This window comes from Geotrypetes seraphini, chromosome 8, assembly GCF_902459505.1.
Source record: "Geotrypetes seraphini chromosome 8, aGeoSer1.1, whole genome shotgun sequence".
Classification (NCBI taxonomy): Eukaryota; Metazoa; Chordata; class Amphibia; order Gymnophiona; family Dermophiidae; genus Geotrypetes; species Geotrypetes seraphini.
This window is the reverse complement of record NC_047091.1, coordinates 61,810,537-61,882,625: the sequence shown is the minus strand read 5'-3', so window position 1 is coordinate 61,882,625 and position 72,089 is coordinate 61,810,537. Positions and strand designations below refer to the sequence as shown.

At 46.4% G+C, this 72,089-nt stretch overlaps 1 protein-coding gene across 1 annotated transcript; it reads right to left on the bottom strand.

Annotated features, from left to right (window-relative positions):
- Positions 1 to 24,464: 24,464 nt before the first annotated feature.
- On the bottom strand, positions 24,465 to 70,432 carry PSMD8 (proteasome 26S subunit, non-ATPase 8). The gene is given in 12 exon segments (XM_033956794.1): positions 24,465 to 25,311; positions 25,314 to 25,361; positions 30,762 to 30,873; positions 32,569 to 32,593; positions 32,596 to 32,671; positions 32,894 to 32,929; positions 32,931 to 33,017; positions 33,019 to 33,061; positions 34,539 to 34,552; positions 34,555 to 34,643; positions 43,422 to 43,494; positions 69,802 to 70,432. Coding segments are annotated over 12 exon segments (1,002 nt in total). The 5' UTR covers positions 70,111 to 70,432; the 3' UTR covers positions 24,465 to 25,221.
- Positions 70,433 to 72,089: the final 1,657 nt, after the last annotated feature.

The following is a 72,089-nucleotide window of genomic DNA, read 5'->3' as shown; positions in this document are numbered from 1 at the left end:
TCTTATTATAGCAGAGAAAAGTAAACAAATTAAATAGGCATTAAAGAGTATAATTCCTTCTATAAATCTTAAATCCTGTAGATCTTCTTTAAGTCCAGAAAACTCTGGAGATGGTCTGGAACGAAAATTGTATATTTTACTCCTAAATATTTAATGAGGCACTTGCATGGATAAACCAGCTAAAAAGTGGCACCTAGATCTTTTTCTTGTAATGAGGCAAGAGACAAAAGTTTTCTCCTTTCCTGGGTCTCTTTATTTACATCTGGAAATATCCATACACGTTGTCCCATGAAAGGGGTCTGTGCATTATGGAAGAAAAATTTCAAAACTGCATTGTAATCTTGTTGGAAGACAAATGAAATGAGAAAAAGTGGCTCTCTATAATTATTGAAGTGGATGTCTCCAAAATTTCTGATATATTTCCCAGTTCCATTGCTTGATTTTGAATATTCTGAGTTGTCACAGGAGTTTTGCTCCCTAGTTGTTTATTAGAACCAGGTAAATAATAAATTTTATTTAATGGTGAAATAGCTTTGGGAGCAAAACCCAGTATTTGAACCAAATATTTTCTAAATAGTTCCACAGAGGAAAGATCCAGTGTTCTAGGAAAGTTCAATATCCTCAAATTTAATATTCTATTTATAAAAAAACTAAATGGGATTCTTACAAAATTCATTTGGCTTGGTAAAACCTCTAGAATTTCCTTAGTGTCTTTGCATAAATCTCAATCAGTGGGAGGAGTAAATTTTCCAAATTTTTACAGGTATCACCAAGACTTTATCTTATGTCAGGGTATGTATGGGATCTTTCCTGAACTCATGGAGAATCTGCTGGATTGGTTAATTTTGGGAAGTCATCTCATGGCCCCACTTCATCTCAACCATGTATTGAATATCAAATTACCTAGAACAGGGGTGCCCAAAAGGTCGAGCGCGATCAACCAGTAGATTGCAAAGGCAACACAAGTCGATCACAGAGCCCATCCCGGGCTCCATGATAGACTCGTGTTGCCTTCGCATTTTACCTGCTTCTCCATGGACATTTGCTTTCCTGACGTAGTAAACAGAAGCGCTGTGCCAGGCAGATCAGCTTTCCCCCTCCCCCCCGCCAGTTCTGACATTGGAGAGGAAGTTCTGGGGCAGAACTTCCTCTCTGACATCAGAATTGACGTTGAGTGGAAGGCTGGTTGGCCCGGCGCTTCTGTTTACTGCGTTGGGAAGCAGGGAGAGCTCACAACATGGCGGCGGGCAGCTTGGAGACCTGTTCCCCAATGGTGGCGGAGGTGGCTTGGAGGAGGGCATGGAGAAAGAAAGACAAAGAAAGGGGGCAGGCAGGGAGACAGAAAGTAGGGAAACAGAAATAAAGAAAGGGGGGACAAGGAGACAGAAGGAAAACAGAAAGGGGGACAGGGAGACAGAAAAAAAGAAGTGAAACAGAGAAAGAAAAAAGAAAGGGGGGACAGGGAGACAGAAAGAAAGGAAACAGAAAGGGGCATGGAGAGAGAAAGACAAAGAAAGAAAGGGAGCAGGCAGACAAAGATGGGGGCATGGAGACAGAAAGAAAGAAGGGAAACTGAAAGAAAGTAGGCATGGAGAAAGACAGACAGAAAGGGGCAGGGAGAAAGGAAGAAAAAGTTGGGGGAGGGAATGAGGTCTGGAGGAGAAGAAGCATACAGGAGGCTGAAGAAGGGAAGTAATATTGGATGCACAGTTAGAAGAAGAAAATGCAACCAGAGACTCATGAAATCACAACAACAAAAGATAGGAAAAATGATTTTATTTTAAATTTAGTGATCAAGATGTGTCCGTTTTGAAAAGTTATATCTGCTGTCTATATTTTGCACTATGGCTCCCTTTTACTAAACTGCAAAGCGTTTTTTAGCGCAGGGAATCTATGAGCGTCAAGAGCAGCGCGGGGCATTCAGCGCAGCTCCCTACGCTAAAAACTGTTATCATGGTTTAGTAAAAAGGGAGGGTGTATATTTGTCTATTTTTGTATAGTTGTTACTGAGGTGACATTGCATCTGCCTTGATCCATTTGAAAAAATCCCAGAATATAAATGATAATGAACATTTTCTCTGCGTACAGTGTGCTTTGTGTTTTTTAAAATTTTAATGTTGGTAGATCATTTTGACTTGGTCATTTTAAAAGTAGCTCGCAAGCCCAAAAAGTGTGGGCACCCATGACCTAGAATATACCTTACTTGTGAGTCGAATGACAACGGCGACCTCGGGAGACCCTTGAGACAGCACTAGAATGTGCGAAACATGTCGGGTCAGACTCCCAGGTTTGGTTGCGATCAAGCTAAGTATTAAAGTTCTTTAACACTCATATTTATATATATTATTGAAGTTTACAAATTGTGGAAATATACTAAGCAGTGAATTATTAATAACAGCATATAAGACGGGCAGCCAATGATGATGCACCATGTAAATCTCCCGCTTCTTTGAGATATGCTAGCGGTGGAGTGGTGGGGCTGAGGCGTCCTTCTCAAGTTAAATGTAAACATAATATTGATACCTTTGGTATTATAATCCAGCTCTTTGGTTATATATCTAGAATATTTAAAGACATTATTTTTCATTCAACTTGGATGACATTAAAATTTATAGATGCTTTAACTCTTATTCCGATACAGCAAACCAAATGTCAATCCCTGTGGTTGAACTCCAAGATACAAATCAGCGAGTCTACAATCCTCTTGAAACATTGGTTGCAGGCAGGCATTTGTACTCTAAATGATGTAATTCTGAATGGGGAAAATGCTAAATTTATTACAATTACAACAAATCATTTGGTATAGCAAAGTCTCAAGGTTATAAATGGTGGCAATTGAAGCAGGCCATTCAGAAAGAGTTCCCTGATAGAGAATGACACGGTGGTGGTTACCCGCAGCTAGCCATGTTTAGCCGCAGGTAACCCGCCGAAACAGGGAAAAAAAAATAGTGGCCTCTACGGGGACGGGGACAAGGCCATTCACCGCCCCGTGGAGCGGTGAATGGACTTGTCTCTGCAGTGAGGCAACCAAGGATCGTGCGGTCCCCACCCGGCCACTCCCTCCCTCCACCTCACCTTTGATGAAGACTTGAAGAGCACTGTTCCCTCAACCGCCGGTTGAATTTCTGCCGGTCCGCGCGAAAAAAAAAAAAAAGCCTCTCCTTTTCCCCTGCTCTCAGTTGCTAAAGCCGTCAATTCTGACGTCGGAGAGGACGTTCTGGGCCAGCCAGTCCTGCCTGGCTGGCCCATAACGTCCTCTCCGACTTCAGAATTGAGTCGGAAAGAAGACTTCTGGCTTTAGCAGCTGCAGCATGGCGGTAAGAGAAGAGGAAAAGGAGGAAGGCTTTTTTTTTTTTAGCGGCAGGGAGGCAGCAGGCTGGCTTTGGCTAGGGAGGGAGAAAGATAGACAGGCAGGCAGGCTTCTGGGGTGCGACAAAGTGTGAAAGGCAGTGAGAGGGACATAGGAAGGAGGCACTAGGGGCACTAAAGACATGGGAAGGAGGCACTGGGGGCACTAAAGACAGAAAGGGGTACTAAGGACATGGGAAGAGGAGGTACTGGGGCACTAAAGACATGGGAAGGAGGCACTGGGGGCATTAAAGACAGAAAGGGGCACTAAGGACATGGGAAGGAGGCACTGGGGCACTAAAGACATGGGAAGGAGGCACTGGGGCACTAAAGACATGGGAAGGAGGCACTGGGGGCATTAAAGACAGAAAGGGGCACTAAGGACATGGGAAGGAGGCACTGGGGGCACTAAAGACAGGAAGGGGCACTAAGGACATGGGAAGGAGGCACTGGGGCACTAAAGACATGGGAAGGAGGCACTGGGGGCACTAAAGACAGGAAGGGGCACTAATGACATGGGAAGGAGGCACTGGGGCACTAAAGACATGGGAAGGAGGCACTGGGGGCACTAAAGACATGGGAAGGAGGCACCGGGGGCACTAAGGACATAGGAAGGAGGCACCGGGGGCACTAAGGACATAGGAAGGAAAGAGGGAGGGAATAGAAAGGGACAATTCTTGGGCCTGAGTGCAGAAAGAAAGAAAGGATACACAGACAGCAGGAAACGCAACCAGAGACTCATGAAATCAATCACCAGATAGCAAAGGTAGGAAAATGATTTTATTTTCAATTGTGATCAAAATGTGTCAGTTTTGAGAATTTATATCTGCTGTCTATATTTAGCACTATATTTGTCTATTTTTCTATAGTTACTTAGGTGACTGAGCTTGCGGAGATGGGGCGGAAAAAGGGTTTTAAAATTTTAGTCCTAGTAGTTTGCCGGTCCACAAAATAATTCTTTTATTTCTGCCAGTCCACGGGTGTAAAAAGGTTGAAAAACACTGATGTAGAGTATGCCGGCTTTCTTTTTCAGCCAGCCGCATGCGCGGCTGCTCGAGTTGTTCAATCTTCTCCTCTCTTGCAACTTCCTGTTTCCGGTTGCGTCAGAGGAGAATATTGAACAAATGAGCAGCCACGCGTGCGGTTGGGCAAAAAAGAAAGCCGGCATCCTCTACATCTAAGGTGAGGTGGAGGGAGGGAGATGGCGGAATGCTGCAATCGGTCGGGTGTCTGCTGTTTTTGTATCACTGCCTGCCTGCGCTCACGTTCCAGATCCTCCTGCATTTTTAGTGTGTACAATTGACCTGATTCGAGCTATAGGTGAACACGGGGGACATGTCATTGCAAGGGAGGACAAGTCAATTGATTTATTTTATGTTCTGTTTTTACTACAGGGCAGAGGCACTGAAACAGATTCTCAGTGCAGTAGTAGTAGTGGCAGGACTCTCTTGTCTTCATGGTGTTTCACAGTACTGAAGCTTATATGGATGCAGCGGGGACGGTGACGGGACGGTGAAAGGGATGGCGGTGACGGGGCGGTGAAGGGAACGGCAGTGACGGGGCGGTGCAGAGGATGGTGGGCCGGGGACGGTGCAGTGACGGGGACAGATTTTTTCCCCGTGTCATTCTCTATTCCCTGACTGGCGCAACTTAAAAAAATCAGTACAGCTTGCTGGGTCTATGTTTCCAGACATTTTCAAGGGCATCAGGCCGCTAAGTGGTACAAATTAATATCTGAATATTTGGAGGAAAACCCCCCAAAAACAAGCTTAAGAGACATTTGGAGTATAGAAAGAAAGCAGCATATTTCTGCTATGTAATGGCCACGGATTTGGACTTGGAGAATGAGATGTAAATCGTCAGCATCTATGAGAAACTTGGTTCTTTTTGTTATATAGAATATTTTGGACCCTTGTTCGTTTACAAAAAGTTGGATAATTTAAAGTCTAACAGATGGTGGCACTGTCATTTTGAAGTAGGGACACTGGATCATCTTTTATTCTATTGTCCGTTGATATTCAATTTTTGGAAATCAATTTTGAGCAAAATTTATATGGTATTAGGTGTCTCTATTCCATTGTCTTATGACGTGATTTTATTTGGGACATTGTTGAAACTAAGAGTCCAATTGATACCCATAAGCTCACTGCACTGCACAGCACTTGATTTTTCACTATTGTTTTTACTGTTTTTATTGTTATTTTATAATCAGTTTCAGTCTAATTTTATTGTTTTACTTATGCTATTATTATCTGTTCCAGCTGATACCTGAAAGGCTTCTCTGCCGCCGCATAGCGGCGGCACGTTCAAGACTCCGCCCCCCTTCTTACCGGTACATGTTGCTTAAATTGGAGCACTTTGCGGCGCACACCGCAAAGGCGCGCGCCAAAGGAGCGCGCTTAAGGAGCAGGTCCTGCTCCTTAATGCGCTCCTTTGTGCACTACTACTGTGCGCCTTAAAAAATTTCAATACAATAATACCGAGATTAGACAGCCTTACTTTATTCAAACTACGATCTCAGCGTTCATTTCTTACATCATATTCGCTTTATTTATTATTAATATTTGGTTTAAACAACTGCCTAGTTTCCTTTCCACGAGATTCCACTAAGATTTTTATGACACCATATACTATTCACTCTATGGATAATTTTTCTTCTACTTATCAGGACACTTCGTCTGCTTTTATTCCAGTAATTTGGGGACATCGGCCAATAAAATTAAAAAATAAAATAGATACTACTCGTCACCCTGAACGTCGGGAAATTCCCTTATATCCTCAACAAATATCTTCATCTATCTTAAATTCATCTGTAACCTCTCATCGATTATATTCTGTTACAACAAATTCATCATCTTCAGATTTGAAAATTAGTCAACTAAAGATAGGTATAATAAATATACGTTCCATCAAATCAAAATACCATATTCTTAAAGACCTCATTAATCAATATTCTTTTGATATCCTATGTCTAATTGAAACATGGCTTTCAGAAGGTGAGGAAGCATACCTTGCTTATGCCTGTCCATCTGGTTTTTCATTTATTTTTAATCATCGTTGCAATAAAAGAGACGGAGGTTTAGCAATTATTTATCATGATTCCCTTTCAATAAATAAAATTGACTCCTCCTTAAACACTCACATCGAATATTTACAATTTTCCATTCAAACTAGGCCAAAAACAGATATACTTTTATTATATAATCCACCACCAATTAACACTGATACTCTTAACCATCTCCAATCTCTTCTCTTTGACTTTGGTTCCTCTACGCTAAACCCATTAATTTTGGGAGATTTCAACATTCACTTCGATGATCTTACTAACAATCACACCAAAACTATACTTTCTCAAATTAACTACTTAGACCTACATCCTTTACTGACTCAACCAACTCATCAAGCTGGTCATATATTAGATATGGCTATAGTTCCTAGTTCCGTAATTTCAAACTACATTGTAAACTCTTTATTGCCAGTTCCATGGTCTGACCATTTTTTAATTTCTATATCATACTCCATTTCTCACAATACGCCTCACTCTGAGCATCGGACATTTAGTATCAGAGACCTTAGTAATCTCACCCCAGAATTAATTCGTTCATCTTTTAAGCTTGATTTCTTCGATTCAAAAAATACTGACATGGAAAATCTATTAACACAATGGATTTCCTCCATAAATACATTACTAGATGAGCATGCTCCACTACAAACTAAAATAATTTCAGCACGAAGAATTCAAAACCCATGGTACACTGCTGACCTCGCACTTATGAAAAAACAACTTAGAGCCATAGAACGTAAATGGAGGAAAAATAAAACACATGAAAATGCTCAACTATTTAAAGAACACTCAAAATCATATAAATTAAAAATTAATCAAACAAAAACAAAATTCTACTCAGGAAAAATACTAAAAGCAAAAAATCCATCAGTACTTTACGCATTACTTAACTCATTAACAAACACATAAAAGCAGCAAATACAAGCTCACAATTCATTGCCGACAGCTCAAGATCTTTCAGAACATTTTATTGAAAAAATTACAAACATTAGGAAATCTTTTACAAAACAGCAACCCATTATTGAACATGATCATCCTATCACAAATTTATCATATTCAACATGTTCCCACTTTAACCTACCTAGCCTTAAAGAATTAGAATCCATATTAAAATCTATTAATATTAAGAGTTCAAAAGCAGACTTAATTCCTCCATTTATTCTAAAAAAATATTTTGAAATCTTTGGTCCCTTCATTCTAAAATTAATAAATGAAAGTTTAATACAAAGTACTATGCCTAAACTCTGGAAATCTTCTGTTATTCGTCCCATTATTAAAGATCGTAAGATTAGTTCGGAAAAAATTTCTAACTATAGGCCAATAGCAAATCTTCCATTCATGGCAAAATTGACAGAAAAGATTGTTTTCAATCAAATCTCTGAATTTATTGAAAAAACCAACGTCCTCCATCCGAACCAAACAGGATTCCGACAGCATCATAGTACTAAGCATTCATTGATAGGAATGACTTCTTCAATACATTACTTTTTGGACCATCACCAATCGGTTTTACTAATTTCTATCGACCTTTCAGCTGCCTTTGACACCATAGATCACCATCTTCTATTAGACAGACTTCATTCAATTGGTATTACTGACCAAGTATTATCTTGGTTCGAATCTTACTTTACTGATCGTACATCCACTGTTGCATTTAATAATTCAAATTCTAAAAGCTCATTAACATCTCATGGTATTCCTCAAGGATCTATTCTTTCTCCTTTACTTTTCAATATCTTTCTTGCACCCTTGATGATTGTCTGCCAATCTATAGGTTTTCATGTATTCGCATACGCTGATGATATTCAACTTTTGCACCCTTTGGATCCCAACAACTCTTTGGATATCATAGCAATTAACAAAAAACTTGAACAAATCCATCAATGGTTAGATATAAATAGGTTGGCCCTTAATATTGAAAAAACAAAAACGATGCTTTTCCCATGGAAAGAAACTCCTAAACTTATTGCGCCTATCACTATAAAAAATATTTCCTTGCAACTAGTTAATGCCATTAAAATCCTAGGAGTTATATTTGACAGTAAATTAACTTTTCATGAACATATTGGTAGTATCATTAAATCATCATTCTATAGACTCCGTCAAATTCGCTCCCTTTCACAATATCTTTGTTCTAAATCACTAAATATCCTTATCCACTCCTTAGTAATCTCTAAAATCGATTACTGCAATGCCCTTTTTAAAGGAATTGCACAAAATGAAATAAGACGGCCTCAAATCATACAAAATACTTCCATTAAACTTATAACAAACAAAAAAAAAATTTGATCATGTAACACCGCTTCTCAAGAACGCTCACTGGCTTCCGGTATCGCATAGAATAACATATAAAATATGCCTACTCACCTTTAAAGCAATGCTTTTTAAAACACCTGCATTCATTTTTAGATCACTGATCCCTTACTCCACAAATAGAATATTGCGGTCAAACGAACAGCATTTATTGACAATTCCATCTCTTAAGATCATTATTACTAGAAGGCAATTTATCTTCACTGTTACTGCTCCACAAATTTGGAACTCCCTGCCAATTTATTTAAGAGAAGAACATAATATTGATAAATTCAAGACCAACTTAAAAACATTCCTTTTCAAAGACGCTTTTGATCAATAAGTCTTACTCTTGAATTCATTAATGCTGTATTTGATTATTCTTTTTAATCCCTAACCTTGTGTTTTTGCCTGACCTCCTTTTCTATAAAATTTTGTAGTTCAATTCCCCTTTTCCTCTTCACTCTTGTTTTGTTAAGTTTGTATATAGTCTAGTTTATTTTAATGGTTATGTTTAATGTTTTATTTTTTAATTTTGTAATTTTAATTGTTTCTTTTTATGTATGTTCATCGCTTTGAAGTAAGATTAAGCGATTAATTAAAAATTTTAATAAATTTGAAACTTGATAAAAATAGACTTATTATTATGACGGGGGTGGCCATGCAATTAAAAACTAGAAATTGGAAGAACTAGGATAGATTGAACTTTTCTTTTTGGTGGGAAACTCTTTGGGCTCCTTTTACTAAGGTGCACTAGCGTTTTTAGTGTGTGCGCTAGCCGAAAAATTATCACCTGCTTAAAAGGAGGCGGTAGCAGCTAGTGCACGCTATTCCGCGCGTTAAAGCCCTAACGCACCTTTGTAAAAGGAGCCCTTTGTCTGTACTTGTCCACCTTGAATCTCATGTATTGACATAATGTATCTTTATTGTAACCCATGTACTGACAGGGAGGTCTGCTGTCTGCCTGGAGCCAGGATACGAGATGTCACCGCCAGTCTGGATAGACTACTCACGCCCCGAGACCACTTTCCTATGCTTCTTGTCCACATAGGAACCAACGACACTGCCAGGAACACACCGGAGACCATCACCAGAGACTTTGGAGCACTGGGTGAGAGGCTGAAGCGGACAGGAGCGCAGGTGGTTTTCTCATCGATCCTCCCAGTTAGAGGCAAAGGAAGAGCCAGAGATGAACGTATCCTGAGGACGAACGAGTGGCTACAGGGATGGTGCCGGGATATGAACTTCGGATTCCTAAACCATGGGGAAGCGCTACAAGGACTTCAGGGACCAGACGGACTCCATCTGACCAGTAGGGGTAAGAACGTCTTCGGACACCGACTAGCCCGCCTGCTTCACAGGGCTTTAAACTAGGTAAGTCGGGGGAAGGTACCCATTCACATATTAGTGCAGAAAGGAATTATCCTGATGAGGTGAGTCGAAACTCCATTTCCATGTCCAAGGTAAGTACCCACATTGCAAACAGTTCTTTAGGAGTCACACCGACTCGGGTAGGATACGCCTCACAGGGACTTAGCAAACACAAGATATGGAGGGCCATGTATGTCAATGCACACAGTTTAGGTAACCAAATTCTAGAATTGGAGGCTGAAATAAGGAATACCGACCTAGATGTGGTGGCAATATCTGAAACTTGGTTCACGGACTCACATGGGTGGGATATGGCTATACCGGGCTACAATCTACTTCGTCAGGACAGAGAGGGCAGGTTAGGAGGGGGGTAGCTCTATACATTAAAGAGGACATCAAAACCACCAGGATCACAGATGTCAAGTACACTGGGGAGTCCCTCTGGGTAAACCTGGCAAGAGGCAGAGAAAAATGCCTGTATCTAGGTGTGGTATACAGACCCCCAAGACAACTGGAAGACATGGACGCAGAATTAATTGAAGACATAGAGAATATCACTCTACGAGGAGAAGCTGTACTGCTAGGGGACTTCAATATGCCTGATGCAGACTGGAAATCATTTTCAGCGACAACCAGCGGTAGTAGGAGGCTCTTAACCTCCATAAAGGGAGCACATCTCAAACAAATGGTAACGGAGCCCACTAGGGCCCAGGCAATCCTCGACCTGGTACTCACCAACGGGGAAAGCGTCTCAGAGATCTCAGTAGGAGATACGCTAGCCTCCAGCGACCACAACATAGTATGGTTCAACCTTAGGAAAGGCTTCCCTAGATCAAACACGAAAACAAAGGTACTCAATTTCCGGGGCAAAGACTTCGCACGCATGGGAGATTTCGTCCATCAGAAGCTGCAGGACCAAGCGGAGACCGATGATGTAGAAGCTAAGTGGTTAACACTGAAATCAACCATACATGAAGCAACTAGCCGTTTCATAAAATCAGTAAATAAACGACAAAGAAACAATAAACCCCAATGGTTCACCGCGGAGATCTCGCACCTCATTAAGGAGAAGAAAAAAGCGTTTCTCTCCTACAAGCGCACGGAGAAAAGAGAGGCAAAAGTAGAATATAGGACTAGGTCTACAGCGGTCAAAATGGCAGTTAGGGAGGCAAAACTTCGAGTGGAAGAAATTCTGGCAAAAAACATTAAAAAGGGGGACAAATCCTTCTTCAGGTATATTAGTGACAGAAAAAGGAACACAGGCGGGATAGTACGCCTTAGAAGACCGGACGGAAGTTACGTGGAAGCAGATTCCGATAAAGCCGAACTACTGAATGAATACTTCTGCTCAGTCTTCACCTGTGAGGCACCGGGACACGGTCCGCAGTTGAAGGCAACACAAAGCACAGAAGACCCGTTTCAGAATTTTGAGTTCACACCAGGTGACGTTTACAGTGAACTGGCAAGACTCAAGGTGAACAAAGCCATGGGACCAGACAATTTGCACCCAAGAGTGCTCAGAGAATTGAGCGATGTCCTGGTGAAACCGTTGGCTGAGCTATTCAATCTCTCCCTAAGTAAGGGGAAAGTTCCCCTGGACTGGAAATTAGTTAATGTCGTTCCTCTGCATAAAAAGGGTTGCAGGGCAGAGGCTGCGAATTATAGACCGGTGAGTCTCACATCAATAGTATGCAAACTCATGGAAACACTAATTAAAAGCAAATTGGACACGATCTTGAATGAAGGGAATCTTCGGGATCCGAGTCAGTATGGATTCACCAAGGGTAGGTCCTGCCAATCCAATCTCATCAGCTTCTTTGACTGGGTAACAAGAAAGTTGGACTTGGGAGAGTCTTTGGACGTCGTGTACCTGGACTTCAGTAAAGCTTTTGACAGTGTCCCACACCGCAGGCTGCTAAGCAAGATGGAATCGATGGGGTTAGGAGAGACACTAACTGCATGGGTCAATGATTGGCTGAGTGGCAGACTTCAGAGGGTGGTGGTTAATGGTACCCTCTCTAAAACATCGGAGGTGACCAGTGGAGTGCCGCAGGGCTCGGTCCTGGGTCCACTCCTTTTCAACATATTCATAGGGGATCTGACTCAAGGGCTTCAAGGTAAAATAACACTATTCGCCGATGACGCCAAACTATGTAATATAGTAAGTGAATGCAGTTTACAGAATTATATGGCGCAGGACCTGCTTACATTGGAAAGTTGGTCCTCAACCTGGCAGCTAGGCTTCAATGCTAAGAAATGTAAGGTCATGCACCTCGGAAGCGGAAATCCATGCAGAACGTACTTCTTGAACGGAGAAACTTTAACTAGGACTTCAGCAGAACGAGATTTAGGAGTAATCATCAGTGCAGATGTGAAAACTGCCAATCAAGTGGAGAAGTCTTCATCTAAGGCAAGGCAGATATTGGGTTGTATCAATAGAAGTTTCGTCAGCTGAAAGCCTGAAGTCATAATGCCGTTGTACAGGGCCATGGTGAGACCTCATCTGGAGTACTGTGTGCAATTACAGTAAAGATGTGCGCAGAATTGAATCGGTTCAACGGATGGCCACCAGGATGATCTCGGGGCTCAAGGGTCTCTCGTACGAAGAGAGACTGAACAAATTGCAGCTCTACACTCTCGAGGAACGTAGGGAGAGGGGAGACATGATCGAAACATTTAAGTACCTCACGGGACGTGTCGAAGTAGAAGATGATATTTTCTTTCTCAAGGGACCCTCGGCCACAAGAGGGCACCCGCTCAAACTCAGGGGAGGAAAATTTCATGGCGACACCAGAAAGTATTTCTTCACAGATCATTGGAACATTGATCATTGGAACAAGCTTCCAGTGCAGGTGATCAAGGCAGACAGCGTGCCAGACTTTAAGAATAAATGGGATACCCATGTGGGATCCCTACGAGGGTCAAGATAAGGAAATTGGGTCATTAGGGCATAGACAGGGGGTGGGTAAGCAGAGTGGGCAGACTTGATGGGCTGTAGCCCTTTTCTGCCGTCATCTTCTATGTTTCTATGACTAAATGTATCTTTATGGTAACCCACCTGTATCCCTTACACTGACAAAATGCACCTTGATAGTAAACCACTTGAATTGTAACCCACTTGTATCCCATGTACTGACAAAATTAATCTTTAATGTAAACCACTTGCATCCAGTGTTCCCTCTAAGCGGGCGGGTGTTGTGAGCAAACTTTTTTCACTGTGAGCTAAAAATATCGGGCGCCAGCAAGTTATGAGCCAAATAAATATGTTGCTTTCTACCACAGAACTTCCTTACGTTTGTATGGAATCTATCCCCTTTCAACTTTAGAGAATGCCCTCTCGTTCTCCCTGCCTTAGCTACTAAGTCTATTCCCTTCAGTACCTTGAATGTTTCTATCATGTCCCCTCTCAATCTCCTCTGCTCAAGGGAGAAGAGGCCCAGTTTCTCTAATCTTTCGCTGTACGGCAACTCCTCCAGCCCCTTAACCATTTTAGTTGCTCTTCTCTGGATCCTTTCGAGTAGTACCGTGTCCTTCTTAAAGTACCAGTGCTGGACGCAGTACTCCAGGTGAGGGCGTACCATGGCCCGGTACAGCAGCATGATAACCTTCTCTGTCTCTTCAGTCCAGCATCTGCCCCTTCCATTCACTGTCTGTCTTTCCCTGCCATCTCTCCTCCTGCCCCCCCCCACCCCCCAATTTGGTCTAGCATCCATCATCTTCCTTCTGTTCCCCTCATGGTCTGGCATCTCTATCCTTCCCTCCCCCCTGTGGTTTTTAGCATATCTCTCTTCTCATTTCCTCCACTCAGATCTGATCATTCTCTGCTCTCTCTTCCCTTTTCTTCTCTGGTCTTCCTTCTCTATTTTCTGCCTCCATCTAAATTAAATTCTTTCTTACTATTTAGTCCCGTTTCCCTCTTTTCACTGTGTCTACACACAGCTTGTCACCCCTTTCCCTCACCCCTCCATTATCTTACTATTTTCTTCCCCCTTTATTTATCTCCTCCTTCCATCCAGTATGTGTTCTTTCCCCACTTCCATTCAGCATCTGCTCTCCCTTCTCAACTGACATCCATCTGCCTTCTGCTCTCTCTCCCTTCCATCATCTGTCCCCTTCTCTCTCTCTCTCATCTCCTCCATTCCATCATCTGCCCCTTCTCTCTCTCTCTCCCCCCCCAACTTCCATCATCTGCCCCCCTTCCCCTCACCTTTGTGGGTCACTTTCTTTCCCCTGAGGGTGGCTCATGTCACAGGGGAAGCTTTGGCCGAGCAGATCCGCTTGATTGACAGTAGAACTTACTTGATTGATGTCGATGCTGGGGCCCGTTGCCGTTTGAAGGAAAAAAAAAAGGTGGAAAAAAGGAACCTGTAAAGGCGAGAGGAAGGGAAACCTCCAGGACAGCTGCTTTTTGCCCTCCTTCAGCGGCCCAAGAGTTCAGACCAGCAGCGGCAGCTGTGTATGCTTTTAACTTCGGCACAGAGCTGCCCCTAATCAATAGTTTAGCGCGGTTTCATGAGGCAGCCTCGGGGCCTTTGATAGCCGGCCCGCTTCGATGATGCGATGTGGGCCGGCCTAGCAAAGGCCCCGAGGCTGCCTTATGAAACCGCGCTAAACTATTGATTAGGGGCAGCTCTGTGCCGAAGTTAAAAGCATACACAGCTGCCGCTGCTGGTCTGGAGGTGCGGAGACAAGGCAGGAGGCAAACGCGGTGGAAGGCAGGAGTCCCGGCGAAGGCAGGAGTCCCGGCACAGCGACTGCAACAGGAAGTTGCAAGTCAGCTGACGCCGGCCTTTCGTTGCGGCGGGGACCGAATCCTTTCGCGGACCGGCAAGATTTTGTTTGCGGACCGGCGGTTGAAGAACTGTGCTCTACACTGTGTGCGCTGTGACGAGAAACTTGTGCGCTGCGAGGTAATATTTTGTGCGCCAGCGCACCCCAGCGCAGCTTAGCGGGAACACAGCTTGCATCCCATGTACTGACTAAATGTATCTTTATTGTAAACCGTTTCTATCCCATGTACTGTCAAATGTATCTTTATTGTAAACCACTTCGAACTTCACGGTATAGCGGTATATAAGAAATAAATTATTATTATTATTACTATAGATATGAAAGGATGATTGCAGAACAATCTGGAAATAGTAAGAAGTTTAAAGAGGTTTGGAAGCATTTGTCAGGCAACAGAATGATTGAATCCTTAATTTCTGGATTTTCTTAGATTTCTATACACATCCAGGTAGGGAAGGAGGGATGGGTTGGGTTAATGTGTTTCAGTTGTTGCAAGAATATAAGTGCAGTTACTTGATATTGTTGATTGTATAGTTGTTGCACTTTGTATAAGTTTTGAAAATCAATAAAGATTTAAAAAATAAAATAAAATCTTCTATTGAAGTTCTTTAACTGCTCCATCTTCGTATGAATCATTAACTCGTCTTTAATCAAAGTCTCTGTAACAGTTTTTAGAGCAGTTTTATCATTGACCGTAATGAACTTTGAATCATTACCAGATTTACAAGCTGCTACAATCTTCTTTCTGAAGGCCTCAGACAGCTCTTTTGATCTCACCATGGTGTTCACTCTCACTGCAGCAGTCATGAGCACACCATATTAAATGTCTGAGGTTTAAGTAGGGCAACCCTCCTTCAAAATGCTGAGTAATGATGTTCTAATCATGTACACCTGATGTGATACACCTGCGTGTGATTTGTGCCACTTTAAGTGGGAGGATATGTGTGTGTGTGTGGGGGGGGGGGGTTCCTAATTTACTCTTCAATTAAGATATCCACAAAAATATGTACTGTTTGTTTCATGAGTAAATCAAGGAAAATTTTTGTTGTTTACCTGCAATTACATCATTTTTTTCCAAAGATAAATAAAAAAAAGATTTGACATTGATATGTGAACATTTAAGAACTGAATATTTCATGCTGTTCTAATTTTTTCACATGACTGTATGTGTGTATCCAGTATGACATTAACTAATGCCAAGAATGCTTTCACTACACTTGACATTGCAACTTTTTTTTTTTTTAAAAGCATATTACAGTTACAAAAAATTGAGAGAAGTAATCTTATCTTACAAATTGCATCCTGAAGAGGGGATACAAGGTATATACACAGTGAAAAAAATCTATTGGTATTCCAAATCATAAGGCAATACATTCTAAGAAGGAAAAATCATGCCTATAAATTGTGGTAGATGGTTCCAGATGCTGGCCTCTTTCATTTTTGGCCTTTTGATTAAAATTCAAATAAAGGGTCTGAGCTGAGAATAGTTCTTCTTGACTTTCTGATCAAGACTGAGAATCTGTATAATATAGGCAGGTGGGGGAGATAGATTATCATGAATTGTGTTCCCAATGGTATCAAAAGATGATTAACCTATTAAAAAAATTCTTACTGAGAAAAGGGGAATGTGGTAATCCTAATATTTTAAGCGTAAGAAACTATTTCATGCCAGCAATGAGCAGAGGAGAAGGAAGGACCAGATTATCCTTGTATGTGGAGCTCTCCTCAAGCTCATAAAAAGCATTTAGTTTTCTCTTTTAGCTCTTTGGAGCATGCACAGCTATTCCAAAGCTGGCCAGAGTACCTCTGTACTCAGCAATATAAAACTCTCAACTCCCCAGAAAAAAAAACATCAAAACAAACAGCTGGACAACCAGTCAATTAATGTTCATCTAAGGACACTCCTTTGTGAGACTGGGTAAAGAGTTTTATTGTTTTCACCTCTAACACACCTTGGGCCCAGGCTTGCTATCACTAGGTGATACTACCTGCAGGAAAAGGAGCATCTCCCATCCAGATAGACAGTAGCAACAGACTCTGCAGTAGAGAATGACATGTGAGCAAATTTGTTCCCGTCCCTGTGGGTTTTGTTGCTTTCCTTGTCCCTGCCCCATTCCTGTAAGCTCTGCCTTAACTGCACAAGCCTCGAACCGTTTTGAATGTATAGCCACAAAAAAGGCAGTATACAAGTCCTATCCCCCCCCTCCAGCTGCCCAGTATGAGGCAGACCGTGGAGATATTACTAAAATCTTCTCAAAAAAAATGATGAGACTGGCTTATACTTCTTCTCCTAAGGCTGCTCAGCTTCAAGAAGAGGAGACACTAAATACTTTCACAAAACAAAGGAGCAGATCCCATGAAAGCTAAGAGGCATCATCAGTCTCCTGAAATGGGCATTCTGTTTCTTCATTCATGCACAGTACAGTAAAAGCACCTCACAATGGTCTCCTGTAACTTTCAAAAATTCATTCATGATAGCACTATACTCCCAAGGAGCAAACACAGCACAGGAATTGGCTAACTAAGCATCTGCAAATCAGCAATAGACAGCATCTCATGAAGCTGATCAGACTGTCACAATCATCTTCAATGACTTCTCCTAAACCCTGGGCCTCCCCACTCTAGGGGCACTAACCTCCAAAATTCAGGTGACACGCACTCTATCAAATAGCCCAACTTACTCTGGTGTTTGTGAAACTATGAAAGGTAAACCTTGCACCAGATTCAGACACAACTATTATCATATGACCTCATGCCCGAGGATCAGGCTGAGGAACATTTGTACCCAAAATTTTTGAGGACTTTATTTCTGACACCATCCTCAGTCGCCTGGGTCTTGCTATATCCAAGTAAGTAGAACCAACATTGTACCATGGGTTTTCAAACCTGACTGGCTGGTGTTTTGAGGTTAGTTTCCTCAGAAGACAGATTTTAGCAGGAAAATAATCAACAGACTTTCCTGCCTTCCCAAGGAAACTCCCTATCTCAAGCCCCAGTCAAATAGGTTTGAGAAAGCACAGTTACTTACCGTAACAGGTGTTATCCAGGGACAGCAGGCAGATATTCTTAACTGATGGGTGACGGCACCGACGGAGCCCCGTTACGGACAATTTTAGAGTGATTGCACTCTAAGTACTTAGAAAGTTCCAGCTAGGCCGCACCGCGCATGCGCGAGTGCCTTCCCGCCCGACGGAGGCACGCGGTCCCCAGTTAAGGTAAGCCAGCTAAGAAGCCAACCCGGGGAAGAGGGTGGGACGCAAGAATATCTGCCTGCTGTTCCTGGATAACACCTGTTACGGTAAGTAACTGTGCTTTATCCCAGGACAAGCAGGCAGCATATTCTTAACTGATGGGTGACCTCCAAGCTAACAAAAAGAGGGAAGGTTGGCCATTAGGAAAATAAATTTTGTAAAACAGATTGGCCAAAGTGTCCATCCCGTCTGGAAAATGCATCCAGACAATAATGAGATGTGAAAGTATGAACTGAGGACCAAGTAGCAGCCTTGCAGATTTCCTCAATAGGTGTGGATCTGAGGAAAGCTACAGATGCTGCCATAGCTCTAACCTTATGGGCCGTGACAGAACCTTCCAGGAGCAGTCCGGTCTGAGCATAACAGTACGAGATGCAAGCAGCAAGCCAATTGGATAACGTATGTTTAGAAACAGGATGACTCAACCTATTGGGATCAAAAGACAAAAAAAGTTGAGAAGAGGATCTGCGAGGCTTAGTGCGGTCTAAATAGTAAGCCACAGCACGCTTACAGTCCAAAGTATGCAAAGCCTGTTCTCCAGGGTAAGAATGAAGTTTAGGAAAGAAAACAGGTAAGACAATAGACTGGTTGAGGTGAAAGTCAGATACAACCTTAGGGAGGAATTTTGGATGTGTACGCAGAACCACCTTGTCATAGTGAAAAACCGTGAACGGTAGATCAGCTACTAGTGCGTGTAACTCACTAACCCTCCTGGCAGAGGTGGCAATAAGGAAGACAACTTTCCAAGTGAGAAATTTGAGATGAGTTGTGGCCAATGGTTCGAAAGGAGGCTTCATGAGAGATGAAAGAACCACATTAAGATCCCAGGTAATGGAAGGAGGTGTGAGAGGGGGTTTTACATTGAAAAGACCTCTCATGAACCTAGTAACCAAAGATGAGCCGTGAGAGGTTTGCCTTGTATAGGCTCATGAAAAGCCGCAATGGCACCGAGGTGAACTCTGATAGACGTAGACTTGAGACCAGAGTCAGACAAAGAAAGCAAATAATCCAACAGCTGTTCCACTGGTAATGAAGTGGGAGTATGATGATGAAGCAGACACCAGGAAGAAACCGAGTCCACTTTTGTTGGTAACAGAGAAGAGTGGACGGTTTTCTAGATGCATCCAGAATGGAACGAACAGGCTGAGAAAGAGATGCAGAAGCAGTGGTTAAGCCGAGAGAAACCAAGCTGTCAGATGGAGAGATGACAGGTTGGGATGAAGTAGGGACTGCTGATGTTGAGTAAGTAGAGTAGGAAATAGTGGCAGCAGTATGGGTTCCTTGGAACTGAGCTGAAGTAGAAGGGAAAACCAATGCTGCCGAGGCCACCGTGGGGCAATTAGAATCATGGTGGCCCTCTCCTTCTGAAGCTTGAACAACGTTCGCAACATGAGAGGAAGGGGAGGAAAGGCATAGAGAAACCTGTCCGCCCAATTGAGGAGAAAAGCATCTGGTGTCAGACGATGAGGGGAGTAGAGTCTGGAACAGAAGAGGGGCAGCTGATGATTTTGGGGAGCTGCAAAGAGGTCCACCTAAGGCGTGCCCCACTGAGCAAAAACGGACCGAAGAGTGGCAGGGTCGAGAGTCCATTCGTGAGACTGGAGAATTCGGCTGAGATGATCTGCTAAGGAATTCTGTTTGCCCTGAATGTAACACCGCCTTCAGAAAGTAGACTGCGAGCAGTCGCCAGGCTCAAATCCTTTGAGACTCTTGACATAAGCCCGTTCCGCCTTGTTTGTTGATGTAATACATGGCTACTTGATTGTCTGTGCACAGAAGTAGAACCTTAGGGTAGAGAAGGTGTTGAAATGCTTGAGAGCATAAAACATGGCCCTGAGTTCCAGGAAATTTGATGTGATGAGCTCGTTCCTGGACCGTCCATAGGCCTTGTGTGCGAAGGTGATCCATGTGTGCCCCCCAGGCATACGGGGAAGCATCGGTGGTGATGATCATGGAGTGAGGAGGCAGATGGAAGAGAAGACCTCTGGAAAGATTGGAGGAGGTCGACCACCATTGCAGAGACTGACGAAGCGATGATGTTACAGATATGTGACGTGAAAGAGGATCTGTCGCCTGGGACCATTGAGTGGCCAAGGTCCATTGAGGAGTCCGAAGGTGGAGATGGGCGAGGGGAGTGACGTGCACCGTCGAGGCCATGTGGCCTAAGAGAACCATCATCTGGCGAGCTGGAATGGAGGTTTGAAGGAGCACGTGATGACATAGGTGGAGCAATGTCTGTAGACGATCGGAGGGAAGAAAAGCCCTCATGAGGATGGTGTCGAGGATTGCTCCAATGAATTGTAGTCGCTGAGTGGAAAGGAGATGCGACTTTGGGTAATTGATCTCCAAACCAAGGATTTGAAGAAAGGAGATGGTGTGGTTGGTGTCCTGAACCACCTGCTGAGATGAGGGAGCCTTGATTAGCTAGTCGTCCAGGTAGGGGAAGACCTGAAAACTGTGAGACCTGAGGAAGGCAGCCACTACTATCAGACACTTGGTGAAGACCCTTGGAGATGAGGCAAGGCCGAAGGGCAACACCTTGTATTGATAATGACGGTGATGAATTTGAAATCTGAGATATCGTCTGGAGTTCTGATGGATGGGTATGTGAGTGTATGCCTCTTTGAGGTCGAGGGAACATAGCCAGTCGTTCTGAGCAAGAAGAGGATAAAGCGTGGCCAGAGAGAGCATTTTGAACTTTTCTTTGACCAAGCATTTGTTGAGGTCCCTGAGATCTAATATAGGTCTGAGATCTCCCGTCTTTTTGGGGACTAGAAAATAACGGGAGTAAAATCCCTGCCCCCTCTGATCTAGAGGAACTTCCTCTATGGCGTTCAGAAGAAGAAGGGATTGGACCTCCTGAAGAAGGAGGGAGGACTGAGAGAAGTTGGAAGCAGACTCTTTTGGAGGACTGTCTGGAGGAAGAGTCTGAAAGTTGAGAACATACCCCTGACGAATGATGTTGAGAACCCATTGATCTGAGGTGATGAGTTCCCAACAGGTAAGAAAGATGTGTAGGCGGCTTCTGATGGGTTGAGGAAGAGGAGAAGATGGAGGTAGACTGGCTATGTCCCTGAGAAGCAAGTCAAAAAGGCTGAGTGGATTTGGGTTGAGCAGCTGGTTTTACAGGTTGCTGCTGTGGTTGGCGAGCCTGTTGGTGGTGCTGTTGGCGTTGCCTCCTAGGTTGAGTTTGAGGAGGATGAAGAGGTCTGGCAGAATAACGACGTTGATAAGCCGTGTGCTGACGAAAAGGTCGAGCTGGTGGAGGCTTCTTCTTATTTTTCAATAATGTGTCCCAACGGGTCTCGTGGGCAGACAATTTCTGTGTGGTGGTGTCCAAGGATTCACCAAAGAGTTCATATCCCCCAAGCAAGGAGCATTAGCAAGCCTGTCTTGGTGATTTACATCAAGCTCCAAGACCCGAAGCCAAGCTAGACGGCGCATGGCAACTGCCATGGCAGTAGCTCTGGAAGTCAGTTCAAAGGTATCATAGATGGACCGTACCATGAACTTTCTGAGTTGAAGAAGACTGGAGGTATACTGCTGAAACAAATGGACCTTACGTTGCAGGAGGTATTTTTGGAGGGAAGACAGCTGTTGAATTAGATCAGGGGTGTCGAAGTCGGTCCTCGAGGGCCGCAATCCAGTGGGGTTTTCAAGATTTCCCCAATGAATATGCATGAGATATATGTGCATGCACTGCTTTCAATGCATATTCATTGGGGAAATTCTGAAAACCCGACTGGATTGCGGCCCTCGAGGACCGACTTCGACACCTGTGGATTAGATGTTTAAGATAGAAGGAAAAATGAAAAGCATAATTATTGGAACAGTTAGCCAGAATGGAATTCTGGTATAACCGTTTACCAAATTTATCCATAGTCTTCCCCTCTCTGCCAGGAGGGACTGAGGCATATACACTAGAGCCTGCTGACTTTTTAAGTGTGGACTCCACGAGTAAAGACTCATGGTGAAGTTGTGGTTTATCGAAACCCGGGATAGGGATCACCTTATAAAGAGTGTCTAACTTTCTAGGAGCTCCAGGGATAGTCAAAGGAGTCTCCAAGTTTTTATAGAAAGTTTCTCTCAGGATGTCATGGAGAGGTAACTTTAAGAACTCTTTAGGAGGTTGATCGAAATCCAGGCCTTCGAGGAAAGCCTGAGATTTTTTGGAATCTGATTCCAATGGTATGGAGAGAGAATCAGACATCTCCTTCAAAAATTTAGTAAAAGAAGATTGTTCAGGCTTAGAAGGTTGTTCCTGAAAAGAAGGATCTTCTTTGTCAGACGTAACCGCTTCTTCGGTACCGATAGGCTCTTCTGAATCATCCCACAAATCTGGATCCCGCACCTGTGAACCCCGACCTCGAGAGAGTGGAGTGGAGGGTTCAGTATGGTGGGATTTGCGCACCGATTTACCGGAGCGCAATGATGTAGCTCCAGGAGAAGTGAGCTGGTGTCGAGCAGGATCCGGAGACGGTGCCGATGCCGGGACCGTCTGAACTGCATGGTGTGAGAGTCTGGGTTCTGCTAGTAAAACCGGCATGGAGGTGGATACAGGAAGCACCAGTGCCAAAAGTATCGATACAGACAAGGGTTGTTGCGGAACCGTCAGTACCGAAGGCTCAGACCGGACCGTAGCTGGAAGGTTCGGTGCCAGCAAAGCAGGGAGTAGTTGCTGTAACTGTTCCTGAAGCTGGGTGTGGAGGATAGCCGCAATGCGGTCATCCAGGGAAGGCACTGGTACAGCTTTCTTTTTTCTTGGTACCTGTGGTGCCGCTCGATGCTCTGGAGATGAGAAGGCCGATGATGTGGCACTCACCTCAATGGGAGCGGAGTGCTTCCAAGGGCGCCTCGAGGCCGGCAGGACTGGGCTCACTGCAGGATCGGCAGGAGGACGCTCCAGGGAAGCTTCTTAGCTGGCTTACCTGGAGGATGCGACACTGGGGGAAGTTCCGGCGGTGTCGATAAAGTCGGTGCCGACTTAGAAGGGGCAGCCGACGTCGGAGTCGATGTGGATGGTTCCATCCCGGCACCGAAGAGTAGTCGTTGTTGGACTTGACGATTTCTCAAGGTGCGCTTTTTGAGAGAAGCACAACGGGTGCACGAGGAGACGTGATCTTGTCCGAGGCACTGAAGGCACCAGTTGTGGGGGTCAGTTAAAGAAATGGGCCGCGCACAGCGCTGACACTTTTTGAAACCTGGCTGCGGGGGCATGAAGGTAAAGACGGCCTCTGCTAAATCGAAGGTCGAGGCTTCTATCGTGCCCACAGGCCCCGCCGAGGCGAGGCGAAGAAAAAAATAAAAAAGTATTGTTTTTTTTAAATTTTGTATTAAACAAGAAAAAAAGGAAGAAAAACTTCCAGAAAAAAGAAGAAAAATATGTGCGTGCGGGAAGGCAAAGAGAGTTTTCAACGGCCGTTGAAAAAAATGCGTCTTCTTAGCTTCGCGGAAACTAAGAAACGGGACCGCGCGCCTCCGTCGGGTGGGAAGGCACTCGTGCCTGCGCGGTGCGGCCTAGCTGGAACTTTCTAAGTTCTTAGAGTGCAATCACTCTAAAATTTTCCGTACCGGGGCTCCGTCGGTGCCGTCACCCATCAGTTAAGAATATGCTGCCTACTTGTCCTGGGATAATCCACTATATAAACTGCAGACCTCAGAATGCCAGCTAAAACAATTCCCATGTACTCAATCACAGCACGACCTGGACAACAACAGTAATCACGATGTAAGTAGTATATTCATTTGGTAACTCGAAATATTGTAAGTCGCCTTGAACCTATTTAAGCACAGCGCGACTCAGAAATACAGATTAGCTCCCTTCAGTTATTCCGCAAACAACTGAAAATCTGGCTTTTCAGCAAATTGTAGCTCTATCCTTCCCCCCTTTCTCTTCCCCTTTTTACACATAAGTTCATGTAATTCTTTTTCTTCTTCTCTACCCACTATTTTAAGTTCTTGTAAACCATGTCGAGCTCCATTCTCATGGAGATGATGCGGTATATAAACTTAAGGTTTAGATTAGATTAGATAAGATAACAGAGGAACTGGAAGACCGCCCAGAAGGATGGGGGGAGGGGGGTGTGGATCAAAACAATGCTAATGAGGCCCTCTACAAGAATTCTCATGAAGAGGGATCAGGATCAGGAATAGAATGTCTGTCGCACTAGAATTAGTATTTAGCTTATCAACTGAGAAGCTGTCTGTGATTAAGGCCAAGACCAGGAAAATCCTCAATCCTACCATCTGCTGAAACTGAAGACAAAACCAAAGACTCGGAAGCAGTTCTACCTTCAAGTTAACTCAGCAAGGCAAAGAAAGGACAAGATGAATGAATACTCCTGATGCACTTTTTAGATTCAATTTTTTTTTTTTAATTACATAACTGTGGAAGTAGAACGTGTTCTCAGAGAGAAATGGTCTTTGGCTACACAAAGACTATAACTGATTTATCTTCAGGTCAAACATATACATGGTATAACCAGTTGTGCATACACCACCAAGAAAAGCTGTGCATGAAAGGGAACACACCCAAATCTCACCCTTGTACAGCTCTGGTGCTGAACTCCTTTCCAACCTACAGTGCTTGAATTTGAGAGTAGTCTTTCATACTATACCATACAGCTGTTTAAAACCCTCTAGTATTCAAGTATACACAAAGTTCCCAACATGAAACCTGAAGGTTTAGCATACATGCAACTGAGAAAGCTGCTGTTATCCAGGTCCTCAGGGGCTAGTTAACCCAATGCATAGATACCAGTATCCCTTTACGTTTTCCAGGGAGCAAGGTTGCTTTTTAGTTTCATCCATTACCTTTATTTATCTCTTCCTTCTATACCACCCAGGATCTCCACAGGCTGCTATCAGGTAGATCCATCCCATCTGCACAATGAGACCACGCCACACACTGGCCTGCACACTAGTCATGTCCACAAGGGCCTTCTTCCTGTTTGTGTTGAAAATAGAAAAAAAATCCCCACAGCCTGCCATTTTATAAATATAAAATTTCCTAACTACAGGAACATAAAATAAAAATGACCACCAAAAGGAAAAAAAAATCATGCCAATCCATCTCAAACTTAACAGGTCTTCTCCAATCAGCCAAGACTAGACTATCATTTCCAGTTGCCTGGCATATTCAATAACTTGTTTAGCTAATTCTGTTGAAGGTATTGTGGCTTCTTCTGGTTTCCTGCTGCTTGCTGGTAAAGCTGGTAGTAACTGTTTGGACCTAAAACCCAACCACGCTAGAAAAAAGGGGGGGGGAAAAAAAAAAAAAAAAAGTCAGGATAGCAAATTCTCTAAGTCAGGTTATCAATTTTCACAACCACTTATCTTGTCTAGAAATTTCACCTCCTAAACAAAGATTCTTCAGTCTTAAGGTCATTTCAAACATAGGTGAGAAGATCACAGAGCTAGCTCACTAGTACTAAATGGTGGTGGGGTGTGGGGGGAAGGGAAATGTTCTATTTTGTTTACAGATTTTCATATTTCTTATTTTCCAATCAGGAGGAAAAGGGTAAAAAAGGGATTAGATTCTTTACCGTGATAAAATCGTTTCCAGTAGATAGAAATGGTATGCTGAACCTTAGGGTACTCTATCCATTCTTGTGAGCTACTGCAGAAAGATGTCAATCACAGCTTTTGAAACTACTCTTTCTCCCAAGAGTCTGCTGATCCCTTCAGTTCATTCCAAAGCATGCAAGAGCTCTAGCGTAAAAGACAGAAGAAGGAAGGACACGAGTAACGCCCCAAAACTAATTCCGATCTGCTCATAAAAATTGTAACAGACAATAATGACAACTGTAATGTGTAAATGAATGAGCATTACCACTTGAACAATAAAACACATCAAATAAAAGCAACAGCTTGAATATAAGCAGAGCCCAATTATCTTTTGAGATTCTATTTACAAACTGATTCTGAACCCATAGTCCAACTGGCAGAGAAGCCCTAGCTATGGAGAGGACCATGAAGCATAAGGCAAAAACAGGTGCATCAGAATCATCATGTGTGGGTTCAGTATACCATTCTAACCCTACTTCCCATCAACCCAGACTGCAGATTTAACCGTTCCCCTCAACTGTATCCAAACATCCTATTTGTCTTGTCTGTTTAGAATGTAAGCTCTTTCGAACAAGGACTGTCTTTTTTGTAACTCTGTACAGCGCTGCGTATGTCTGGTAGCGTTATAAGAAATAATTAATAGTACTGGAAAAGATATTATCAAGGTAAGAACCTAATCTCTTTTCCCCAGTGCAATAAGAATGGTATGCTGAATCTTAGGGATGTACTTAAACAGTCCCTGAGTCCCAGATGGGAGAGATAAGCCTGCTTTCAGTACTGAGGATCAAAAGCAGAATCTTTGTGTGCTCCCACATCCACCCTATAGAATTTAGTCCTACAGATCTACAGATTTCCTCTGGAGGTACTGCCCTCTATTCTGCCCAAGAGGAGACTACTCCTCTGGTCAAATGCATTTTCAATAACACCGGCAGTTGTTTGGCAAAAACATGTTGGTGGAGGAGATTACTGTCCGAATCCACCGGGAAACGGTGGCATTGGAGGCTGGTCTGCCTCGGATTGACTCTTTGGTTGGGACAAAGGGATAGTCCGATAGATGAAACTTAAGTCACCTTCCAGGTAACACAAGAGAACTCTGCGGATGTCCAGCAACTTTAGTCTTTCTTTTTGGAACCAGTAGGTTGAAAGGCTGTTAGCCCAACTTCCTGGTTGATATGAAATGCTGAAACAATCTTGGCAAAAAGGATGTATTGTACACAAGGTCACACCCATTTCCATGATCCTCGAAAACAGTTCCCTGCATGACAAAGTTTGCAATTGTGAAACTCTTCTGGCCGAGGTTAATTGCAACTAGGAACAATGCTTTGGATCATAGATCAACTCTTTGGCTAGCCACTTTACTGGAATCTTCAGGCTGCCAGTTGGACCTCCATGTACCAGCCCCTCAATGCCCCCACCCCCAAAAAACCTCTTACGGAAATGGAGGAGACAAAATGCAGCTAGCACTGTGAGTGCCCCAAAGGAATGTTATTAGCACCAAAACAGCCTGCATTCCAGACCCTGACCAAGTGAAAGGGGCGAGCAAACCACCAGGGGAAACAGACCCTGAGCTCCACTAATCTTCAGCTGGCTGGCTGAAACAGGTCTCCAAGTATACACCTTTAAGCTGCAGATTTTAAATATGCATCCTCTCCATTACAGGCAGAGTAGACCCTTATGGAAAAGGGATCTCCGATTTCACGAAAAAAGACCACGACTAGAGTGAAAAACCTACAAAAAAACTATTGTAAAATAAAAAAGAAATAACTAATGCAGATCAGAAGATACTTTTCATGATTAAAGAAAAGAAATTGAAGGAGGCAGCAGACTCCTGGGAGGAGAGGAGGTTTCAAAAGCTGTAACTAACATCTTTCTGCAGTATGCTCTTGAGAATGACAGAGTACCCTAAGGTTTCAGCATTAAAGAGTTGTGTGGCGACAGAAATCAAGCCTGTCCCGCTGGAAATCGAATCCATCACTATAAACTTCAGAAATAGTTATTTCATTTAATTATACTACTGAATTAAATGGCTTCTGGTAAAGACCCATTTACAAATAAGCAAAGGACACTTTATTAATTTGGAAAGACTACATACTTTGTAATGGGTCTCTGTCAGAGCCTCTTAACAAAAATATAAATACTTCAGCTGATGAAGAACCTACAAGCTATGTCAGTGAGGACTTCCTCTGAAAGGTGGCTGGGGGTCCCTTTTGCCAAGCTTAGTAGGCGGCAGCAGCATCCCTGAGTTACAGATTCTGGCACCTCAGTGGCTCCAGGGGTACTGCCAGCGACTGCTGCATTTGGTGGAGAGGAGTTCTGGCTATCTTTGGAGGAGGTCCTCAGCAACCAAAGCAAGGGTCATCAAAGTACTTCAGCACTGGAGAAATAAAACCAGAAATGCATATCCTTTTTTTTGAACACAATACAAAGACAAACACATCTGCTATATACATTTCCCAAAGCTAACTTATTTCAGTCAATAAATTCCTTTTTTACCTTTGTTGTCAAGAGATTTATTTTTTCCATCAAGTTGGTCCCAGTTTCTCTTTTTTCTGCTTTCCCATCTTCTGCAAATTCTTCTGTTGCTGTCCATTTGTTCCTCCTACCTTGGTCCAGCATTTCTCCCATTGAACAGCATCCTCACTCCCTTCTGTCCTGGATCAATCTCCCTCTTTTTCCCTTCCCCACTTCTGAACAACATTTCTTCCTCTCTCCTCCACCCCCATGTGCAACAAGTCTCCCCCTCTCTCTCACTGTCCACCATCTCTTTATCTCTCATTCCCTCCATTGTTGCAAACGGAGTGGGGAAAGAGAAACAGAGAGAGAGGAATCCAGGTTGCATCTCTCCCATCCTCTCTACTGCCATATAACATAAGAATAGCCTTACTGGGTCAGACCAATAGTCCATCAAGCCCAGAGTTCTCACGGTGGCCAATCCAGGTCACTAGTACCTGGCCAAAACCCAGAGTAGCAACATTCCATGCTACTGATCCAGGGCAAGCAGAGGCTTCCCCCATGTCTTAACAACAGACTATGGACTATTCCTTCAGGAATTTGTCTAAACCTTTCTTAAAACCAGCTACGCTATCCGCTTTTACCACAACCTCTGGCAACTCATTCCAGAGCTTAAACTATTCTCCGAGTGAAAAAAATATTTCCTCCAACATTTCTCCCTCTCCCATCCTCCAGATCATGTGCAGCATCTTTTACCCCTGCCCACCAGCCCATGCCCAACATGTCTCCTTCTATCGCCCCTCCCCAGCACCATGCCACTTCTCTCCCTCCATTCCCTCCACCACTATGTCCAACATTCCTCCCTCTTACATCCCTTTCAATCTGTGCCATTGTTCCCTCTCCACCACCACATTCAACATTTCTCCCTCATCTTTCTCTTACCCATGCATCTGTACCTCACTCCCTATGCCCAAAAAATTCTCCTTTCTTCCATTCCCCGTGTTCACCATCTCATTCACTCATACCCAACAATTCTCCCTTTCTTTCTCCACCCCCACCTCAGCATCATTCCCTCCTTCCCTCCATCCTATGTCCCAAGTTCATGCTCTCTTCCTCTCTCTCTTTTCTGTCCCAAGTTCATGCCTCCTCCCTCCTTCCAGCCTTTGTCCAAGTTCATGCCCCTCCCATGTCCCAATACGCACCTTCCTCTATCCCAAGTTCGTGCCCCCTCTCTCCCCCTTCCTTGGTCCAACGTGCACAAGCATTTTGTGGTCCAACTACTTCAGTGCCCCTCCCGCAAGACTATACAAGAGCCACCTCCTTTCTGCCTTCCAGCTACGCTTCTTTGCAGGACTGCGGGCCCTTCACGTGGCTAACCCAGAAATCTTCTCTCTTGACGTTAGTTCTGATGTCAGAGGGAAGGCTTCCGGGTCAGCCGACAGCATGCTTAGAGCGCTGCACACTGCTTGGTGGAGGGGCAAATGCGGCTAGAGGGCAGGAAAAGGAGGCACACAGGTATTGGAGCCTCCAATCCCTAGGGGGGTTTCCATGGGATTCCCGCGGCTTCTGCGGGATTCTCGTTATCCCCGTTCAGCTCTATTCAGCATACATTCCTATTGCACTGGAAAAATGGCTTTAATGAGTAGGATAGTAAAAGATACTTTCAAACCTACACAGCTTATTTGTAAAGCATAATGACCAGCTTTCTCAAGATGAGATGTTCTAATGTTTGTTTCAGCTGTTTTGTAACAAAGAAAGTTGCAATAAAGTCACAATTTAAAAAAATGCAGCTAATTATTATTCAAGGCAATGCCCTAGAAGCAGAGTCCTGACTCACCATTTTTCCCTACATGTGACAATGTTTTCAGTTCTAACAATCTGTTCCATTTTTTGAAGACTGAAAATTAGATTGTACACTCCATATTCACAGGGGTTAGGTTCACAGCCCCCTCACGAATAAGAAAAAATTGTGAATAATTTTTAGGGCTGACTCAACCACCTCACACCTTACTTTTCAATCCTGGTGGTCTAGCAATGAAGCGGGACAGGAGCAATCTTCCTACACTCTTGCCCCGTGCAGAGCCACAATAAAAAAATGGCTGCCGTGAGTTCCCGCTGCAATCTTGTGAGACCCGCGGGAACTCACAACAGCCATTTTTGATTGTTGTTCTGCATAGGGCAGGAGCGTAAGATGATCACTCTTGCCCTACTTTACTGCTAGACCCCCAGGATTGAAAAGTAAGTGCCAAACCTACAAATATGGGAGGGGGCAGTGTATAATTTTCAATATATGTGGGCAGACACTACAAATGTGCGCCAGGGGAGGAGAAAGAAATGAGGCGGCTAGACAGAGTGGTGAAAGAAAAATGCTGGGGCCATAGAAACCAACTTTTTTGGAGGGTGCTATACCTAATAGGAATTATACCCACAGAACTGGCTCCTATGGCTGAGGCCTCTGCAAATGTTTTGTGTCTTAATATTAAAACAAAATTTTACAATCAGAAGAGGACAACCAGTGTGCTTCCCTCATTCCACCAAGTAGTCTTACACTCTTGTTATAAATTCAATCTGTAAATAGGTTGTGCCTATCTATCTGTTTCTCCCAAAGCAGTTTTCCTGCCATCACCCACCTTTTTGGCATAGTCTGTCATTTTCTTAGGGGTGCTGAAGAACAATATTCTAGTAGCTTCATTGAACAGGATCTTCTCATAGGCTTTCTCTATGCAGCCAGCTATTTCATCCCTGAGGTATAGAAAGAGCATCCTTTTTTATTTTGCTTTGAAAAGGCTGCAATTCAAACAAATAGGCTTGTAGATCTGTATGCTGAAACTCCCTTATCCCCCTATCAGGGTAAAGCATCAAAATTCTTTTTTTTTTTTTTTTTTAATTTTATTTATTGAATTTTTCAATTTTTACAATGTTTGAAATTCAAGTGATATAATTAATTACTATATATCATTGTATCTATCATTAATACAACTTAATTTATAAACAGTATATATTATATATAATCAAAAGTTATACATCCCTCCCCTTTTTCCAATTAATGATTCTAAAAATTATACATGTCCCTCCCCTTTTCTATATAAGTATTATAATTGTGCTAAGAAATCTAATCATTAGAATAATTAGTCAATGGTTGCCAAATTTTATTGAAATTATGAATGTTCCCGTGTTGTAATGCTATTACTTTTTCCATTTTGTATATATGACAGACAGAGTTCCACCAGAACGTATAATTTAATTTGGTATAGTCTTTCCAATTCTGAGTTATTTGTTGCATGGCGACTCCTGTCAATATTAATAGTAGTTTATTATTGTTTACTGAGATCGGAGTCTGAGTTCTCATTGCAGTTCCAAATAATACAGTGTCCTATGAGAGTCCTACATGATTTTCTAGTAATTTGTTAATTTGGGGCCAAATCATATTCCAAAAGGCATTTACACAGGGACAAAAAAAAATTAGATGATCTAACGTCCCTATTTCTATTTTACAATGCCAGCATCTATTGGATCTAGTATTATCTATCTTTTGCAAGCGCGTAGGGGTCCATAACACTCTATGTAATAAAAACATCCATGTTTGACTCATAGATGCTGACTTTGTAGATCTTAATCTCCAGGACCAAAATCGTGGCCATTGAGACGCAGAAATTGTCTGTCCAATCTCAATACTCCAAATATCCATAAGACCAGTTTTCTTTTTTTTATTTAAAAATCCATATATCAATTTGTACCATTTTGCGGCTTGGTGACCCAAGAAATCCGCCTGGAAACATAAAACCTGCAGACTATATTGAGTATTAAGATTTTTCCATTCAGGGAACCCTACCTGAATGGCCTGCTTCAATTGCATCCATTTAAAATATTGTGATTTATTTAAGCCAAATTTATTTTGCAATTGTGAAAAACTAAGCAGTGAACCTTCTGAAATGACATCATTTAATGTTCGTATACCTGCACTTATCCATTGTTTCCAGACGATCTTAAATCCGCCAATTTTGATCCTGGAGTTTACCCAAATAGATTGATTTAGTGATTTACAAATTGGATCTGGTGATAGGTTATTTATATATCTTAATGTTTTCCAAGTGTCTAATAATATTCTGTTTTCTTTGTATCTTCTGGGCATTGTTATACTAATTAAATGATCTAAATGTAATGGGAACAGGAGCCGCCATTCTAAATACTTCTAAATTCTTAATACTTGCTGTACTGAGATAATATTTGGCAACCTCTCTGCATGCATCATATATGGTCCTTCACAATACACACTCATAATTAAAATTCATTGCACACATTCACACATACAAGAGACAAAAATGGGAACGATAACATTTTGTTCCATTTGTATTACTTAGGCTGGTGGAAAGCAACTTGTTTCCTCAACTTAAATTAATCTCCTAATATGAAAATGAGAATGAGCACACAACTTACCTAATAGTATCCACAAGGATATCATAAAGAATGTGTAGCTACTCTGCTGGGATTGTTGCCCTTGGCTAGGAAACCTGTATTGTTAGCTGCCTTCCATCAAATACTGAAAGCAAGAACATGATGTGGATGTGATCTGGATCCTAGGCTTGAACTCTTTCAGTTGCCTCTCCACTGATTACAGGTATGCGGATATCATCCTGACACAGCTGGAAATTTTCACATACCCATCTTCCCTTCCAGTACTATTTTCTCAGTCCCTGTTTATAGCTTATGGCTGATGGGTGAAGTAATACAACAATCTGGTTGAGGACTTTGCTATACTTACCTGTTCCAAGGACACTGGGTGCTTGATATAGACATTGGGTCTGAATGTCTTTAGCTGGAAGCCTTTCCAGCTCTGTGTGAAATTCTGCCACACGGTTCTGAGAGAGAAGGAAGAGCAGGTTCAGTTCCCAGCAGTTGATGTTTGTAGGCAGACTCCGGCAACTCTTCCCTGGACAAAAAACAGGAAAAACCAAGACAACAAAAGTAGTATTTTATACCCACAATTTATTGTTGAGTGAACAAAAATTGAGGCCTTCTGAATTGGGAGCACATCTGGATACTGTGATCTAGTGCTGCCCGGTTCACCGATTCACTTCAAGTGAATCGATTCAAATCATTTAAATAAAATAAAAAAATATAAAAAAATTTGGCTTCCCGATTCGGACCCTCTTCCCTCGCCCCTAAAGCAGGAGCAGCAGGCATCACAGGAGGGGCGGGAACGCAGCAGAGGAAATAGCTCAAAGCACTGCAGTGCAAAGAGCTGTAACCTGCGATCTTCGTCTGAAGCTGTAAGGTAAACGGTTCGGGGAGGCCAGGGGGATGTGCAGTCTTTCGGGGGGGGGGGGGCAGTCCTTCAGGGGGTGGGACAGGCCTTGGGGGGGGCAGGCCTTCAAGGGGTGAACAGGCCTGGGAGGGAAGTCCTTCGGGGGGGGGGGGGGGCAGTCCTTCAGGGGGTGGGACAGGACCTTGGGAGGTGCAGGTCTTCAAGGGGTGAACAGGCCTTTAAGGGGGGGGGACAGGCCAGGGATGGTGGCACAGGTCCTTCAGGGAGGACAGGCAGGCCTTCAGGGATGGGGGGACCCTGGTGTAGAAGTACACGGAGGGAGGGAAAGGGGGTTCAAAGAGATGTGTATATGCCAGAATTTGGGGGGAAGAAATAATGGGCCTAAAAACAGAGGAGAGGGAGAGATGATGGACAATGGCATTTAGGGAGGGAAGGACAGAAAGGGAGAGAAGTTGGGCACAAGGGATGGTGTGGAGGGGGGATAGAGATACTGGATAGGAGGGTAGTTGGGAAAAGAAAGGGAGAGGTGGGGAAGGAGGGAGAGATGCTGGATGAAAAGGTAGTTAAGAAAAGGTGGATCTGTGGATGGAGACGAAAAAAAAAGAAAGATGCCAGACTTCTGGAGTAGGGAAACAGAAAGGGAGGACAGAAATGGCAGATGGATGGTTAGAACGGAGAAAGAAGAAGACCCTGGCAAGCAAGTTATCAGAAGACAACCAGAGCCTGGGACCAACAAGATTTGAATAATGACCAGACAACAAAAGGTAGAAAAACTAATTTTATTTTCCATTTAGTAATTACAATATGTCAGATTTGAAACGTGTATCCTGCCAGAGCTGGTGTTAGACCGCAAATGTGAGCTAGGATTCAACAGAGAGAGGAAAAGTCTTTTTCGTTTGTTTATTTTGTTTACACCACAGCGCCAGTGTGGTTAGGAGAAGGCAAAGGGGGTGAAGAGGCTATAAAATAAACCCACCAGGATGTTTGAAAAAAAACATCCAATTGGGCAGGAAAATCGAATCGAAAAAACCAACTCAGTAGGCTGAATCGAATCTAATTTTTTTTTTCCTGAATCGGGTAGCACTTACTGGTGATCCTTAACTAGGATATATTATGTTAAGTAGTGTGTACCAACACTCACTTATAGTCAAAATATAGTAGCACTTCAGTTGGGCCATATATCTTTCAAATGATGGAATATCTTTCTTCAGGATGCTCCACTGAGCTCCAATCTCCAGAATATCTCCTAAAGGAAAGAAAAGAGCAATTATACTAACTTGGAGGTGCAAAGCACAATTCATAAAAACTGTCAGGTGCAGCAAGGGCCAAAAGTAAACCCTCTGTTGTCCTTCTCCCACAGATGAATACATTCACAATTGCTATGCACCAGACAGCACTCAAATCACTCCCCTGGACCCCACACTGTACAGGGAAGAAATGAGAAGTGAGGTATGTGACAACTACAATATGAAGACAGAGGAATAAATCTATTTTCCTCAGGCAGGGATAGGCAGATTTTAAGGATACCCACAATCATAAATTTGCATGCACCACCTCCAATGAATAGCCATGAGATAGATTATGTAGATATTGTGGATATCCTGAAAACCTGGATACAACTGTGACACTATTCTAGGGAATGACCAACAAAAAGCATCTTGTGATATGCCTAATGAGGAGGGCAGTGTGAACCTGTATTCATGCTGTTTTCCTTTTTTGCCTCACATTGCCTTCTATCTTCCAACACTTTACACAAATACATGCACATACTGTATCCTAAACACGATAAACCTAAAAAAAAAAGAAAAAGTTACTGATTACAAGTTTCAAACCTATCATAAATTCAACCTTTCTGTGCTTCAGAGGATGGCCTTGTTATTCTTAGCGTTCCCTCCAGATGGCAGAAAATGGATGAGTTACACTCCACTGCCAGCAGGTGGAGACTGAGATACTAACTTTTGGCTTCAGTACAAGTGGGCTGTGCAGTCCCTATTACAATCAATCAGTCTTTTCTCAGTCTCCAGTAGATTGAGTGGTAAGCTTGGACAGTCTGTGCTGAGGTTTACTTAGGCCTGTTGGATCTGATTTACTGACTCTTGTCCCTTTTGCTGTCTGGATAGAGCTTAGGGGACCCTTTCGGGGGTCTTACATGACCTTGGGGGTGCCACACTTAGAAGGGTTGAGTCCCTCCCCACATTTCCTCCACCTCCACAGGTTTTCTGAATTTAGAGGAGCCTCAACTGTACACCTGGCACAGACTACGTGGGGTCTTGCTCTTCTGATACAGCTGGTTAGCTATGAGAAGATGAAAAAAAAACCAAGAAATAAAAAGGAGGCCTGTTGTTTTTGTACAGCATTGTTGTGTGTGGGTTTTTAGCGCATTCATTATGAGCGCTTCAAAAAAGCAGCACAAGTGCATTTTATGTAGGCGGTGGATGCGGCTGGCGGGTGCACGAAATGTTCCGGCTGCCTTAGGAGGACCCAGCTTTGGGTATTGGCATGTCAGGCTCCCCTTCATGTGTGCATTGCTCATTGGCGGGAGGCGGTGGTGACACCAGGATGTCATCTACTGGCGGTCTGGCAGATTCGGTGTTGCAGACTGGGGATTTCCTTACTGCTGCAGCTGTGGCAGCTAGTGGTTTTTCTGTAGCGGTGAGGTCGAGTTTGGCTTCGGTGCCATGTATTATTTCAGGTGACAGTTTGTTGATGGCCCTTGCCTTGGTTTTGGCGGGAAGTGTGTCCATTTTGCCCACAGCCTCAGGCGACCTTCCTCCTGTCTTGGAATGACAGGAACAGGTCTTAAATGTGTCTTCTGCTCCTGCTATGATTTTTGGATTACCGCTGGGGTTTTTCCCCACTCAGTTTGTGTTAGTCATGTGCAAGGCTTATTTACAGGCGGCTGGAGGTCCTGCTTCAGTACCAGGGTCTCGGGATCGTCTGGGGAGGGGGGTGTTCTGCTCCATTCAGTTGCCCTGACCCAAAACACCTCTCCTCCAAATAAATTAGGGAAAATTCTTTAACACACACTGCCTGCTACAATCAAACTACACTGTGGGCAGAGGATTTTTTTTCCCAATTTTTCATTCCATTTTCATTGTGGGATAAAGAAAGATTTGATAATGTTTACACATCTCTTTTTCAAAAAGATTATTCACTTGGAAGCTTTGCATACAGAACATTTCACATAAGCATCTTAGGCCCAGATTCACTGAAGATAGCGACTCAATGTTGGCTCTGGCAGAAGGCCATTTAGATAAGTGTTGCTGTTCTTTTTTACTAGCATTTTGCAAATATATATACTTTCTTATTTATTAAAAATTTTCCATTATAAATTTAAATAAATTATGAAAAATTTTGTCCTAGTTAGAATAAACTGAGTAAGGGAGATTTAAGGGTGGGATGAGGATCATTGTAAATGATTTTATGGCACTGCTTTAAGCCAGAATGAGGACTTGAAATAAAGCACAGTTACTTACCGTAACAGGTGTTATCCAGGGACAGCAGGCAGATATTCTTAACGTATGGGTGACGTCACCGACGGAGCCCCGGTACGGACACTTTTAACTAGAAAGTTCTAGTTGGCCGCACCGCGCATGCGCGGGTGCCTTCCCGCTCGACGGAGGAGAGCGTGGTCCCCAGTTAAGATAAGCCAGCTAAGAAGCCAACCTGGGGAGGAGGGTGGGTCGTAAGAATATCTGCCTGCTGACCCTGGATAACACCTGTTACGGTAAGTAAATGTGCTTTATCCCAGGACAAGCAGGCAGCATATTCTTAACGTATGGGTGACCTCTAAGCTAACAGAGAGGGAGGAGGGATGGTTGGCCATTAGGAAAATAGATGTTGTAACACAGATTGGCCGAAGTGCCCATCCCGTCTGGAGAAGGTATCCAGACAGTAGTGAGTAGTGAATGTGTGAACTGAGGACCAAGTGGCAGCTTTGCAGATCTCCTCGATGGGCGTGGAGCGGAGGAAAGCCACAGAAGCAGCCATAGCTCTGACCCTGTGGGCCGTGACAGCACCTTCCAGTGAGAGACTGGCCCGAGCATAACAGAACGCAATGCAGGCAGCAAGCCAGTTGGAAAGCGTTCGTTTAGAGACAGGACGACCTAAACGGTTAGGGTTGGAGGACAGAAAGAGCTGAGGTGACGTGCGGTGAGCTCTGGTACGGTCAAGGTAGTATGCCAGGGCACGTTTACAGTCCAGCGTGTGTAACGCCTGTTCCCCAGGATGAGAGTGGGGTTTAGGGAAAAAGACAGGCAATACAATGGACTGGTTGAGGTGGAAGTCCGAGACCACCTTGGGAAGAAATTTAGGATGGGTACGCAGAACCACCTTGTCATGGTGAAAAACCGTGAAAGGTGGGTCAGCAACCAGTGCATGCAGCTCACTAACCCTCCTGGCAGAGGTGATGGCAATGAGGAAAAGCACCTTCCATGTCAGAAATTTGAGTGAAGTTGTGGCAAGAGGCTCAAATGGAGGTTTCATGAGGGCTGAGAGGACCACATTCAGGTCCCAGACGACAGGAGGAGGCTTCAGCGGTGGTTTGACATTGAAGAGGCCTCTCATGAACCGGGAAACCAGGGGATGAGCCGTGAGAGGTTTTCCGAGGACCGGCTCATGAAACGCAGTGATGGCACTGAGGTGGACTCTGATTGAGGTAGACTTGAGGCCAGCGTCGGAGAGAGAAAGCAAATAGTCCATTACAGTTTCCACCGCCAATGAGGTGGGATTGTGATGATGAAGTAGACACCAAGAGGAGAACCTGGTCCACTTCTGATGGTAACATTGGAGGGTGGCCGGTTTCCTGGAGGCATCCAAAATACGACGGACAAGCTGAGACAGATTCTCTGGAGAGATCAGCCCGAGAGAAACCAAGCTGTCAGGTGGAGCGAGGACAGATTGGGATGTAGTAGAGACTGATGCTGCTGTGTAAGTAGAGTAGGAAATACAGGAAGAGGAATGGGCTCCCTGGAGCTGAGCTGGAACAGGAGGGAGAACCAGTGTTGGCGAGGCCACCGAGGAGCGATGAGAATCATGGTGGCTCTGTCCCTGCGGAGTTTGAATAGCGTCCGCAACATTAGAGGCAGTGGAGGAAAGGCATAGAAGAACCGATCCGTCCAGTCGAGCAGGAATGCATCCGGGGTCAGACGATGAGGAGAGTAGAGTCTGGAGCAGAACTGGGGCAGCTGATGGTTGTGAGGAGCTGCAAAGAGGTCCACCTGAGGAGTGCCCCAGAGAGCAAAGATGGAGTGAAGTGTGGGAGGATCCAAGGTCCACTCGTGAGGTTGAAGGATGCGGCTGAGGTTGTCGGCCAGGGAGTTCTGTTCGCCCTGGATATAGATGGCCTTGAGGAAGAGACTGCGGGCCGTGGCCCAGGTCCAGATGCGGATGGCCTCCTGACAAAGGAGGGGAGATCCGGTGCCGCCTTGCTTGTTTATGTAGTACATGGCGACTTGGTTGTCTGTGCACAGGAGAAGAACCTGAGGATAGAGAAGGTGCTGGAAGGCCTTGAGAGCATAGAACATGGCCCTGAGTTCCAGGAAATTGATGTGATGTTGACGCTCCTGAGGGGTCCAGAGTCCCTGGGTGCGAAGATCTCCCATGTGAGCTCCCCATGCATAGGGGGAGGCATCTGTGTTTATGATCATGGAGTGAGGGGGTAGATGAAAGAGTAGACCCCTGGAAAGATTTGAGGAGTTCAACCACCATTGAAGAGATTGCTGAAGAGACAATGTCACAAAGATGGGATGAGAAAGAGGATCCGTGGTCTGTGACCATTGGTTGGCTAGAGTTCATTGAGGTGTCCTGAGGTGGAGTCGTGCCAGAGGAAGCACATAGACTGTCGAGGCCATGTGGCCCAGGAGGACCATCATTTGCCAAGCCGGAATAGAGCGACGAAGGAGCACCAGACGGCAGAGATGGAGCAGGGTTCGTTGGCGGTCTGAGGGGAGAAACGCCCTCATCAGAGTGGTGTCGAGGACGGCACCAATGAACTGAAGTCGCTGTGTGGGGAGGAGATGTGACTTGGGGTAGTTGATCTCGAACCCCAGGAGATGGAGGAAAGAGATGGTGTGTTGAGTGGCTTGTAGCACAAGCTGAGACGTAGGAGCTTTCACCAACCAATCGTCCAAGTATGGGAACACCTGGAGGTTGTGAGACCTGAGGAAGGCCGCCACCCCACAATAAGGCACTTGGTGAACACCCTGGGCGATGATGCGAGGCCAAAGGGTAGCACTTTGTACTGATAGTGGTGGTGCTGTACCTGAAATCGGAGGTAGCGACGTGAAGTCAGATGGATTGGAATGTGAGTGTAGGCCTCTTTGAGGTCTAGGGAACATAGCCAGTCGTGATGAGAGAGAAGAGGGTAAAGCATGGCAAGGGAGAGCATCCTGAATTTTTCCTTGACCAGGCACTTGTTGAGGTTCCGAAGATCGAGGATGGGACGGAGGTCTCCTGTCTTCTTGGGAACCAGGAAGTAGCGGGAGTAGAATCCCTGACCCCTTTGGTCTGGGGGTACCTCTTCGATGGCATTGAGAAGAAGAAGGGATTGGACCTCCCTCAGGAGGAGGGGGGATTGAGAGGAGTGAGAAACAGACTCTATGGGAGGATTGTCTGGTGGAAGAGTCTGGAAGTTGAGAGAGTAGCCGTGGCGAATGATGTTGAGGACCCACAGGTCTGATGTAATGACCTCCCAACGGTTGAGGAAGAGTTGAAGGCGGCCTCCTATCGGCTGAGGAAGAGGCAATGATGGCGGGAGACTGGCTATGCCCTGGAGAAAAGAGTCAAAAGGGCTGAGATGGTTTCGACTGTGGGAGAGGCTTGGCAGGTTGGTGAGACTGTAAACGTGCCTGAGTTTGGTGCTGCTGACGAGGCCGGCGAGGCTGTTGTTGCTGAGGCGGGTTGAGAGGTCTGGCCGAGAACCTGCGTTGGTAGGAAGACTGCTGTTTGTAGGGGCGAGCAGGTGGAGTCTTCTTTTTAGGTTTGATTAGGGTATCCCACCTGGTCTCGTGTGCTGATAGTTTCTGGGTAGTTGAGTCCAGGGACTCCCCGAATTGTTCATCACCAAGACAAGGTGCGTTAGCCAGGCGGTCTTGGTGATTAATGTCGAGGTCAGAAACTCTCAGCCAGGCCAAGCGCCTCATGGCAACAGCCATGGCAGATGCTCGAGAGGTCAGCTCAAAAGAGTCATAAATGGATCGCACCATAAATTTCCGGAGTTGGAGCAAACTGGAGATTTGTTGTTGGAAAACCGGGATCTTACGCTCAGGGATGTACTTTTATAAGGAGGAGAGTTGTTGCACCAAATGCTTCATATAGAAGGAGAAGTGGAAGGTGTAATTATTAGCCCTGTTGGCAAGCATGGAATTCTGATAAAGGCGCTTGCCAAATTTATCCATTGTTCTGCCCTCTCTGCCAGGGGGGGTGGAGGCATAAACACTGGAGCCCTGGGTTTTCTTCAAGGTGGACTCCACTAAAAGGGATTCATGGGGTAGTTGAGGTTTGTCGAATCTCGGGATAATCGAGGGGCACCCGGTACCGTGAGAGGATTTTCCCAGTTTTTGTAAAAAGTTTCCCGTAAGATGTCATGGACGGGTAACTTTAAAAATTCTTTGGGAGGTTGTTCGAAGTCCAGGGCTTCCAGGAAAGCCTGGGACTTCTTAGAGTCGGATTCCAAAGGGATCGACAGAGCCGCCGACATTTCCCTGAGAAATTTTGTGAATGAGGACTGTTCAGGTTTGGAACTGGTATCGACCATCGATGGTTCCTCGTCCGTTGAGGAAGCCTCATCATCGGTACCGGGTGGGGATTCTTCCCATAGGTCCGGGTCCCTGACGTCGGTGTGCGCAGGACGGGACGGTGGTGCGGACGGCTCAGTGTGGTGAGTCTTAGAGAGAGATTTGCCAGAGCGCATCGAGACGGTACTGGGGGAGGAAGATCGATGCCGGTCCTGGTCTCTGGGAGACTGGTGTCGGTCTCGATGTCGGGGAGGGTCGGCATCAGAGCGTGTTTGTACTGGAGGATTAAGTGGTTCAGCCGCTAGTACTGGCATGGAGGTGTTCAACGGTACTGATGGTGTCGACACCGGCGGTATGGTGCGAGGCTCGGGCCGGTCTGGTACCGGAGTTGCTGTTGCAGTTGCTCTTGCAATTGGCTTTGGAGTATGGCCGCAATGCGGTCGTCCAGAGGGGGCACCGGTACCCGCTTTTTTCTTTGTCGGTACCATAGGTGCCGCTCCATGCCCCGGCGATGAGGATGCCGATGACGAGGCACTCACCGAAATCGGGGCGGAGCGTTTGCGGGGTCGGCGTGATGCCGGGAGGACCGGCGTCGCAGGAGGGCACTCAAGGGAAGTGGAAGGCTTCTTAGCCAGCTTACCTGGTGCCAGTGACCCCGAGGAAGGATCAGGCGTCGTCGAAGTAGTCGGTGCCGACTTTTGCGGCGCCGTTGACGGCGCGGCCGATTCCATGGCAGATCCGGTACCGAAAAGGATATTCTGTTGGATCTGTCTATTTTTCAAAGTACGTTTTTTAAGAGTAGCACAGCGGGTGCAGGTGTCAGCCCGATGCTCTGGACCCAGGCACTGCAGGCACCAATTGTGCGGGTCAGTGAGAGATATCGGGCGTGCACACCGCTGGCACTTCTTAAAGTCCGGCTGAGGGGGCATGAAGGGGAACACGGCCTCCGCAAAATCAAAACCGGAGGCCTGTATGGTGGCAACAGGCCCTGCCGGGGCCGGGCCGAAAAATAAGAAAAAACAAAGTTTTTTTGTTTTTTTTTGCAAGTTAGAACGAAAAACGAAATCCGAAGGAAAAAGAACAAAAAAAGGAAGAAAATAGCGCAAGCGGGAAGACAAAAACAGAGATTTCAACAGCCGTTGAAAGCACATGCGTCTTCTTCGCTCCGCGGAAACGAAGAAACTGGGGACCACGCTCTCCTCTGTCGAGCGGGAAGGCACCCGCGCATGCGCGGTGCGGCCAACTAGAACTTTCTAGTTAAAAGTGTCCGTACCGGGGCTCCGTCGGTGACTTCACTCATACGTTAAGAATATGCTGCCTGCTTGTCCTGGGATAACATATATGTTATAAGACAGTGGTCTCAAACATGCGGCCCGCCAGGTACTATTTTGAGGCCCTCGGTATGTTTATCATAATCACAAAAGTAAAATAAAACAGTTTCTTGATCATATGTCTCTTTAGCTATAAATGACAATATTATTATTAAGACTGAGCCAAAAGGAAAGATTTATAAACTATAAAGAGTTTTACCTCATGCAAAATTGTCATTTCTTTAATAAGACATTAACTATTTATTTCTGAGGCCCTCCAAGTACCTACACATCCAAAATGTGGCCCTGCAAAGGGTTTGAGTTGGAGACCACTGTTATAAGAGGTTCTATGCACTGAGCTTGTGGCCTTTGTATGATACTCCATCCTCCTAGTTTATTGATCTATTCCTTTATCCATTATTTGGGAAAGTTGATATGATAGGGTTGAGTGATGTATGACCAGATCAAATAACTTGTTAGTCACATTTGCTCATTTAAATATTCAGGAATTGTGACACTATATGTGTGCGTGGTGGAAATAATTGATTGACTATCTGGGGGAAAAAAAACCCTTTTTCTTTGATGTATTTTTGTGGGTTGGATATTTAGTGAAGTGATCTGCATTGCATGTATGGTAACACAGTTACCAACAAGTCTACAGCAGCTGGGGTTTAGGATCGTAAAACCCGATGCAAAATAGCCAAGCAAATGTTAGTGAATCTATCGCCTGGCTATTTTGCATAGGGGTTTACAAATGTACATGGCCGGATCGGAAAATGTGTGATCAAGGGGAAAAACACGCGGTGGGCCGTTTTGTGAATTGAGTCGGTTAGCAGCCATCATCGCTAAACCTGTGAAAACAGGTTTAGCGACAATCGTTGACTTTAGTGAATTGGGGCCTTAGTCATCACACATTTCTCAAGTTATCAAACTATATAAGCAAAAGCCCCATTTTGGAAGTGCCTAGAGCATACTCACTAGCTAATATGAGCTGCTGCTTGGTCAGTTTGGCTCCCGAGGTGGGTAAAAAGTTGAGCTCCAACAGGGCCAGCTGGAATTACAAACAGAAAGAGATGTTACTACATCTTCACTAACAATAACATCATTAATGTTCAGGACCTACACATTTCTCACAGGTTCTCATTTGCGTGAAAGAAATAGAAACAGCAGATTTAGAACTCACAGCTTCTTTTTCTTCCTGCTGACAGATGCACATGTATCAAATTGACAAGAGAACAATTTCCTGAAATCTGGATTTAGAATTTCAGATGTCACTTTTAAAGCCCAGCAATATAGGAGACTGATCAAATCTTTCTGTTTGTTTCTTGTTCTCATTTACTTTTTGAATTTCTCTACAATTGTTCTTTCACTTTAAAAATACAATTAAAAATGCAGTGCTTTTCACCTTCTGGTATCTAATGCATCTAGCTAAAATGGTATACAACAAAACTAATTTGGTTAAAGACTGATATCAAATGGTTAAGATTCTATAGCTAGTAGCTGGGATACATCCTTAGGGGGTTTACAGAATAACTGGTTCGACTGATGGTCCCAATAGACTGTCTACTCTGTGATAAAGCATTAAACCCTGGTGCATTCAAAATGAAAGATTAGGTTCTTACCAGGGACGCACAGCGCTGGTTAAAAGTGTCTGCCATCTGGTAGAACCAGGACATGGCTCTGGCATTTTTTAAGGGACCCTCAGGCACCTCCCAAGTGTCTGTGAGCATCTTGACTATGTCCAGATGATCAGGGAATGTGGCAGATTGTGGGTTTTCGCTACTTATAAGAAGCAAACTGACCAACCTGCCAACTTCAACTCCAGGAGGGACTTGGAGATTAAATCAACCACAGCTGGGACGAGGATGCAACGTCCAGAGCACGCAACGTCCAGAACGTCATAGACTTGGCTTTAAACTGAGAAGAAGGGGAAAGCCGATAGTCGACCTGACCTCGACACATCGGACATCAGTACCTGACAAAGGTACTGAACTGGGACAGTGTAAAAGAGGACTCGGGTCTGAGGGTGTATGGGATGAAAAAGGACCTAAAGACGCATTGCAGGGATCGAGGGCACAAATGGACCAGGTAAGCGGCATCAACACAGAACAACAGGAAACAGAGGGGCAAAGTCATTGTGAAAAAGAGCCCAGGACGGAGTGGGAACTAGGAGAGCAGGAGGCGCAGGGGAAACAGGCAGAGGACGTCACACACACACAACAGGAGGAGGACGAAGCTCAGGAGCTGGCAAACCATGAGGGAAACTACAGGAATACCAAAGCACAAGGGAAACAAAAAGCACAGTTACTTACCGTAACAGGTGTTATCCAGGGACAGCAGGCATATATTCTCACATGTGGGTGACGTCATCTACGGAGCCCCAGCGCGGACAGCTTTTCGAGCAAACTTGCTAGAAGTTTCAAGTTTGCACACTGCACCACGCATGTGCTAGCCTTCTTGCCCACTAGAGGGCGCATCCCCACCTCGTGGTCCTCAGTTCCATATCATAGCAAAGAAGCCATCCCCGGGGAGGTGGGCGGGTTGTGAGAATATATGCCTGCTGTCCCTGGATAACACCTGTTACGGTAAGTAACTGTGCTTTATCCCAGGACAAGCAGGCATGATATTCTCACATGTGGGTGACCTCCAAGCCAACCAAAAAAGGGCAGGTGGGAGGATGGCAAATTATGAAAACAGATTACGTAACACCGACTGGCCAAACCGGCCGTCGCTTCTGGACAAAGTGTCCAGACAGTAGTGGGAGGTGAACGTATGAACCGAAGACCAAGTGGCAGCTTTACAAATGTCCTCCATAGGCGTAGATCGGAGGAAAGCCACAGAAGCTGCCATCGCCCGGACTTTATGACCCGTAACACGACCCGCAAGCGGGAGACCAGCCTGAGCGTAGCAAAAAGAAATACAAGCAGCTAACCAGTTGGACAAGGTGCGCTTTGAAACCGGATGTCCCAAACGATTAGGATCAAAGGACAAAAATAATTGAGGAACCTTCCGATAAGACTTGGAGCGTTGGAGATAAAAGGCCAACGCCCTCTTAAAGTCAAGGGTATGAAGCGCCGCCTCATTCCAGGATGAGAATGGGGCTTCGGAAAAAACACCGGAAGGACAATAGACTGATTGAGGTGGAAATCAGACACAACCTTAGGTAAAAATTTGGGATGGGTGCGAAGAACCACCTTATCATGATGAAACACCGTGAAAGGAGGATCCGCCACCAAGGACTGTAGTTCACTGATTCGACGAGCAGACGTGAGTGCAATCAAAAAGACTACTTTCCAAGTAAGAAACTTAAGATGTGACTTGTCGATGGGCTCAAAGGGAGGCTTCATAAGCTGAGCCAAGACCACATTAAGATCCCACACCACCGGAGGAGGTTTCAGAGGAGGATGGATATTCACTAGCCCCTTCATGAAACGCGTCACCAGAGGATGAAGAGAGAGAGAACGACCCTCAAGATGCCGATGGAATGCTGCAATGGCACTGAGATGTACCCGAATGGAAGTCGTTTTCAGGCCAGACTCAGACAAATGCAAAAGATATTCCAGAACCGAAGCCACAGGCACCGAATTTGGTTCCAGACTATTCAAAGAACACCAGGATGTAAACCTGGTCCATTTCTGAGTATAGCAAAGCCGAGTCGAGACCTTACGCGAGGCCTCTAAAACGTCCCTCACGGCCCGAGACACCGGAATCGAAGTCAGGGGGAGAGAAACCAAGCAGTCAGATGTAAAGACTGAAGATTGGGATGCAACAGCGAACCCCGACTCTGAGACAGCAGAGAGGGAAACACCGGCAGAAGCAGAGGTTCCCTGGTACTGAGTTGAAGGAGAAGGGAGAACCAGGGCTGCCTGGCCCAACGAGGCGCAATGAGGATCATGGAGGCTCCGGTCGATCTGAGATGAACCAGCGTTCTCAAAATCAGAGGAAACGGCGGAAACGCATAAAGGAACCTCCCCTCCCATGCGAGGAGGAAGGCATCCGCCTCGAGACGATCCGGCGAGTAAATCCGAGAGCAATAGAGGGGCAGCTTGCGAGTCTCCGGAGAGGCAAACAGATCCACCTGAGGAGTTCCCCAGCGGTCGAAAACCTCGCGAAGTACTCGGGAGTTCAGAGACCATTCGTGCGGCTGGAGAAGACGACTGAGTTTGTCTGCCAGCTGGTTCTGCTCTCCCTGAATGTACACCGCCCGCAGGAATATGTTCTGGGAGATCGCCCAGTCCCAAAGGCGGAGAGCCTCTTGACACAGAGGCCAAGAGCCCGTACCCCCCTGTTTGTTGACATAGTACATCGCTACCTGGTTGTCCGTCCGCACGAGTACCACCTGGTCGTGCAGTAGGTGGACAAAAGCTCGCGCAGCTAGAAAAATGGCGCGAAGCTCCAGCACATTGATGTGGCACCGACGGTCCTCGGCAGACCACAGACCCTGCGTCCTCAGACCGTCCAGGTGCGCTCCCCACGCGTACTCGGAGGAGTCCGTCGTCAAGACCTTGGTGTGAGGAGGAACGAGAAACAGCAAACCCCCTGACAAATTGGAAGAGACGGTCCACCAACGGAGCGATCGACGTAAACAAGGAGTCACTGATATCCGGGAAGACACCGGATCGCGATCCTGTCGCCACTGCGACGCCAGAGTCCATTGCGCGATTCTCAAGTGCAAGCGAGCGAACGGCGTGACGTGAACCGTCGACGCCATGTGACCCAGCAAAACCATCATGTGCTGGGCCGACACCTGCGATTGCCCTTGACAATGGCGACTCCACCGAAGCAGAGTCTCCCGTCGAGGCGGGGGGAGAAAAGCGCGGAGGCGAACCGTGTCCAGCACGGCTCCAATGAACTGGAGAGACTGCGCCGGACGCAACTGAGACTTGGGGAAGTTCACTTCGAACCCCAGGTCCTGCAAAAGACTGATAGTCTGTTGGGTCGCTAAGATAACCCCCTCCCTGGACGGGGCCTTGATCAGCCAATCGTCCAGATAGGGAAAGACCTGCAGACCCCGCGCGCGCAGGGCCGCCGCCACCACCACCATACACTTGGTGAATACCCGAGGGGAAGATGACAGCCCGAAGGGAAGAACCCGATACTGCAGGTGCAAATCCCCGACCTGAAAACGCAAGAACCTGCGGCAAGTGGGATGCACCGGAACATGGGTGTAAGCTTCCTTCAAGTCCAGGGAGCACATCCAATCTCCCTCCTCCAAAAGTGGATAGAGAACCGGGAGCGATAACATACGGAACTTCTCCCGGACCAGGAACTTGTTGAGCTTCCGGAGGTCCAAAATGGGGCGCAAGTCCCCGGTCTTTTTTGGGACCAAAAAGTAACGGGAGTAAAACCCCTGGCCCATCTGCTCGCGAGGTACCACCTCGACCGCCCTGAGACTCAACAAGGCCCTGGCTTCCTCCAGGAGAAGGGCCAGCTGGTTCCGATTGGGAGGGCAAGCCCCGGGGGGCAAGTCCGGAGGCGGACAGGAGAAGTTTAGCGAATAGCCGTCTGAGATTATCCGGAGCACCCATGCGTCCGACGTGATCGCCGACCAGGCCCCGGCAAAGGCCGTCAGCCGACCCCCGATGGGGAGGGGGTGGCGCGATATTGCGGTGAGGGCCCGCCCCCAACCGCCTATCCCGTCAAAAGGACGGCGCGGCCTTGGCGGCCCCCTGCGCGGCAGGTTTAGAGGGGCCACCCCTACTCTGCTGGGGCTGTCTTCGAGGGGGCGGTCTGGAGAAGGCCGGTGTGGACTTCTGAGGGTACCTCCTCGGGGGCTGCCGGAAGAGACGCTGGGCAGGAGCCTTAGGCTTCGGCCGTACCAGAGAGGCCAGGGAGCGTTCCTGTTTGGACAGTCGCTCCGTCGCCGCATCCAAAGAGTCATCAAATAATTCCACCCCAACGCAAGGCAAGTTTGCCAGGCGTTCCTGCAAATTTGACTCCATCTCGAGGGTACGAAGCCACGCCAGCCGGCGCATGGCCACTGCACAGGCGGACACCCTCGAGGCGAGTTCAAACGCATCATAAACTGCGTGGAATAAATATAGGCGCAGCTGGGTCAGATTCGAACTAAAGGTGGCGAACCGGTCCCTATGCGACTCAGGCATCACCTCACGAAAAGAGGGGAGGTCCTTCACCATCGTACGGAGGAAGGAAGAGTACGAAAATGCATAGTTCAGGACCCTTGTAGCCATCAGAGAGTTCGCATAGAGACGACGTCCAAATTTGTCAAGGGTCCGGCCCTCCCTACTCGGCGGGACCGTCGCCGAGACCCTGGAGGGCTGTGATTTCTTGACCGCCGATTCCACTAGGAGCGAAGTATGGGAAAGTTGGCCCTTCTCAAACCCCTTGATGGGGAGGGTGCGATACTTAGACTCCATTTTGGAGGGGACCACAGCGACCGTCAATGGAGCCTCAAGATTCCTCAAGAAGGTCTGACAGAGGACCTTGTTAATCGGAAGGCGCGGGGACTCCCTAGGGGGGGCAGGAAGATCCTGCTCCTCCAAGAACTCCTTGGTGTAAGTGGACCCTTCAGACAAGTCAACACCCAAAGCCGCCGCCATATCCTGCACAAACCTCGTAAAGGATGAGGGTTTAGCAGGAGGAGAGGGAGACCGCGACTTCCCGGCGGAGCCGAAAGGAGAGGCCTCATGGGAGTATCTGGGCTCCCTACCCGACCCCGACCCCAACGAGGCACAGTCCTGCGACCTCGACGGAGTCGGAGACCGGGTGCGTCTGAAGGAACCCCTCGGGGATCCACCCGGGGTCCGAGGCACCGAAGCCCGACCCTTCGGCCCCGGCGAGGAAGCCCGAGAGCTCTCCCTGGCCGGAGACCGGAACAAAATGGGGTTATCGACACGCAGGTCCCGCACCTGCAAGGCATCGGCCCCGGCCGGCGACGAGCGACCACGCCGCCGAGGCGAGGTCCGAGACCGCTTGGCCTTCCTCGGCTTGCGCCTCGCCCGAGACCTGCCCGAGGGCGATGAACCTCGCGAGGACCCCGAGGACGAAGACGAGATTCTTCGCACTCGGCGCCCCTTGTCCTTTGGGCGCACGCTACGCTCCGGCGGATCCCGCGAAGCCGGGTCCGAGGGTACCGCCGAGGTCGAGGCCGTGGGCGCCTCGGGAGCCGAAGCCCCGGTACCCGAGGCCGAGGTCGCCAACTGCGGGGCCACCGAGGTCGAAGCCGCCGGGGCCGAAGCCGCCGAGGCCGAAGCCTGCTGCAGCTGGTCAATGGCCCCGGTGAGCTCCGAGGCGATCAACGCCCGGAGCAATTCTTGGAACACGGGGATTGACATTCCCTGTGGCAAGACCTGCCGCTGCTCCTCAGAGGGCGACCTCGGTTTCGAGTATTCCCTCGGGGCAGCGGACGCGGGCAACTTGGGCTTAACAGAGGCGGACCCACCCGCCGACGAGCCCGAGGATGGCTTTTTGGACGATCCTGGAGCTGAGGAGGGAAGCGGAGACTTACCCGAGGCCTTGGAAGAGGCCAGCTGCTTCGAAGGCATCGAGGCCCGAGGCGAAGCCGACGGTCCCGAAGCTGAGGTCGAGGCCGATGTCGAGGCCGAGGTCAAGGCCGGGGCCGAAGCCGAGGCCGAACTCGAGGCCTTCCCCGGAGGGGACTCGACAGAAAAAAGTTCTGCCATGCGGGCTTTGCGGCGTTTAAGTGCCCGCTTCTGGAAAGTGGCACACTTGTCGCAGGACGCCGTCGGGTGTTGGGGCCCCAAACACCGCAAACAGCACCCGTGCGGGTCAGTAATTGAAAGAAGCCGTTCACAGTGCCCGCACTTTTTAAAGCCCGTTACGGGCCGGGACATGGGCCCAAAAGAGAGCCGGGAACAAGCGAGGTTCCTCGGCCACGGCTACCGGGAGCCCCCGGTAGCAACGGAACGAAAAGGTTTTTTTTTTTTTTTGGAAAAGAAAGAAGAAGACAAAAAAACGCAGCGACCGTGCGAAAATCCCTACACAGCCGCGGCGACAGAAGGCACAATTAGCACAAATTCTCCACAGGGCTTCTGGCTCCGCGGATGAAAATGAACTGAGGACCACGAGGTGGGGATGCGCCCTCTAGTGGGCAAGAAGGCTAGCACATGCGTGGTGCAGTGTGCAAACTTGAAACTTCTAGCAAGTTTGCTCGAAAAGCTGTCCGCGCTGGGGCTCCGTAGATGACGTCACCCACATGTGAGAATATCATGCCTGCTTGTCCTGGGATAAAGAGAGGACTAAAAACTGGGTCTTAAACTGCCTATACACAAATGCTAGGAGCTTGAGGGCCAAAATGGGAGAACTGGAAATCACAGCCAGCAATAAGGACCTAGACATAATTGGAGTCACAGAAACGTGGTGGACCGAGGACAATCAATGGGATGTGGCCATACCAGGGTACAAACTATACAGGAAAGACAGGACACATAAAAAGGGTGGAGGAATAGCGCTGTACATAAAAGACTCCATACCATCAGCCAGGACGGAAACAACAGTACGGGCGGATGGCCTGGAATCACTATGGGTTAAGCTACAGGGAGGAGCAGGAGCAGACATTAAACTGGGTCTGTACTACCGCCCACCTGGACAACCGGAAGAAATCGACCAGGAGATGGAGGCTGAACTGAAGCAGGTATGCAGAAGCGGAAATGTGGTGGTGATGGGGGATTTCAACCATCCTGGGATAGACTGGAGTATTGGGCACTCAAACTGCGCAAAAGAGACAAAATTCATAGAAGTCACGAGGGACTGTTTCATGGAGCAGCTGGTCATGGAACCAACAAGGGGCGATGCCACTCTTGACCTAATCTTCAACGGACTAGGGGGGACAGCAAAGGAGGTGGCGGTATTACCCCCGCTAGGTAACAGCGATCACAACATAATCCAGTGCAGGCTTGAAATTGGATCATCAAAGGGGAAAAGAACCACAACGACGGCACTCAACTTCAAAAAAGGAAATTATGATGCCATGAGAAAAATGGTGGGAAAGAAGCTCAAAGGCAACATAGGGAAGAAGGAATCCGTAGAAAAAGCCTGGACCTTATTCAAAGAGACTGTGCACGAAGCACAAAGCATATGCATCCCCAAGTTTAGAAAAGGGTGCAAAAAAAATAGAACAAAAAACCCAATGTGGATAACAAGTGCAGTGAAGAAGGCGATAAGCGACAAGAAAGCATCGTTCAGAAAATGGAAAAAAGACCAAACAGAGGAGAACCAAAAAGGGCACAAAGAACACCAGAAAGAGTGTCACCGAGTGATTAGAAAAGCAAAAAGAGAATACGAAGAGAGACTGGCAAAGGAAGCAACAAACTTCAAGTCGTTCTTCAGATACGTCAAGGGGAAGCAACCGGCGAGAGAGGAAGTGGGACCATTGGACGATGGAGACAGAAAGGGAGTTGTAAAAGAAGAGAAAGAGATAGCTGACAGGTTAAATGAGTTCTTCACATCAGTCTTCACGATGGAGAATATAACCACCATACCGGAACCCGAGGAGATCATAATAGGAGAACAAGACGATAAGCTGGTCGATTTAGAGGTAAGCCAAGAAGATGTACTCAAGCAGATTGACAGACTAAAGAGCGACAAATCGCCAGGTCCAGATGGCATTCACCCAAGGGTACTCAAGGAACTAAAAGACGTAATAGCGGAGCCACTTCGACAGATATGCAACCTATCCTTAAAAACCGGAGAGATCCCGGAGGATTGGAAAATAGCAAATGTCACGCCCATCTTCAAGAAGGGCGCAAGGGGGGACCCGGGAAACTACAGGCCGGTGAGCCTGACCTCAGTCCCGGGAAAGATGATGGAGGCACTGATTAAAGACAGCATCTGTGAACACATCGAAAAAAATGGGCAGCTAAAACCGAGTCAACATGGCTTCTGTAAGGGTAGGTCATGCCTCACAAACTTATTGTACTTCTTTGAGGGAGTGAACAGCCAGGTGGATAAAGGGGAATCTATAGACATCATTTACCTTGACTTCCAAAAAGCCTTCGACAAGGTGCCACACGAGAGACTGCTTAAAAAGATATGGAACCACGGGGTACAAGGGGAGGTCCACCGATGGATCAAAAACTGGCTGGCAAACAGGAAGCAGAGGGTTGGCGTAAAGGGCCACTACTCAGACTGGAAAGGGGTCACGAGCGGAGTTCCGCAAGGGTCGGTGCTGGGACCGCTCTTGTTCAATATCTACATAAATGATCTAGAGGCGGGAACTAAGTGTGAAGTCATTAAATTTGCAGATGACACCAAACTATACAGCAGGGCTCAAACCAAGGAAGACTGCGAGGATCTCCAAAAGGATCTAACGCAGCTGGAAAAATGGGCCGAAAAGTGGCAGATGAGCTTCAACGTGGGGAAATGCAAGGTCATGCACGTGGGGAAAAAGAACCCGATGTTCACATACAAAATGGGGGGAACACCACTAGGGGTTAGTAACCTGGAAAGAGACCTGGGAGTGATGGTAGACGCAACACTGAAGGCATCGGCGCAATGCGCCACAGCCTCTAGGAAAGCAAACAGAATGCTGGGTATCATTAAGAAGGGTATTACGACCAGGACGAAGGAAGTCATCATGCCGCTGTATCGTGCAATGGTACGGCCGCATCTGGAGTACTGTGTCCAGTACTGGTCGCCGTACCTCAAGAAAGACATGGCGGTACTTGAGGGAGTACAAAGAAGAGCAACCAAACTGATAAAGGGAATGGAAAATCTCCCATATACCGACAGATTGAAGCAGTTGGGACTTTTCTCCCTGGAGAAGCGAAGACTTAGAGGAGACATGATAGAAACCTTCAAGATCCTGAAGGGCATAGAAAAAATAGACAGGGGCAGATTTTTCAAATTAAGGGGCGCCACAAGTACAAGGGGGCACTCGGAGAAATTGAAAGGGGACAGGTTTAGAACAAACGCTAGGAAGTTCTTTTTCACTCAGAGGGTGGTGGATACATGGAACGCGCTTCCAGAGGCTGTTGTAGACAAGAAAACATTAAATGGTTTCAAAGAAGGTTTGGATAGATTCCTAGAAGAGAAAGGGATTGGGGGGTATAGATAGGTATAGACCATTGCTCAGGCAATGGGCCTGATGGGCCGCCGCGGGTGCGGACCGCTGAGCAGGATGGACCTATGGTCTGCCTCAGCGGAGGCAACTTCTTATGTTCTTATGTTCTTATGTTTGCAGGTTCACACACAGATTTCGATCCTAGAGATCTGTAAGCGCTGCAACATCCCCCCGTGGTAGTAGTGCCAGCTTGTGTGAACAAAGGCATGGTCAAGGCATCCAGTTCGTTTGCATCATCCGCTTAGGACATCTCAAGGAGGCTGGGTTCAATACAACTGTACAGGGGAGGGATCCCAGTAGCTAATGTGGATGCCTGAGGAGACAGAAGGCACCTTTATCTTTGCCAAATAAGCCTGAGACATCATGTTAATACATTTTGGAGAAAACCCTTCATCCGAAGTGGAAGCCGACTCCAGCGGAACCTTCTTACAACTTCTTACAACCCTCCACATTTTACTGTAAACTTAACTTTTTCCCTAAAAACAGGGAAAAAGTTAAGTTTTCAGTAAAATGTGGGGGGTTACAACCCCCCACAATGCGGCACGATGTCTATTAAGTAAAGTGGGGGGGGGTTCCCCAACAAAACCCCCCGTCGGAGCCCTAAAAACAGTAATTTTGAGCGGTGCGCGCCTCCGTGCTGCGCTCAATTGTCTGGGCGCGCCTTTGTCCCGGCGCGCTTTTGACCTGACACCGGGGGGAATAACCCTGTTGTCTAGTGTCTCACCTATTGCACTGAAATTAGTTTTGTGCTAGACCGGTAAGGTTCTCAAGCGTCATCCCCATGGCTGTTTTCAACGTGTCCAGCCATCTGCAGGTCATCCTCTTCACCTGGTTCCTTTGATCCTTCCAAACATGATGTCCTTCTCCATTGATCTTTCTTTTCCGACAGTATGACCAAAATAAGAAAGTCGTAACTTCATCATTTGGGCTTTTATTGACATAGCTGGTTTGATCTCTTCCAGAATCAATTTGTTAGTTCTTCTGGCAGTCATAAAATCCTTCTCCAACATCAAAGCTCAAATAAGTCAATCTTCTTTCTGTCTTGTTTCTATAGTGTCCAGCTTTTGGAGCATTACGGATACATAGCGTTGGAGCATTATGGATGCGAAATAAACCGTTACTAAACAATATATCAAGGTAACTATAAATAGCATAGAAAGCTTGGATCTTATAATAGTAACAACACAAATTTTAAAAAATGTTACTAAACATACTTTTAAAATGTTCATGTTTTGCATATAGAAACATAGAAATAGATGGCAGATAAGGGCCACGGCCCATCCAGTCTGCCCACCCTAATGACCCTCCCCTACCTTTGCCTTGTGAATAGATCCCATGTGTCGATCCCATTTGGCCTTAAAATCAGGCACGCTGCTGGCCTCAATCACCTCCAATGGAAGACTATTCCAGCGATCAACCACCCTTTCAGTGAAAAAGAATTTCCTGGTGTCACCTCGTAGTTTCCCGCCCCTGATTTTCCACGGATGCCCTCTTGTTGCCGCGGGTCCCTTGAAAAAGAAGATATCCTCCTCCGCCTCGATGCGGCCCGTGAGATACTTGAACGTCTCGATCATGTCCCCCCTCTCTCTGTACAAGCAAGCACTGCTATATGAATCAGTAATGGAGTTATGCTATGCTCCTGGATGACAAATTATATCATCCACCTCTGAACCTGCTCATGAGTATTTCTTCTTGGCCATGTGCTTTGTAGTATTCCATACAACTGTTACAGTATACACAAAAGGCCTTTTTAGGCATGTATATATTGTTACCATGGGCTCTCCATGGATATGAAGAAAAGAATTTCAATTTACCTGTAACACAGCAGATCTAAAACAAAAATCTAGTATTCAAGCTAAGTGACATTGTGCTTAGTCTATCAAATACTTTTAAGATTATAAAATACAGTCTTATGGTGAGGTGCTCTCACCTTGAGAGCACTATATTATGGGCCAATATGACTATTCAATGACAGCATTAGACACTGCTACAGAGAACCTTGGTTCAATTCCTATTATTATTACACTGGTCAACAAGCATATTGCTACTGGAGTCCTATCACCTGTACCTTAACAAGGGCCACCTGCTGACTCTAAATCTGAAAACAATTTTCGTCTATCACACCCTGTTTTTAATTTATGCGCCAGTTTATGTTTATATCATTTTCATCAATAATGCTACCGTGAAACGTCAGTATTTTACTGTTTTTGTAATACAATATTGAATTTTAGGACAGCTCATCGATTACATATACCAGTAATTTGAAAGTTTATACTAAAAAGTGATTGTGCTGCTTTATCTACCTGTGAATCTTTATATTTTGTTTGTTTTAGGTTATTGAGGCCAGCAGCGTGCCTGATTTTAAGGCCAAATGGGATAGACACGTGGGATCTATTCACAGAGAAAGGTAGGGGAGGGTCATTGGGGTGGGCAGACTAGATGGGCCGTGGCCCTTATCTGCCGTCTATTTCTATGTTTCTATGTAATTATGAGCAGATGAGGTTGTGTTAACCGTCCTGATAATTTCTGTTATGTCTGTGGACAATTTACAGACCGAAACACGAACCGTGTGGGGTCCCTTGGTTTGTAAAAAGGTGGTAATATTAACCGCAATTAACAATTGATATAATAAACATAGCCTGCATCTTGTACGCTTGTCTGCAGTTTCTTTTGTTTGTGTGTCTTTTCCTCACTGCAGATTGTGTTGGATTTTCTTTTTTGTTTTTCGTTGTGGACAATTTGCTGCACTATCATCATCTAAGTAGTACAGAGCGAGGGGTAGCAGCGAGAGGTAGCTCCTCCCACCCCTCCGACGTCAGACCTCAGAGCTCTGCCTTAAAAGGGGCGGAGCCAACGCCGATCGAGTCCAGCTTGCCTGCAAGCAGCCACAGAGGGAGAGAGGCAACAGAGAGACTCGGAAGGCAGGGGTTAGGAGAGGAGGAGAGCCAGGAGGGCGCAGAGAGAGTGCAGAGCGAGGGGTAGCGGCGAGAGGTAGCTCCGCCCACCCCTCCGACGTCAGACCTCCGCCTTAAAAGGGGCGGAGCCAACGGCGCGCGATGAAGGTAAGCGACTAAGGCGCTCGCCTTAGCAAGCTAGCCTTTGCAAAGGAGCCGTTGAAGGAGCCAGGAAACTCGGACACCAGTGGAGTAACACCAACAAACTCACACCAAGCAGGAAGGTAGATACAAATCCTAGACTTTAGCTAGCTACACAGTAGGGCACACTCCCTCACATACCACATACCTAGAGGGGAAACAGAGGAAGAACAGAGTACTCACTGACTCCACCACCATAACATAAGCAAAATCAGAACCGACATAAGCCAGGAGACTCACTACAAGCAGGAAGGTAGCCACAAAACACAATCTTTATCTAGTCACACAGCAGGGCACACACTCCCTCACATACTACACACCCAGAGGGGGAAAAGGCACTCACAGGTGCTAACACAGTAACACTAGCGGACTGAGATCAAACAGTAACACTAGCAGACTCACAAAAAGGAAGCCAGAAAACATCCAGACGACAGAGACAGAAGGTCCATAACCAATTTGCCCAAACAACTCAGAAGGGGGACAAGAGATGGATGCCCAGGGAAGCCAGAAGGTGAGCTTTCCAGTCTTCTGCACCGGCTGCAATATGTATGACTACCTCCCTTCGGGGACTAGGGCATACATTTGCAGTCGCTGCATGGAGCTGGATAGCTTGAAACGGCAAGTCCGGCTACTAGAGGAGACAGTGCTGAATCTAAAAGAACTCCTCACCTTTGAAGAGGAAATACGTGAACAGGAGAAGCTTCTAGTCCAGTTCAGTCCAAACGAAGAGGTCAAGGAACTAGAAAGATACATCGAGGAAGCACACCAGCAGCATGTGGAGAACAGTACCCGAACAACTCTGGAAGAAGGCCTGGATGAGAGAAGAGAAGACATCCCTGCAAATTCTGGCGAAAAGGAAGCGGAGACAAGGGGCAATCACACACCAGGAGTAAGAGGGAGACTGCAGGAGGACACCCCCCCACCTGAAGAGCAGAAAACGTCTTCAGGAGTATCGCAGGAAGAAGAAGATCGGCCCTATACCATGGATGTAGACCTACGACCCCCAAGGAACCACCGAATAAAGAAGATGGGGATCATCGTGGGAGACTCCATCATACGGCATGTGGACAGCTACACCGCAGGAGGGAGAGAGGATAGAATCGTCACCTGCCTGCCAGGAGCAAGAGTGAAGGATGTGGCCAACAGGATCTCCAGGATCATAGACAGCGCAGGGGGAGAGGACACTGCTGTGCTTATCCACGTGGGAACCAACGATGTGAGCGGACAGAAGTATGACAGGGAAGAAATGAAGGGTCAGCTCCGCTCACTCGGAAGAATACTGAAGATCAGGGAGGTGAAGGTGGCCTTCTCCGAGATCCTCCCGGTACCAAGAGAGGATGGAAGGAGGCAAGGGGAACTGCAAGCGATCAACGCCTGGATGAGAAGATGGTGCGAAGAGGAAGGCTTTGACTTCGTGCGCAACTGGACAACGTTCTGGAAAAGAAGCAAGTACTACAGGAAGGACGGACTGCACCTCAACGAGGAAGGAGCAAGAATATTGGCAGGCAACTTCAAGAAGGCCATCGAGAAGGCTTTAAACTAAAGGTCAGGGGAAAGCCGACAGTCGACCACCAGTCGATGGTCCGGGCGACAGGATGTCCCATAGAAGGAACTATGGACAACTACTCAGACACAGGAGGGGACGACCACAAAGCATTTAAGAGAGACAATACAGGAGCAAGGAAGGATACCGTGAAGGAACCAGGGGAGACTGCTAAGCTTAAGGAGTCTAAGAAGGCAACACAAAGGGAACTCAAATGTATGTATACGAACGCTAGAAGTTTGAGAAACAAAATGGGAGAATTAGAAGCAATAGCAAAGAACGAAGAACTGGAAATCATTGGCATAACAGAAACCTGGTGGAATGACGAAAACAAATGGGATACAGTACTTCAGGGATACAAACTGTACAGAAGAGATAGAGTAGGGCAGAAAGGTGGAGGTGTTGCACTATATGTTCTTGAAGAAATAGAATCTGTGAGAGAGACTATGACAGAAGAGAAAGAGAAGCTGGAATCCCTCTGGATAAAGATTCCCAGACACAACGGAGCTGACACAAAGATTGGCCTTTACTATCGACCGCCAGGACAAATGGAAGAAACAGACGTGGAAATGACAGAGGAAATTAAACACGAATGTAAGACAGGTAATGTCATAATCTTGGGGGATTTCAATTTTCCTGGAATAGACTGGAACCTGGGAATTTCAAATTGTGGCAAGGAGGCAATGTTCCTGGAAGTGCTAGGGGACTGCTTTCTGGAACAATTGGTGGGAGAGCCGACAAGAGGAAACGTCACCTTGGACTTGGTCCTAAACGGCATTACGGGGCCAGCAAAGGAAGTAGAAGTCACGGTCCCGCTGGGGACAAGCAATCACAACATGATCAACTTCAGACTCGATGTCGGGAAGGGGAAAAGTACCAAAACCTCAACCACAACTTTAAACTTCAAAAGGGGAAGATATGATAGCATGAGAGCCATGGTGAAACAACGGATCAAGAAAAAAAATGGGCAAAGTCAAAACGGTAGAACAGGCATGGTCCCTTCTGAAAAATACTATCACGGAAGCACAAAGCCTCTACAGTCCGAGGATATCCAAAGCAAAGAAAACCAAAGGCAAAAGAGAGCCGGTGTGGCTTACTAAAGAGGTGAAGGAAGCCATAAAAGAAAAGAAGGACTCCTTCAAAGCATGGAAATGCACGAAAGCAATCGAAACTTGGAACAAACACAAGGGTGATCAGAAGAAGTGTCACAGGGCGGTGAGGGATGCCAAAAAGGACTATGAGGAGAAAATAGCGCAGGAGGCCAAAAACTTCAAGCCCTTCTTCAAGTACGTGAAAGGGAGAAAACCCGCAAATGAGGCGGTGGGACCGCTGGATGACCAGGGAAGGAAAGGGTACATCAAGGAAGACAAACAAATCGCAGACAGACTAAATTCATTCTTTGCGTCTGTCTTTACAAAGGAAGACACTGCAACAATTCCAGAAGCAGTGAAAGTGTTCAAAGGAGTAACAGAGGACAGCCTTACCACAGTAGACGTGGACTTGGACCAGATATACCGCCAGATCGACAAACTCAAAAGCGACAAATCCCCTGGACCGGATGGAATTCATCCGAGAGTCTTGAAAGAGCTAAAAGTGGAAATCGGAGAACTATTCCAAAAACTTGCCAATCTGTCAATCAAAACAGGGCAGATACCAGACGACTGGAAGATAGCAAACGTCACGCCGATATTCAAAAAAGGATCAAGAGGAAGTACCGGGGCAACTATAGACCTGTGAGTCTTACGTCAGTCCCTGGGAAGATGGTTGAGGCGCTGATCAAGGATAGCATAACCCGGCACCTAGACACACACGACCTGATGAAAGCCAGCCAACATGGATTCAGGAAAGGGAAGTCATGCTTGACGAACCTACTTCAATTTTTTGAGACAGTGAACAGACAAATTGATAATGGAGAACCGGTGGATATTATATACTTGGATTTTCAGAAAGCGTTCGACAAAGTTCCACATGTAAGACTCCTCAGGAAACTGCAGGGCCATGGAATAGAAGGAGATATACTAAGATGGATAGGCAAATGGCTGGAGAACAGAAGGCAGAGAGTGGGCATAAATGGGAAGTTCTCGGACTGGGAAAATGTGACTAGCGGTGTGCCCCAGGGCTCGGTACTTGGGCCCATCTTATTTAATATCTTCATCAATGACCTAGAGCACAGGTGTCAAAGTCGGTCCTCGAGGGCCAGAATCCAGTCGGGTTTTCAGGATTTCCCCAATGAATCTGCATGAGATCTATTTGCATGCACTGCTTTCAATGCATATTCATTGGGGAAATCCTGAAAACCCGACTGGATTCCGGCCCTCGAGGAGGGACTTTGACACTCCTGACCTAGAGGATGGAACATCCAGTGAGATCATCAAGTTTGCAAATGACACAAAGCTATGCCGGGCCATCAAATCGCAGAAGGACAGTGAAGAACTCCAGAGTGACTTGAGCCGATTGGAGAATTGGGCAGATAAATGGCAGATGAAGTTTAATGTAGAAAAATGCAAAGTGATGCACTTAGGCAGAAAAAATAAAGAACACAAGTATAGTATGTCAGGTGCAACTCTGGGAAAATCTGAACAGGAAAAGGACCTGGGAGTATTAATCGATAGGACACTGAAGCCGTCGGTGCAATGTGCGGCGGCAGCGAAGAACGCGAATAGAATGCTAGGCATGATAAAGAAGGGATCACGAGTAGATCGGAGAAAGTCATAATGCCGCTTTATAAAGCGATGGTCAGACCACACTTGGAATACTGCGTCCAGCATTGGTCTCCATACCTAAAGAAGGATATCATACTGCTAGAGAGGGTGCTGAGACGAGCAACAAAGCTGGTGAAAGGTATGGAGAACCTGGATTACGAGGAAAGACTTAAGAGACTGGGGTTGTTCTCCCTTGAGAAAAGGAGACTACGAGGGGATATGATCGAGACATTCAAAATACTGAAAGGAATCGACAAGATAGAGCAGAAAAAACGTTATTTACAATGTCCAATGTGGCACGGACAAGAAGACATGGGCTGAAGCTAAGGGGGGGACAAGTTCAAGACAAATATCAGGAAGTTCTGCTTCACACAACGAGTGGTGGACACCTGGAATGCTCTCCCAGAAGAGGTAATTGCGGAATCCACCATTCTAGGATTTAAGGGTAAGTTAGATGTACATCTCCTTATGAGTGGCATGAAGTGACATGGGTAGGGGTAGGCTAGATGCACTTCTCTTTACGAGAAGCTTGGAGCGATATGGGGACCAAAACTATGCCAGGGTACACCTGGCGGGGCCTCCGTGTGTGCGGATCGCCGGACTTGATGGACCTAGGGTCTGTTCCGGAGATGGCGCTTCTTATGTTCTTATTTGCTTTCGAGAAAAGTGAAGCCAAAATCAAAGAAGGTGTTTTTGTTGGACCTGAAATCCGTGAACTGATCTTTGATGATGCGTTCAAACAGAAGCTGAACCCAGCTGAATCAGCAGCATGGGAAACATTCGTGCTGGCTGTTCAGAATTTTCTTGGTAATCACAGATCAGAGAATTATGCTGAGCTTTACGAGGAGCTTGTGACTAATGGGTGCCAGAATGTCACTTAAAATGCACTTCTTACATTCTCACCTTGAATTCTTCTCACCCAATCTTGGTAACATCAGCTATGAGTATAGGGAAAGATTTCATCAAGATATCAAGGTGATGGAAACCAGAAATGTCAAAATATCACATAGAGGGGACCAAAGCTTGAGGATTTATGCCTAGGGCACCTCATACCCTTACACCAGTCCTGAGAAAGAGAGGGCTGAAAGAGAAAGCAAAATACCACTTTGCTTGGGCAGAGGTGACTAGAGAGAAAATGAACATTTTGGATGGAGAGTGAGGCAATAGAAGGGGACTGGACTGCACCTTGGACAGGATGGGAAAGGATGCACTTGACAAAAAAAAAACAAAAAAAAATACCAACCACCACCATTTTCCAGTACTCCTGATCCCCCAAAACAACAAATTATTGGGAGCCTGGAATACATGACAAACCAATCCTGGATATGTTTTTGAATCCCTGCTGCCTAAACATCTGGCCCCCTTGTTTGCCCCCTCCTTCCATGCAGCCTACTAGACAGACCCATTTATATAAATGTCTGTGCTCCCAGTTTACCAGATCCATTTGCTAATACAGTATCCATCTCCCTAACAAAGTTTAGATACCTTTCAATTTACCCGTTTCCTTCTTGCCTCTCTCTTTTAACCTATTTCACGTTTCTGAATGCTCCTGGAAAGATATGTAATCAGACAATCTTAACTCAGGGAAGTAAAGCTATTACTATGAACCTGTCTCTTTCCACATGAATCACAATGAGATGTGGAGTAAGCACAGTTACTTACCGTAACAGGTGTTATCCAGGGACAGCAGGCAGATATTCTTAACGCATGGGTGACGTCACCGATGGAGCCCCGGTACGGACACTTTTAACTAGAAAGTTCTAGTTGGCCGCACCGCGCATGCGCGAGTGCCTTCCCGCCCGACGGAGGAGTGCGAGGTCCCCAGTTAAGATAAGCCAGCTAAGAAGCCAACCCGGGGAGGTGGGTGGGACGTAAGAATATCTGCCTGCTGTCCCTGGATAACACCTGTTACGGTAAGTAACTGTGCTTTATCCCAGGACAAGCAGGCAGCATATTCTTAACGCATGGGTGACCTTCAAGCAAACAGAGAGGGAGGAGGGATGGTTGGCCATTAGGAAAATAAATTTTGTAACACAGATTGGCCGACGTATCCATCCCATCTGGAGAAGGCATCCAGACAATAGTGAGTAGTGAACATGTGAACTGAGGACCAAGTGGCAGCCTTGCAGATCTCCTCGATGGGCGTGGAGCGGAGGAAAGCCACAGAAGCAGCCATAGCTCTGACCCTGTGGGCCGTGACAGCACCTTCCAGTGAGAGACCGGCCCGAGCATAACAGAACGCAATGCAGGCAGCAAGCCAGTTGGAAAGCGTCCGTTTAGAGACAGGACGACCTAGACGGTTAGGGTCGAAGGACAGAAAGAGCTGAGGGGACGAGCGGTGAGCCCTGGTACGGTCAAGGTAGTATGCAAGGGCACGCTTACAGTCCAGCGTGTGTAACGCCTGTTCCCCAGGATGAGAATGGGGCTTAGGGAAAAAGACAGGTAACACAATGGACTGGTTGAGGTGAAATTCCGAGACCACCTTGGGAAGGAATTTAGGATGGGTACGCAGAACCACTTTGTCATGGTGAAAATCAGTGAAAGGTGGGTCGGCAACCAGTGCATGCAGCTCACTAACCCTCCTGGCAGAGGTGATGGCAATGAGGAAAAGCACCTTCCATGTCAGAAATTTGAGTGAAGTAGTGGCAAGAGGCTCAAACGGAGGTTTCATGAGAGCTGATAAAACCACATTCAGGTCCCAGACGACTGGAGGAGGCTTCAGAGGTGGTTTGACATTGAAGAGGCCTCTCATGAACCGGGAAACCAGGGGATGAGCCGTAAGTGGTTTTCCGAGGATAGGCTCATGAAACGCAGTGATGGCACTGAGGTGGACTCTGATTGAGGTGGACTTGAGGCCAGCATCGGATAGAGAGAGCAAATAGTCCAGTACAGTTTCCACCGCCAATGAGGTGGGATCGTGGTGATGCAGCAGACACCAAGAGGAGAACCTGGTCCACTTCTGATGGTAACATTGGAGGGTGGCCGGTTTCCTGGAGGCATCCAAAATGCGACGGACAGGCTGAGACAGATTCTCTGGAGAGGTCAGCCCGAGAGAAACCAAGCTGTCAGGTGAAGCGAGAACAGATTGGGATGTAGTAGAGACTGATGCTGCTGTGTAAGTAGAGTAGGAAAAACAGGAAGAGGAATGGACTCCCTGGATCTGAGCTGGAGCAGGAGGGAGAACCAGTGTTGGTGAGGCCACCGAGGAGCGATGAGAATCACGGTGGCTCTGTCCCTGCGGAGTTTGAATAACGTCCGCAACATCAGAGGCAGTGGAGGAAAGGCATAGAGGAACCGATCCGTCCAGTCGAGCAGGAATGCATCCGGGGCCAGACGATGAGGAGAGAAGAGTCTGGAACAGAACTGGGGCAACTGATGGTTGTGAGGAGCTGCAAAGAGGTCCACCTCAGGAGTGCCCCAGCGAGCAAAGATGGAGCGGAGTGTGGGAGGATCCAGAATCCACTTGTGAGGTTGAAGGATGCGGCTGAGATTGTCGGCCAGGGAGTTCTGTTCGCCCTGGACATAGACAGCCTTGAGGAAGAGACTGTGGGCCGTGGCCCAGGTCCAGATGCGGATGGCCTCCTGACAGAGGAGGGGAGATCCGGTGCCGCCTTGCTTGTTTATGTAATACATGGCGACTTGGTTGTCTGTGCACAGGAGAGGAACCTGAGGGTAGAGAAGGTGCTGGAAGGCCTTGAGAGCATAGAACATGGCCCTGAGTTCCAGGAAGTTGATGTGATGCTGACGCTCCTGATGGGTCCAGAGTCCCTGGGTGCGAAGATCTCCCAGGTGAGCTCCCCATGCATAGGGGGAGGCATCTGTGGTTATGATCATGGAGTGAGGGGATAGATGAAAGAGTAGACCCCTGGAAAGATTGGAGGAGTTCAACCACCATTGAAGAGATTGCTGAAGAGACGATGTCACAGAGATGGGATGAGAAAGAGGATCCGTAGTCTGTGACCATTGGTTGGCTAGAGTCCACTGAGGTGAACTGAGGTGGAGTCGCGCCAGAGGAAGCACATGGACCGTCGAGGCCATGTGGCCTAGGAGGACCATCAGCTGCCGAGCTGAGATGGCGTGATGAAGGAGCACCTGACGACAGAGATGGAGCAGGGTCCGTTGACAGTCGGAGGGGAGGAACGCCCTCATCAAAGTGGTGTCGAGAACTGCACCAATGAACTGAAGTCGCTATGTGGGAAGCAGGTGCGACTTGGGGTAGTTGATCTCGAACCCCAGGAGATGGAGGAACGAGATGGTGTGTTGAGTGGCTTGTAGCACAAGCGGAAACGTAGGTGCTTTCACCAACCAATCGTCCAAGTAGGGGAACACCTGGAGGTCGTGAGACCTGAGGAAGGCCGCCACCACAATAAGGCACTTGGTGAACACCCTGGGTGATGATGCGAGGCCAAAGGGTAGCACTTTGTACTGATAATGATGGTGCTGTATCTGAAACCGTAGATAGCGATGTGAAGTCGGATTGATTGGGATGTGAGTGTAGGCCTCTTTGAGGTCTAGGGAACATAGCCAGTCGTGTTGAGAGAGAAGAGGGTAAAGCGTGGCAAGGGAGAGCATTCTGAACTTTTCCTTGACCAGACACTTGTTGAGATCCCGGAGATCAAGGATGGGACGGAGGTCTCCTGTCTTCTTGGGAACCAGGAAGTAGCGGGAGTAGAATCCCTGACCCCTTTGGTCTGAGGGGACCTCTTCGATGGCATTGAGAAGAAGGAGGGATTGGACCTCCCTCAGGAGGAGGAGGGATTGGGAGGAGTGAGAAGCAGACTCTATGGGAGGATTGTCTGGTGGAAGAGTCTGGAAGTTGAGAGAGTAGCCGTGGCGAATGATGTTGAGGACCCATTGGTCTGATGTGATGACCTCCCAACGGCTGAGGAAGAGTTGGAGGCGACCTCCGATAGGCTGAGGAAGAGGCAATGATGGAGGGAGACTGGCTATGCCCTGGAGAAAAAAGTCAAAAGGGCTGAGATGGTTTTGACGGAGGTAGAGGCTTGGTAGGTTGGTGAGACTGAGAGCGAGCCTGAGTTTGATGCTGTTGCCGAGGTTGGCGCGGCTGCTGTTGAGGCTGGTTGAGAGGTCTGGCCGAGAACCTGCGTTGGTAGGAAGACTGCTGTCTGTAGGCGCGAGCAGGTGGAGTCTTATTTTTAGGTTTTACCAGAGTATCCCACCTGGTCTCGTGAGCCGAGAGTTTCTGGGTTGTTGAGTCCAGGGACTCCCCGAAGAGTTCATCACTAATGCAAGGTGCGTTAGCCAGGCGGTCTTGGTGGTTAATATCGAGGTCAGAAACTCTCAGCCATGCCAGACGCCGCATGGCAACAGCCATGGCAGATGCTTGAGAGGTCAGCTCAAATGAGTCATAAATAGAGCGCACCATGAATTTCCGGAGTTGGAACAGATTGGAAATTTGTTGTTGAAAAAGAGGGACCTTACGTTCAGGAATGTATTTTTGTAAGGAGGAGAGTTGTTGCACTAGATACTTCATGTAGAAGGAGAAGTGAAAGGAGTAATTATTTGCCCTGTTGGCCAGCATTGCATTCTGGAAAAGGCGCTTGCCAAACTTATCCATAGTTTTTCCCTCTCTGCCAGGAGGGGTGGAGGCATAGACACTGGAGCCCTGAGTTTTCTTTAAGGTGGACTCCACCAGGAGAGATTCATGGGGCAATTATAAGAACATAAGAACATAAGAAATGCCTCTGCTGGGTCAGACCCGAGGTCCATCGTGCCCAGCAGTCCGCTCACGCGGCGGCCCAACAGGTCCAGGACCTGTGCAGTAATCTTCTATCTATACCCCTCTATCCCCATTTCCAGTAGGAATTTGTCCAATCCTTTCTTGAACCCCAGTACCGTACTCTGCCTTATAACGTCCTCTGGAAGCGCATTCCAGGTGTCCACCACACGTTGGGTAAAGAAGAACTTCCTAGCATTTGTTTTGAATCTGTCCCCTTTCAACTTTTCCGAATACCCTCTTGTTCTCTTATTTTTCGAAAGTTTGAAGAATCTGTCCCTCTCTACTCTCTCTATGCGGCTTGTCAAACCCTGGGATGGGAATGACCCGGTACAAGATATCCAATTTGCGAGGGGCCCCAGGGACAGTGAGGGGGTTCTCCCAGTTCTTATAAAAAGTTTCCCGTAGGATGTCATGTACGGGTAACTTGAGGAATTCTTTGGGAGGTTGCTCAAAGTCTAGGGCATCGAGAAAGGCCTGTGACTTTTTAGAGTCGGACTCTAAGGGAATAGAAAGAGCAGCTGACATCTCCCTGAGGAATTTGGTGAACAAGGACTGTTCAGGTTTTGAAACGGTATCAGCCACCGAGGGTTCCTCGTCCGTCGATGAAGCGTCTTCCTCGGTACCGTGTGGGGAATCTTCCCATAAGTCTGGGTCCCTGATGTCGGGGTGCGCACGGCGGGACATCGGTGTGGAGGGTCTTAGAGAGAGACTTGCCGGAGCGTATAGAGGCGGTACCGGGAGAAGAAGACCGGTGTCGTTCGTGGTACCGAGAAGGAGCGGTATCGGAGCGGGTCTGTACCGCAGGTTGGGAGAGATGTGGTTCAGCCGAGAGGACCGGCATGGAAGTGTTGAGCGGTACCGAGGGGGTCGACACCGATGGGACAGTGCGAGGCTCGGACCGGTCCTGTACCGGAAGGTGCTGTGCCAGCAACGTCGGCAAGAGTTGTTGGAGTTGTTGCTGCAGCTGCTCCTGTAACTGTGTTTGGAGTATGGCCGCAATGCGGTCGTCCAGAGGGGGCACCGGTACCGCTTTTTTCTTTTTCAGTACCATAGGTGCCGCTCTACGCTCCAGCGATGAGGAGGCTGATGACGAGGCACTCACCGATATCGGAGTGGAGCGTTTGCGGGGTCGGTGCGGTGCTGGGGTTGCCGGTGTCGCAACCGTGGCAGGAGGGTGCTCAAGGGAAGTGGAAGGCTTCTTAGCCGGCTTACCTGGGGCCAGCGACCCCGAAGAAGGATCTGGTGGCGTCGAAGTAGTCGGTGCCGACTTTTGGGGTGCTGTCGACGTCGCGGCAGATTCCATGGCAGATCCGGTGCCGAAAAGAATATTTTGTTGGATCTGCCTATTTTTCAATGTGCGCTTTTTAAGAGTAACACAGCGGGTGCAGGTGTCAGCCCGATGCTCCAGACCCAGGCACTGTAGGCACCAATTGTGTGGGTCGGTGAGAGAGATCGGGCGTGCACACCGCTGGCACTTCTTAAAGCCCGGTTGAGGGGGCATGAAGGGAAAGACGGCCTCCGCAAAATCGAAACTGGAGGCTTGTATGGTGGCAACAGGCCCCGCCGGGGCTGGGTTGAAAAATAATGAAAACTCAATGAGTTTTTTTTTTTAAAGTAAAATAAAGATAATCCGAAGGAGAAAATAGAAAAAAAATTAGAAAATACGCGAGCGGGAAGGCAAAAATTTGTTTTTCAACGGCTGTTGAAAACACATGCGTCTTCTTCGCTCCGCGGAAACGAAGAAACTGGGGACCACGCACTCCTCCGTCGGGCAGGAAGGCACTCGCGCATGTGGCCAACTAGAACTTTCTAGTTAAAAGTGTCCGTACCGGGGCTCCGTCGGTAACGTCACCCATGCGTTAAGAATATGCTGCCTGCTTGTCCTGGGATAATGATTCTTCCTTCTATGCTACAGTTGTGATGGAAATAAACTTATACCATTCAGTATATAGGTAATGTCATTTAGAACTGGAAAAAGGGGTACTATCTCTCCTCTTCAGTTTGCTTCTTGGCCCGAAACATGGGACTATCACTCCATATCTTTCTTAGTTATAGTTCTCTATTCACAGGCAGTATACTGGATAAAACAACCTAATTACTTTTACATCTTGCTGTAAAGGAAAATCACCATATGATTATTCTTCTCTGTCACTACTATCAATGTATTATTATCTCGAACATTGATATAAAGCCCAGTACTAAATAATAAGTAAACCAGTGAGGATAAGACGAGCACTCAAGGATGCTAGTGAAGAAGAAATCACTACAAAGGAAAGGAGCGGGATGGCCAAAGGATTGCTAACTGTCATTAAATTTACTAACAGCCTAGGACAACTCACAATATCATAAGGAACCACATCTGCATAAAATCTGTTTATTATTTGGGATCTAGCAAGGTATTTAGGACCTGGATAGGCAACTGTTGAAGACAGGATACTGGGCTTGATACACCTTCGGCCCATCCCAGTATGGCAATTCTTATGATATTCTCCAGGCATAGGTGCTAGCTCTGGGAGCACTGCAGGCGCTTGAGCACCCTAATATTGAGGAAACTCAATGACTGTGTTCAGGGAGGGGTAATTTCCACTGAGTTTAGCACACCCAATAATTTTGAAAAGTTGTGTGTTATGGTCCTAGGTTCAGGCTCTTCAAGGATTAAGTATTTTGGGATCTGGAAATATGTTTCAGGGCATAAAACAGCATAAAATGCCAAAAGGAAAACGTGATTCTGCAAAATGAGTAAGCTTGCTAATCCAATAGTTAAAAAAAAAAAAGGCCCAAATATCTCTTCCCCAGCTATATGTATATAAAAATAAAAAAACGTCCTAAACAGAGTATGCAAGAAAGGGTACATAAATAGTAAGCTGTCCACTAGGTAAAAGATAAAACCAAAAAATCTGCTTTACTCTTTTGCAGTCTTGAGTATTTGAACCTGGATGAAATAGGATACTGGGCTTGATGGCCATAAATCGTAGAATGAGAGGGTCTTAAGGAGTAAAAGTCTCCCTAGTCCCCCGGAGGATGAGAACACTGTAAATCCCTGACTCCAGAGGGTATTTGGATTTAGCTCACTTTTTTTCCAATATGTTTATTCAAAGTTGATATACGGCCCGATCTAAGCAGGTTTTGTAACTCGATGTAAGGGGGGGGGGGATGCATTCATGTGCACTAGCTATTTCCCTCTCCCCACTACCATGAGGGAAGAAGTGAAGAACCTAAAAGACATTCAAGCCTCACCTTCAGTTTGCCCAGCGCGTCCCCGCATTTGCTCAGGTTCGGATTTTTCTTGTTCCACTCGGCCTTGAGCTGTTCGTACATGGTGGCGGCTTGACGGAGCACAGCAGCAGCATCAGCCCCATTCACCAAAGAAGCCATATCCGCTGAGGAGGCCACGGCCGACAATGAATCGGCAGCGCGGCGCCGTGCGCGACCACGAAACGACGTCGGAAATGGCTCAACGTCACTAGACAGGCATCGCGCTCGCCCTCGACGCCGCTGCTGGCGGCGGCCTTTCCCACGGCTACTGCTTGGGGTGTCCGTCTCCATGACGATGCCTCCAGCGTATATGTCACAGCCAGCAGTCTAACAACGTGCCTTCAAAAGAAAGCTACATATAGCGTTAATCACGATATCGAAGTGTTAAGAATTCGATGCTATGATGGATCTTTATTTGAATAAAACACTTATTTCACGGATACCCACGAAGCGATGTTAGAAAGGGACACAAAGAGGAAACAAGCCAAGTAGAATAACGCGCTCTTTTTTTTTTTTAAAGTATGCATACTTAAAAACAATTTAAAAACCGTTTGCAATCAGATCCAACGGTCCGGCCTTGCCCCTATTCAACATGGCCGCCGTGTTCGAGGGTTTCTGTCACTTTCTCTTTCCCTTTAGGAAGATGGTGGTGAGAGCGACCGTTATCGCCGCGAGCGCAGACGCGAGGAGGCACGTGGCGTGAGGACGGGGGCGGGAAGGGATCGTCGGGGAGCCCGCGCTTTCGCTTTTCCTCGACTCTCAGTTGAAACGTGACTGTACAGCAGTGTCACAAAACATAATAACATTTGACATAGACGACAGGCCTCTGCTTAACAACCCTGCACAAGGAAGAGACAAAAATACTTGAAATCCCATACCATCTCCCTTTTTCTGCGCCCCAGCCCCACTAGCAAGTTCAAGTTTTATTAACATTTGATATAATCACCTATTAAAGATTTCTAGACGAAATACAAAAACTTATACAGGGATAAAAATTAATAAACATAACATCAGACTTACAGTACTTACCAGACATACCGAAACATGAGGGTAGTCGGGGAGGAACTGCAATAGTTGAGAAAAGAAGAACATTCAAGGATAGAGCAGTTTGGGAGGGTTAGAAGAGAGAGGCTAGATTCTTTAAGAATAGCGACGCTAAGTAGCTTCCAGGTTATATTAAAAAATGCATCTTTAAGTAGATGACCTTTCAGTTTCCCTTAGTTCTAAGGGAAGAGTGTTCAACAGCCGTACAAGTGCATTCTGAGATTATTTGACTGGCATCAGAGACATAGCACTTAATTGGCTATCTTGAGGGGTTTTTTTTTCTAATAGAAGTTTCATTGTTAAGTGGGAAGATGTCTACAGTAGCTGTGCATTCTCTTTAAACTGTGGGTTCCCACAAGGCTCTGCACTTTCTCCTTGTTCAATATTTCTATCAGGCCTCTGATTCATGCACTCTTTAAGACTCGCTATTTACTGGTATGTTGACCATATTTTAATTTTGGCCAAGGTTTGCCCCCCTATCTTTAGGCCTGTCTAACTTACAACTAGAGAATGACATGGGGAAAAATTTGTCCCCGTCCCCGCAAGCTCAGTCCCCAGTCCCATCCCCACAAGCTTGGGCCCTGTCCCGTCCCCGCGAACTCGGCCCCCGTCCCTGCAAACCATCTGATCCCATCCACACAAGCCTCGAATAGTTTTATACTGAATTTATTTTATTAAAGTATAAAAAGAAACAATATTCTGTACATCAAGTTTATTAAAAGATTTGTTAAACTGCTTAATCAGGTTTCTAAGCGGTGTACAATATAAAATTTACATAAAAACATATTAAAACTTGGGATACTGGATAAAATCCAACTGTCATAATAAAGCACTGATAAGACGGTATAGACCTACTTCAAACAATAGGAAAATGGGGGAGAACTACAATCGTAAAAGAAAAGTGCAACAAAAAAGGGAAAATACAATAGGTTAGGGTAAAAGTAATAATATATCTGGATTTTCAGGAAATTAAAAAAGCAATGTAATGTTTTATTGTGAACTGGTCATTTTTCTCAATGGAGGAGAGTACTAGGACCGGTGATATTTATTTATAAACGATCTGGAAATTGGAATGACGAGTGAGGTGATTAAATTTGCAGATGACACTAAACTGTTCAAAGTTGTTAAAACGTATGCGGATTGTGAAAAATTGCAGGTAGACCTTAGGAAATTGGAAGACCGAGCGTCCAAATGGCAGATGAAATTTAATGTGGACAAACGCAAAG